We start from the raw sequence: 72,089 nt of genomic DNA on the forward strand, positions 1-72,089 counted from the left end.
ATATTCTCCCATCTTGTTACTCATTTTCCCTTATTTTTCTCTGTCGCATTAGGGAGTTTTTCTAGTCTACCACACTAAACATTAAGGCTTTCCTTCCAATTCTGACATACTAATGTTCTCTCATTTCTGTTTATTTCCCGATTACTCCCAAATCTGTATTTACCATCCAGATGTCTCTCTTGGGGTCAAGTCCTGTTTCTCTAATCACCTGACCAAAGAATTGCAAAGTTAGTTCAAAATCAAACCTATCATTTGCTCCACTCCTTCTCTTGTGACTGTTAATACTCTTCCTTTCTCTGCTCCCAGCTAAGACTTACTAAAGTATCATTTCTTCTGGGAGACCATTACAAAATTTCTGAGACTGGGTTAGGTGCTAAGCCTTTCTTGACATTCTGATGGAGTCAGGTGCCCTTTAAGTAACGTGTCACTGACTACACATTATTACAATTGTTACTTCCCACCTTACCATCCACTCAACAAACATAATGTGTAAAATAGCGATAGAAGATGCGGTGGAGAAAAATAAAGCAGGGGAATGGGATGTAGCCACCTAGTAAAAGGGGTACCCTTTTCAATTTGCACAAAGTAAAAAAGCTGCTCTCTGGTGATTGGGAGAGTGTGTTTGAGAGAGATGGTAGAGAAGGGATCTGTAGGCTGTTACAGATTGGTCCTAATGAGATGGTAAGCCACAGGAAGGTTCTGAACAAAGAAATGGTATGATTTGTTTTATAAGACACACTGGTTGCTAGATGGAAAATAAAGTGAGGAAAAAGCAGGCAGAACAAGGATGTTACTATAATTCAGTGGTGCTCAGCTGGGGGCAATTTTGCCTCACAGACAACATTTTGACAATGGCTAGTTGACATTTCTGGTTGTCACAATTGTGGGGATGTGTTGTTACGTGTGCCTAGTGGGTGAAGGCAAAGGATGGCACTACACACACTTCAAGGTACACTGCACAGGACAGCCTCTTTCCCCAACATTACTGGCCCCAAATTTCAACAGTGCCAAGGTTTTCTCTGCTATAACCTGTGATGGGGTGCAGTTTTGATTAAGATACTAGTGGGGACAGTTGCAGAATTGCTTGGCTTCTGGGTTTATTTTAGAAGTAGGGCTGACTACATTTGCTGAGGGATGTAGAGTGAGGTACAAGGGAAAAAGAGGAACTGAAGCTGACCTAAGATTTATTGCCTGAGCAATCAGAAAAATGAAGTTCATCATACTGAGATGAGGAATAAGGTGGGAGTAGCAAGCAGGAAGAAGATGCTTTGTTTGGGGATGAGCAGATGAGATTGATGGGACTCAAGTGTTCTGTTTTGGATGCACTGAATTGAAATGCATACTTGCCATCAAGTGAGTTTATCAGGAGGCAGATGGACACATGAGTCCCAAGATCGGGGTAGAGGATGATGCTAAAGATATTAACTTGGAAGTTTCAGCATCTATACAGTATTTAAAGCTGTAAGACAAAATTATTTGGGCAACAAATGGAAACTGAGAAGCCATCTCAGCCCTGAGGTATACCACTGTTCAAAGAGGAGGAACCCGTAAAGGATACTAAGGGGAAGTCAAGAAGGAGGAGGACTGAGAATACTTGAGAATGATGAATGGTACCTAGTGCTGCTCTGAGGTCAGGGAAAATGAGGACTAAAATGACCACCGGATTGGCTACATGACAGTCAATGCTGATGTGGAAGTGAGCACTCTGCTGGGAAGGCAGGAATGAAGGCCCCAACTGGCCTGGATTAAAAAGAGAATGGAGAGGAAGGCAGAGGCAATAGCTATAAACAGTGATATACCTTTTTTTTTTTTTTTTTTTTCCCAGAGGGGCTGGGGTTTTAACATAGAGGAACTCTACCACTGAGTTATATTCCCAGCCCTTTCTAATTTTACTTATGAGATAGGGTCTTATTACAATGCTGTGGGGCCTCAAACTTGCTACCCTCCCGCCTCAGCCTCCCAAGTTGCTGGTCTTACAGGCATGCACCACCACACCTGGCTAACAATCATCCACTTTTCTGAGACCTTCTCTTACATGTAAAACTTAAAAGAAAAGGAATTCATTACTTTTTCTCCCAACTTCTCACTTTTCATATTTGAACATATAGAAGAGCTGAAAGAACAGTTTGATGATTACCCTTACATATATCTACCACAGATCCAACGTTTAACAGTGCATATTTATTTTACCTACATGTGCTTGTGTATATATTTAAACTATTTGTAGATAACTTCACCTCTAAATAAACTACAGATATACCTCCTAAATGTAAGTCCATTCTTCTACAAAAAGTCACATTATCACACCTAGGAAAGTTAAAAATATATTCTTCATTATATTCTACAGCTGGGGGTATCTAAATTTTCCCAGCATATGTTCTAAATCCAGGATCCACAAAGTTCATGCACTGCATTTGTTTGTCATGTTTCTTTGGTCTCTTAATGCTACTGACTTGCTGAAAAGTCGTGTCTATAGAATCAATTTGATTCTTGTCGTACCATTTAACTTGTTCTATTCTGGGAATTTTGAGGGTAATAAATATATTTACTACTTCTGGCATGATATTCTGAAATTACTATTTCCCAACTTCCCTATATCTCTCTGCCCTTTCATTTTCAGGAAATTCTCAATTTATTTCAAAAGTTTTTTTTTTTTTTTTTTTTTTTTTTTTAATTTAACGTCCACCTATTAGCTCTGAAGACTCAACTGAGCTACTTTTGGGGTTCATATACTCCATATTCAGAAAAAATGTACTAACACCTCTCATTTACCATAAGAATTCAGAGGAGATCTCATCTTAAAGCTAATCAGTACCCAAGGCAAACATTTTATTGATTAATCACGGCAAATTACATTTAGAAAGTAAAATGAATTTCCTGAAATTTCTTCCCTGATTAGTAAAATAGTGCCTCCTAATACTTGAGGGTGAAAGCTGCTGTCAACTGCGCCTGCATGACTAGAAATTATGACATCCAAACAAGTTCCGCGTCTGCGCTTCCACATGGTGAACAGCTTACCTGAGAAAACCTATCCAGCTAAGAACTGGGCTTCTGTTACTGGTCTCATGTATAAATTCTTTAAGCAACTTAAAATGCAAATGAAACCAACGATGCTTACGGTGAGGGTTCCAAAGAACATTTAGGCATTTTCAGTTTATCTTAAAACACCTTCTGCCTTAATCTTCAAATTATTACCTGTTCCACTGTTGAAAAGCTATAAAAACAGAGGGCAAATGAATTACATACTTTTAATTCAATGAACATTTCAAGTTCCCTCTAACACTGCAATTATTTTTTGCTATCATATGAAACCTAAAATTATTTACCATAGTAAATGAAAGTAAATTATATTTGTAATCTTTTTTTTTTTCTTTTTGGTCCTGGAGATTGACCTGAGGAGTATGTAACCACTGAGTCACATCCCCATCCCTTTTTAAAAAATTTTTTATTTTGCGACAGGGTCTCACTAAGTTGCTGAACTTCTGTTCTCAAACTTACTGTTCTCCTGCCTCAGACTCCTAAGTCGCTGGGATGACAGAAATGCACCACTATGCCCAGCTAAAGGAAGGCATTTCTTTTCAAACTCAAGTATTTTGTGCCCCCATAAAACGTGGAGTAAATCTGGGGTATAAAGCAAAGCACCTGAAAGGTTATATAAGAATTAAAAAATGTAAACTACAATGGGCTCATGATTATTAACAGGTGAGAAATCGTTATTATTAGTAGAAAATTTGATGAAGAAAAAATTTGATGATCAGGCCCCATGCCATGTTCATGGAATCATGATGGGACCCACACAATTACAACTGAACAAGTTCCCAATGTACTGCCAAACCATATCCATCTAAAAACCCAGGTATGCAGGGCAAGTACAACTTTGGAAGGAAAGGCTGCTAGAATATAGCAAACAGAAGTTAAAGTAAACTTTAAAGGACATGCAAGATTTAGGTGAGGAGAAACCAACATTTTTTGTGAGGGCTTATTAACTGCCAGACACTGTAGTATGTATTACTTCATTTAAGAGAATTTCATTCATATATGGAAAACTGAGCTCAAAAGATGATAAATAATTAGCCTGAGGTCATAACAACAGAAGTAAGATTAGAAGATATTTTCATTTTATAGATGAAAATAAGCCTCAGGAAAGTTAAATATGTTGTCTGGAGAAACAAAATTTGACAGTGGCAGAACCAGAATTAATAAGTGGCCAAGTTGAAATCAGGTCTCTGAATCTATAGCTTATACTTTTTTAAAGAGTGGGAAAAGGCCTATATTGCTTAGGAAAACACAGAAGAAGGAAAGCAAAAGTAAACTAAAAAAGAAATAGAATTAGACCACCAAAACTCGGTCCACATTTTTACTTGTGATGTGATTAGAGAATCATACAGTAAATACCACCAGGGGTTTCACTCTAAAACATGAGTCTGTCTTCACCATTTCACAGTTTTATTAGTTTACAAAAAAATTATTAGCCCCTAAATAGCAGTAAGAATACAATAAATCCAAACATTAGACTGAACCATGACTTAGCTACTATTTGAGAACTGCCAACCAAGTCAGTCACACTGATTTTATGGCTAGCCTCAATTTATAAGCATAAAGTTTAAGGCTGGAGTTATTTGTTTATTTAGTGGTGGTACTGGGGATTGAATCCAGGGCCTTGTGCATGCTAAGCAAGCACTCCAGCACTGAGCTACATCCCCAAATCCTCAGCCCTTATTAATTAATATTTTTGTGGTACCGGGGATTGAACCCAGCAGTGCTCTACCACTGAGTTACATCTCCAGCCCTTTTTATTTTGAGACAGGATCTTGCTAAGCTGCCCAAGTTAGCATCAAACTTGCAACCCTCTTGCCTCAGCCTCCCAAGTAGCTGGGAATACAGGCATATACCAGTGTGCCCAGCTAAGGCCAGCGGCCTCTGTAACTGAGATTTTAAAAGAATGCATATTCAATAATTTTTTAAATAGTGAAGTTAAACATTCATTCACTTCACTTCTCTATTCATGAGTCAGTTTCATTTGTCTATAGTCAAGACCAAAGAAAAAATTCAACTCTTAAGATCCTACCTATAATTAATTTTTTCTTTATTGCTCCTATAGAATATTGCTTTGCAACCCCAGCACTTAAATTTCATTATGCTTTGTGTATGATAGTCACCTGTTTACAAATGTTTCTACCTCTCTAGAGACAAGGACCATGCATTATTCACCTTTATATTCTCCCTGTATTTAATACAGTGCCTTGCATACTCAAGGGAAGCTTGTTGACAAATTTGTTTTCCTCAATCACATATATACTGAAACTAATAAATACAAAAATAAAGGGAAAGTATGCTATTGAAAATATTCCATCTTATGCGGCCAGAGCTGTGGCTCATTGTTGGACTGCTTGTTTAACATGCACAAGGCTCTGGGTTAATCCCCAGCACCACCAAAAAAGGGACAATATTTCATTTTAAAAGTAGGTTTGGTCTGCCTTTTTAATTGGCAATTGGAAGCCACCAAGATCATCATTTAAGTCCACACTATGGAGGTGGGAGGGGTGGGGGGGAAGGGAAAAAATAACAGAATGAATCAAACAACATTACCCTATGTAAATTTATGATTACACAAATGGTATGCCTTTACGCCATGTACAAACAGAGAAACAACATGTATCCCATTTGTTTACAAAAAAAAAAAAGTCCATACTATGTATGCATCAGGCACTATATGAACAAAACAGATGTAGTCCATGTCCTCACAGAACCTTGTACAGAGAATGTAAATATATATGTATTTATTACACATTCATGCCATGAAGAAAACAACAGCAAGTGGTAATAAAACATCATACTGGGTGTAAAGGACAGAAGGTTCCTTGGACAGGGTGAACAGCTTGATACAAGACATCGAAATTGAGATCAAAAGGTTCAAAAGAGCCAGTTATATAGAAAAGGAAGAGCACTGTCAACAGGGAGGTAAGGCCCTGAGCAGGGGTCATGTGATGCAATATCATTACTTTTCAATTCTTTTGCTGTTGTTTCTCTTCTGGTTGTTTCTGTTCTTATTTTCTTGGTGATCTCGTTTTAAATTTCCTGGCTAAATTAAATGATGGTATGAACTCTGGGGAATCTGTGACTACCCATTTCCAAATAATCCTGAATTCCTTCCAGTCCTTCTGACTGATAAATTCATTTTGAAGTGACAACTATGTTCCAATTAGAAGTGTTTCTCTACATAAGCTTAATCTTTTGATTTGGAGGTTTCCTGATTGCTAATCAGCATGTTGTGTGATTACTTCAAAAAGTACTTATAGAATGTTATTTTGTCACTGGAAAAATATACTGCTGCTTTCTGAACTCTAGGTCAGTCTAGGGTCTAAGAGAAAAACGTACCTAAAACAGTCCCAAGCCACTGAGTGTTCTCAGATCTACTGCTGGAGCTACACACTTAATTATGAGGGTGGGTGATATATTGGAAAAAGTCTTAGATTAGAAATGACAGGATTTAGGCTTTAGTCCCAGGTTTGCCACTGTGTTGTATAAATTTGGATAAACTGTTTACTTCTTTTAGGCTCTTTTCTTATTGGTAAAATCAGAATGCACAGAAGTTGTATCATAGACAAATTTATGTTTGGCCAAAATGTATAAGAAAAAGTAAGTTTAGAAGTCAGTCTGTTTTCATGTTTCTTGTTGTAAATCTTGCTGTGCCACATGATTTTAATGTTTAAAGATTTATGTTTGTCCCTAAACACAAACCACCTATTTCCTCTAGATCTTAAATAAATATGACTCCATCTCTCTCGTCTTACTTCAGGTTATTTATTTTTGTGGTGCTGGGGATCAAACCTAGGGATCTTGTGCTTTAGAACCAAATAGGGTATTGACTCCATCATCTCACTACAGCATTGGGGGTACATCTGTGCCACTTTAAGGGCACAGATATACTCACATATGTGGAAAAAGATAAATGTACAATGTTATTCACTGCACAATACTTTTAATAAAGATTAAAAAGAAAAACCTATATCCAAAAGGCGAGAGAACTGACGAAATTATGAAAAGTTCAATGGAATGTTATGCAGCTATAAAAAGAACACCCTGCTAAATAATAGAGAACAATTTCTAAGATAAGTGAAAAAAGGTGGTATAGGAACAGCATGCATTGTTTATTCCATTTATGTTAAAAGTGGGAAAAATAAAACATACACCAATAGTACTTATTTGCTTGTGTATGCAAAAATTAAAAAAATATATATAAAAGAAACTTTTAGCCTTTGGTGTTTTCTAGGCAGGGAACTGGGTAACTGAGGTACAGGTGTGATAGGAAGACCTTTCACTGCATATCCTTTTGAATTTTGAACCATGTGAATGTATAACCAACCTAAAACAAAACAACATATTTAGAGTAGTAAGATAGCATTTTATGGTGAAATGGGATTGTGGCCTTAGTGGGAAACACTTTTTAAAAAGTAGATGGTAATCCCAAGAGTAAATATCTGCAGGTATAATGGTGGAACAATAAAAAGACCTTTCTAGGCTGTCCATCTATTCCAGACTTCTCATTTTATAGAAAACCAAGGGCTTCAGAATTAAGTGATTTGTGTAAGGTCATACAGAAACTCTGGGAATAGAAATCAGATATTAAAATACCTACTGTAAGACTTATCATACTATCTTTTCATTTTGTGTGGGCAAATCAGAATCAGGTAAATTTGGGCTACATTATAAGTTGTCATGTTCTATCTAAATTTTTCAGTACAAAGTATAAAATAACCTTAAACTCCGGGACTAATAAATTTCTTGTGTGGATCACTAAATGGCCATACTTACAATTTGTGTCTATCTCTATAATTGCACTTATAGAGCATAATAAATGCATTTTCCCTTCTACTAACAAATTAATTCACTGAGGGCAAGTACTAAAATGTCTCAAGTTTTAAAAAATAAAATGCCTTGCACAACTTTACTGTCAAGCAGTAAGTTCACAATTCCTAAACTTAAATGCAAGTTAGTATTTCAGAGTAAGAATTTCTGCTTGGTGGCACAGTGGCACATACCTGTAATCCCAGGGACTCAGGAAGCTGAGGCAAAGGCAGGAGGATTTCAAGTCTGAGGCCAACCTCAGCAACTTAGCAAAATCCTGTCTCAAAAATAAAAAAGGATGGAGATGTAGCTCAATGTGAAAGAGCCCTGGCTGTGATTCCCCAAGATCAGGGGTTGGGGTATCCAAAAAGAATTCCTTGGAATTAAAAATGCTGCAAGGTACACAAACCATTATATAGCACTCCATAAAATAGTGGCCAAGAACAGCACCCCATACTCAAAACTACTAGTATTATTTTAGAAACACACATGGAATTAAAATGATATATAATTCTCATTAGTGCAGGTCATATTTTGCTACCAAATGAATTGTTTCTAAATTTAAAAAGCTTTTCATTTTTCAAGCTTTCAGAATATTAGATTTACATACGGGATTATAGAATGAACTTGCAGGGTGCTACTAGAAAGTACAAATACTTGTCTACATCTTTTTCATGAAACCACACAAGGAATCAGAGCAAACAGCTTTTATATTCCAGATGTGAGATTAAAAAACAGTTTATTGATTAAGGAGCCAATCTATTAAGAGCTGACATTATAAGAGAAATGAGAGAAAAAAAATGAAATCCTAATTGTATGGCATTGTACTACTGCAGCTGTTCATTAGTTATTAAGAAATAATAAAAACAAGTTTCCTTGTATTTATGGTGAGTTTATAAATGGAAATAAGGAAGTGTAATTTCTGTTCCATGCTGCTTACAAGGGGATGAAAGCAATCAGCTTTAAGCCACTGGAAAGTAACCACACTCCAACCAGAGCATTCCAAATACACTGGTTAAGAAATAAACAGAAATGCATAAATTTTGTCAATTTGGGGCCATTACTCTCTAATATAAATATAAGAAGAGTTTTCTAGAGAACTCCTCCTAGTCACCTATATCAGAATCCCTTCAAGACTTCCATATCTTTACAAGGAGAAAAGCTCTGGAATCAAAACAACTAAAATCCTTTTTCTCCACAATTCAAGCCCCACCTCCATTTTATTCCTGTCACTATTAACATTTTTTTTTCTGGTAAAAAAAAGGTCAAAATTGCACTAAAAGAATAAAAATCAACTTTGTAAACATTCCATTTTTTTTTTTATGACTTAGTTTGGTGATGTTGCATTCCAATCTCAAATTTCTGACTACATTTGAACCTCAGTCAATTGTTTTATTCAAGTTAACATTCTGCAAGTGTTTATTAAAAATAGTGTATTTCTTTCTAAAAATGGATATGGCAATGGAGAGCAAGAAAAAAATCTATTAGTTTTGGCTATTATTTCAGGAGAACATTTTTCAAATTTTCATCATGATTCAAAATAAAACCTAACAAGTTAGATCTTACAACGAATGCACTAGCACATTAATAATCCAGTACAACTACCAAAAAAAAAAAAGTAAATAAAAACTAACCAGCCTATTTTGTCTGGAGGAAAAACACCACACAATTCTTTGTTGGATTTCTTGGCCATTTACATTCAGAAGTACCAGAAACTAAAATCTTTTTTTTGTAATAAATTTCCTCCTACACCTGACATGTTTCCTTCCTATCACCCTATCAAAGATATCAGCATCATTCCAGAATATAATCATTTAGTTTGAACACTTAAAAAAACCCACAGTCCAAAATGTCAAACACGATTACTATGCAAAGAAATGGTCAGAAACTACAAATTGTTATCCTAGGACACAGACGCAATCGACCCCAAAGTACTTCTGGATAGGCTGCCCTGGAGATTTAGAATGCAGACTCAAGAAACAGCAGACGCGGTCACGACGTCCCCTGAACCACATGACCTCCCTACGAAAGCAGTCTTACAACTTATCAACTCAATGAGAACTCCCCCTTTCTCTGAAGTTAAAACAAGGTAGGGCAGCTGAAATTAGTGCAGCAGGGACAGGTCGGCTGCTAAGGAGTCAGAACCGGTCGTGGAGAGCCAAGTGCCTGGGCTTTCGCTACTCTCCTTACCGTTAGAAGATCTGGGAGGGAGGAAAGGAGAAGAAACACCCCAGAGTCCTGGTAGCAAAGCCCCTGGCCTCGAAGGTGGGGTTTAGGGAGAAGGGAGGGGCAGCTCCGTGTGTGGTGACCCTTTGTGAACACGCACTGTGGCAGCTCGGCTCTCACCGAGGCTTAGGGAGCGGACTATGGGTGCCTGGCGCGGCCCAGTCGTGGAGACCAAGGCACCAAGGAGACGCGCCAGCCGGGAGACTCCATGGCGGACCTTCCCTCTGCTGCGCCACCCCCTCGGGTCACTCGGGTGCCCCCGAGGCGGCCGCCCCCGGCTCGCGCGGCCCAGGCAGGGCGCAAAGAATCGCTCGCCGATCTCTTTCCTCAGCAGCGTAATCCCTCCGCAGCGGGGCCGCGCACTAGTTTTAATCACGCCCCACCCCCTGGCCGTCGGCGTCACCTCCGCCACTCGAGTGCTTTCCAGCAGCTTCCAGAAACATCGCCTCCCCGAACCCAGCCACTCACACTCGGCGGGCTTGGAAGCCACCCGCCCCGCCCCGCCCCTACCCGTCAGATTTAGCCGCACTAAAACTGCGGCTGCGGTTGCAGGGCGGACAGCCACGCCTCTGCGGAGCCCTTCCGGAAGCGCTCTCATCCTCGCCTTCCGCGCTACGCCTATGTCCTTTCAAGCCCCGCGCGCAGCAGGAAGGGGGACTTTTTTTGCAGCGGACCTAAACCGGAAGTTGCTTTCCTCGCGGAGATGCCGGTGGGGGAGGAGTAGTCCGAAGGGAACGTGGGTTGAACGTAACTACTAGGTGGTGTGGAGTTCGGACCGATCCGGTACGAAGAAGCGGAGTGCCAAGGGCAGGTAAGGGAGAAGAGGGAGTAGTTTCCGCCGGCTTTCGAAATAAGGAAAAAGGAACACCTGGGATGAGCTGTGGGGAAGTGGGCACCCTGAAAGGATGGGCAGGGACACGGTTCAGGTGGGAAAGGTTGATGGTTAAGGTATAGAGTTGGAGTTAGAGGTCCATTTGGTCGCAGAGAGGTAAACGCTGAAGAGAAACCAGAGTCTGTTTCCGTCTCCCGGGAGCTTTGGAGATGGGCAGGGTTAACGGAACGCGGCGTCTCTTGTGTTTCCAGGTTTGGGTTTTGAAACTCACCTTTCTCGGTCCCGTCCGTCTCTGATTCAGGACAGCTGGGGTTTGGTACCAGGCAGGGGTAACCGTTAAAAGTTAGTCTCCTATTTGTCTTATTTTTTTTTTCAGGGAATATTATTGCAAAAGAATTTAGAGTGATGATGTTTGAAGGAACAAGCAAATGTACAATTTATTATTCAAACTATATTTTGACAGTCATAGATTTAGCTGCAGTTACAAAAACTAGCAACTTATTGTTCTGAATGTAGCTTGTTTGGTTTTTGGTTGGTTCCATTAATGCTTTTTTAAAGAACAACTTAAAAAAAAAAAGTTGATCCCGTTCCTCCGCTTTAAGTCTGTGGTGGCCTTGACTTTGACAGTTCACGTGCTGAGCCCACTTAGTCCCCCGTGAGCAAGTTCAAATGGGTGCAAGCCCCTTTGAGCGGCAGTTTCTCTGGCATTTCGCATATATCGCTGTGAGTTAAGTTTAATTATTCGGGTACTTTTTTCCATTCCCAGGGTCAACTTCACTAACACATTTATTGCGCTGTAACTGGGTACATACTGAGGACTTCTGGAGTATCTGTGGCTTACAGAAGTTTTGAAAAGGGGGTGTATGAAGAAAGGGGCCAAGGACACGGGAAAGCTAGGCTGGCCTCACCATGCAATGAGGTCATAGTACTTAGTATCTTTAGGTCATACTGAGGTGTTCTGATGGACTTTCCTGTTATCTGGCTGGAGTAAGTAGGCGATTTTTAGGCTGAGCAGCGACAGACTCGGACTTTTTATAGGAGCATCATTTTGACAGTGATGTGTGGAATAAGATTGGAATAGAGAGGTAAGGAATTGAAACATTTCCAAAGAACTGTCCACAGACTTTGGTGACTTATACTACATGAAGAAAAGAGAAATGAAAGTAGAGAACGACTCAGACTTTCTCGTCTATGTTTAGAAGGCTGGAGATGGCAAAATTTAGGTGAGATGGGGGGAGGAGCAGGTTATTTTTGAACTGGAAGACAGTGAAGGGACAAATTAAGTTGTAATGAACCACCCCAGGATTGTATATAAGAGTAAATTGTATTTGAAAGAAGACTTGAAGAGCCCATCCCTGGTATTATTTTTAATGAATTTCTTTGGGGGGCAGAATTTTGAATATTCACTATTTCTTTCCCCAGCCTACCAACTATTCCCATTGAAATATTGGCTGATAGTAACAGGAGAGCAGATTTGAAGGCTCCTTGTGTTTTACTTCTATAATTGAGAGAGAACAATCTGAAATGCTTTCCTAGATCCCTCAGGCAGGTGGAGATTTTCATCAAAAAAAAAACAAAAAAAACAAAAAAAACCTTAGCCTATGAGTTTCTCTTGAGAATGCTGCAGAATGATACAGAGTACTCTGCACAGTTTGTGCACAGTGAAGTGTAGTGAGCTAGGAATGTGGCTCAGTGGTAAAGGATTTGCCTGTCATGTGTGAAGCCCTGGGTTCGATTTCTAGCACCACAAAAATAAATTATAATTAAGACCAAATAGTAGTTGTAGTTTATTATGTGTCAGGTGTTATGCATTATTTCATTTAATCTTTAGAAATAACCAGTTTAACAAATTTCTAGCACAGATCTGCAGGTGCAAAGCGGGTGCTGTTAGCCACACTAACCATAACAAGTTTGACTCTTTCCTTTATCCTGTGATTCCTTTTTCTAAGTAGATTATAAGTAGAACCAGCCAGAGACCAAAAAAACTGGTGTTATCCATAAGGAACCTGAAATTAACAAAGCATCCAACTTGTATAACCTTTGTGGTGGTCCTTCTCAATGGGGGCAGTATTGCCTCTCCATGGACATTTTGACAGCATTTGGAGGAAGACAGTTTTGGTTGTCCTGGGGGTAGAGGTCAGTGATGCTGCTAAATATGCTACAATATACAGGACAGCACCTACAATAAAGAATTGTCTGGTCCAAAAAGTGCGGTGCTGTAGTTGAGAAACCCTGTCTTGGAGTTTAGAAATAGGAAATTGAGATTCACTGACACTTAATTTTTTTTTAATTTTTAAAATTATTCCTTGACTTGAAAGTGTATGAAGTTTATACAGCTAGAACAGAATAGCATAGCCAGTTTTCAAAGTCAGTCTGTGAGCCACTGGTTCCCAGAGGATAGTTGTTGTAGATTCGTAGTTTCCTAGGCTTTAGAAAGACTTATGCTTGAAGTTACCTTCAATGTTGTGGCCAAGTGGTAACTTACCTTACTTAAAAGTCTCTTATATATGGTTTTGCTGTATTTTAAGTCTGGTTTTTAAACTACTTTTTAATAACTTTTTCCTTCTATTGAGCTGTGTATCATAATTTTTTACTGAATGTAGTTCTACTTCATGGGACTGCATTCAACAAACTTGTGTAACTTGTCCTATGACTGTTTATATTTTAGTTCTGATACAGATTGTTTACAAATAACATGAATTTTGTATTTTGTTGGTAACTTTTAAAAGGTCACACTCTCAACTGGTAAAGTATTAGGGGTTGAAAACAGTAGGAATGTATGAAATATGTGGTTCGTTGGTTCTTTTATCCCTGTCAAGTAATAACACAATGAATCTGGGAGGTTTTAGAGACTCTCATTGTAATGCTGGCTTATTTGTTTGAACATGTGCATAGACTCTTAAAACTTAAACTTTTCAAATACTAATGAATATAGTGTGCTTTAAATAGTAGCTGCCTCTACAAGTTTTGTTTAATTTGCTTACAAGTAAGTCTGCTATGAAAATGCCTCCCCTTGCCATTCTCTGCCTTCTCCTCACACATTTGCTTAATATATAAATTAATTTAGACATTTTCAACTGTGGGATCACAATTTTAGAATATGTTTATCCTAGGATATAGAGCTCTCAAGATATGCTTAAAATTTGTATCTTTTATAAAATATCAACTCTTTTAGAATAAGAATTTTTATTTGTCTATTGACTTTTTTTTTCCAGGGTTCATTGAAAAATCCTTAGTGATATTGACATGTTTCAAGTGACATAAATTAGCCAATGACTCGGAATGATGGATTCTCCGAAGATTGGAAATGGTTTGCCAGTGATTGGACCAGGGGCTGATATAGGGATATCTTCACTCCCCATGGTGGGATATTTGGGAAAAGTTAGTGAACTTATTTTTTGCCTCAGTGCAAAGTTGTTCTTTTTTTTTTTTTCCTTCTATTTTTGAGACTTAAATTCAGTTTTAATTTGACAAATTAACTTCTAAAATGGTGTGTCTTCCACGGAAATCTTAAAGCAATGGCGAAAGATTATTTTAATGTGTTTACCTCTCTGTGTTTTATTGATATATGAAAGAAAGAAAACAGACCTTATGGTTTATTATTCTTTGAAAATACAGAACATATATTTTCCCCGGCAGTTGATCCTACTTTTTTTTCTTGCAAATAAAATGGATGCCGTTTTTAACACTTAAAGTTTAATTCTTGTAACATTCTTCTTTCAATAGTAGCTATATTTAAAACTTTATGCATTTCTTTTATTTGCCATGTTTAATCTTGCCAGGACACTTCTAGTTGAACTTTCTGTAATTTTTATTTTAGAAATATCTGCATTTTAATTACTTTATTTCTCTTTTAGAATTATGATTCAGCTAAAGCTACATCAGATGGGTATTGCCCTGCTTGTAGAGAGAAGGGAAAAGTAAAAGCCTTAAAGACTTACCGAATTAGTTTTCAAGAATCTATCTCTTTGTGTGAGGATCTGCAGGTAAAGTATTAATCTAATATAGTAAATGGGCTTTAGTCTTTTGATTTTTTTTTTTTTGTCATTGTTTATATTATTTCTCAATTTTTTTGTTCATTTTTGGTATTGGGGATCAAACCCAGGCGTGTTTAACCAGTGAGCCACATTCCCAGCTCTTTTCAAAATTTTTTGTTTAATTTTTTTTTTTTTTTTTTGGTTGTGGATGGACACCTGTATTTATTTAATTTATGTGGTGCTGAGGATCAAACCCAGTGTGCCCCACGCATTCGAGGCAAGTGCTCTACTACTGAGTCACAACCCCAGCCCTAATTTTAAGTCGCAGAGGCTGGCTTTGAACTTGGATCCTCCTACCTCATCCTCCCAAGTTGCTAGGATTATAGGCATGCACTATAACACTCAGGTTTGATTTGTGTTTTTAGAATGTAGATTTTTAACACATAGATAATCTTAGTTTCTAAATCTATGTGGTTCTTTGTTATTTTTCTGTTTGGATTCCTTAGTTGTTGCATAGGATTTATTTTTAACTTTAGGGGTGGTTCTTGTTAGGTATTAGCATGTAGTTGTTATTCTCTTATTTCTTTGGTTTATAAACTATTAAACTGGGAAAGTTATTGCCCTCTAATTTACCCGGAAAAGTATTTTGGAAGTCGTTAGTCCCAAAACAGTACGTACGCTCTAAGCTAAATTGTATGTACTTAAAAGTTTTAAAAGGTTCCAAATATGTTTTAATTATAATAATTTGTATCCACCTGTACAACATTTATATAGGAGTTCATTAAATTCTGTACTATTCTGCATTTTATTGTACTTGACACTTTATGAAACTATTTGTACATGTTTTAATTCTCAAAACTTTGCAACATAAGTATTCCCATTTTTTAAAAAACATTCAGGGCTGGGGTGTGCCTCAGTAGTAGGCACACTTGTCTAGCATGAATGAGTCCTTGGATTTCATTCCCAGCACTGTGTTTTAAAAAAAAAAAAAAAAAAAAAACCCAGATTAAGAGAGGGTTTTGGGAACAAAATATCTTTATAGACTGCCAGAGCTGTGATTGGATTGTGGTCTTCTAATTTCAGATCTGTTGGCTTGGGGATGTGGCTCAGCTGTAGAGCACTCACCTGGCGTGTGTGAGGGCCCTGGGCTTAATCCCCAGCACAGCAAACCAAAAAAAAAAAAAAAAAAAAAAAAAAAAATGAGCTAATTTTATATCTGTTTACTCCAGCTAAACTAACAGTTGATCAGAATCATCTGGAATGTTATTAAAATATTTTTGGTTCTCACCTCTAGACACTGTTCATTAAAGTTGGCCCATATTTCTATAGTTTTATAATTTTTGAGAATGAATCTGATGACAAGCCCAGTCTGGGAAATACTAGGCTACATCACACAGTTGGCAATAGATACTTTCGCTTGGTTTAATTTGAAAGAAAACCATCCCAGGCATGTTTACAAATAGAACAAATTTCCTTATGTATTTATTTAGTAAATGAGTGCCACTGAGTTGGCACTATTGGTAATACAATGCTAGGATACAGTAATGAATAAAGCAACAAAAAATTCTTACCCCTGAGGAGATTATGGTCTAGATTAGGAAAGACAATAAACAAGTAAAGTGTCATTTTTTGTGTCAGATGATGAAAGGTGCTATGGAGAAGCATAAAGCATTGACAGCTGGGGTGTTGGGAGGAGTTGTTTACAGTTTTAAATAGAGTGGTGGGGAGAATGCTTCATTGAGAAAGTGGAACTTGGGCAAAGGCCTGAGAGAGGGGTGGCGGGGGAAGAATAGTCAGGAGGCGAAGCAAGCACTGGTGGGTGGGCCCTGAGAGAGGGGAGGTTGCCTGGCATGTTGATGCTGTTGCAGTGAAACCAGCTGAGATGCATTTGAGTGAGAGGCAGAGCGATAGAAGATGGGTCAGAAAAATAATTGTGGGCTGGACCAAGTAGGGTCTTACCATTCATGGTAGACTCTTGACTTTTATTCTTGGAAGTGAGGAACTATAGCCGGGATGTTGGCAGAAAGAGTTACGTATTCTGACTTATGTGTCAAAAGGATCACTGTGACTGATGAGTTTAAAATAGAAGTAATGGGTAAGAACAGAAGCCAGGAGACTAGTTGGTTTTGTCCCCAGTTCTGACATAAAGCTCAAACCCCTGGGAGGTCAGAACGATCAAGGTTGAGCCTTGTAACATCTGTGAGTGAGTGGTTGGAGCTGTGTGTGGAGAGTGTGGGATTAGAGATGAAGATTTGGTAGTCCTGAGCATGTGACTAGCTGAATTATAAAAATAGAAGAGGTACCCTAGGAGTGGATAAAGAGGTCTAAGAACGGAGCCCTGCGCCACTCCAGCATAAACAGGTTGGGAAGATGAAATGGACCACAGCAGAATCTGAGAAGTGGACAGTTTGTAGTGGTGAAACCAGGTAGAAGAGTGCAGTGTCCAGGAAGTCAAGTAAAAAATGGAGAGGGCGGGAATATGTTACTTATTGTCAGAGTTCAGGGAAGATGAGGACCAGATTCATCTTTGATTAGAGTGACCTGGGGTCCTTGGACACTCAGGAAGAATAGGTTGGGTAAAGCAGTGGTGATAAAATCCTGATTGGAGCAGATGGAATGAGAAGAAATGAGAAGTATAGATGTGAGAGAATTTTTTAAATTTTTAGGTTGGGAACTATGCCAGCATGCTGGTTGTATGAATAGGGGACAGCTTGGGAAAGTGACTAGAGGCATATCCCTAGAGCAGGAGGTGAACTTTATTGCCCACAACTCATTCATAATAATAGACTATATTCAGAGTATTTGCTAATTAACTTGAAGTTGTAGAATTATGAACATTGGAAAGAGAAAATCTTACTGATTTTAGAACAAAGTGCTTTTCTCCTCTCTGGAACAATACATAAGTGATATTCAGTAGAGCTCTTTAACTAAGGAAAATAAGACTAGAGCAGTCCCTGTCTTGGTTTTAGCTATTAAGATTAGATATACTGTTTACATTTTTAGTGTTTGAAGCATTCTTTTTTAGGTGACAAGGAGAAAATATATAGTGAAGAATTTTAAGTATATACAGTGCAGATGTTTAAAAAAGAACTGGAGTTAAGTCAGGCATGTTGGTGCATACCTATAACCTCGCAACTTGGGAGGTGAGGCAGGAGGATCATAGATTAAAGGACAGCCTCTGCAACTTAGTAAGAACCTGACTCAAAATAAAAAGCGCTGCTGGTGTAGCTCAGTGATAGAGCACCCCTGGGTTCAACTCTTAGTAATGTGCACACGCGTGCGTGCACACACACACAACTGGAGTAATTTATTGATCTAAAAACTTGTTTTCTAATCAACAGTATGAGCCTAGTGTGCTTTGTGAATAGATTGGTTTACAGCAGGAGTCAGCAAACTCTTTTTGTATGATACAAAACTAGAGTGAGTTTTATGTTTTAAATGGTTGAGAAAAATAAAAATCAACATGTGAAAATCATGAAATTCAAATAGTTTTATTGGAACATAGCTATGCTCAGTCATTTTTGTAACATCTATGGCTGCTTTTGCACTGTGATAGGAGAATTGAATATTTGTGACAGACACTATGGCTCACAAAGCCTAAAATGTTTATTTTCTGGCCTTTTATAGATAAAGTTTGCTGATCCATGGTCCATAAAGCCCCAAAATTGAATTTTTAATTTCTAAAGAGTTCTATTATAAAACTTGGAGTTCTTTGAACATATTTCTTTCATTTGCTCTAAATTGAAAAGAACCATGTGGGAACCCTTTTTAATTGCTTACTTATATTAAAATGTTCATTGATTTGAAAAAATATTAATATTTAGAACTCTGATTCAGAATTAATAACAAATTGGAGCTTTTGAAGTGTTTTTAAACATTTTAACTTTTCCTTTTTTTTTGAGTAGTACCATTATTTTGGAGGATTTCATTATTCAGTTTTGTTTTTTTGTTTTTGTTTTTTTGTTTTTTTAAGATTTATAATGAAAGGGATTTTACTTACTTGAATTTGTAATTTTCCTGCCTCAGCCTCCCAAGTAGCTGGGATTACAGATGTGTGCCACTCTGCTCAGCTATAAAGAGACTTTTAAATAGTGTTAAGTCATAAAAGAAAATACTTTCTTCATTTTTGAAGTGGGCACAAGTAGCTGGGCAATGGTGGCATATGCCTGATACCCTAGCCACTTGGGAGTCCAAGACAGGAGTATGGTAAGTTTGAGGCCAGCCTAAGTAATTTATCAAGGCCTTAAGCAACTTAGATCCTGTCTCAAAACAAAAAGGGCAGGCACAATGGTACACACACCTGTAATCTCAGCAACTAGGGAGGCTAAGGCAGGAGGATTACAAGTTGGAGGCCAGCCAACCTCAGCAAGTAAGTGAGGCCCTAAGCACCCTAGGGAGACCCTGTCCTATCTCAAAAAATAAAAAGGACTGGAAAGTAGCTCAGTGATTAAATGCCCCTAGTACCAAAAAAATTAAAAATTAAAAAATTTTTTTAAAAAAGTAGAAAAGACAGGGACTGGAGATGTAGCTTAGTGGTAAAGTACCCCTGGGTTCAATTCCAGTACCACAAAAAAAAAAAAGAGGAAAGGCTTAAATTATTTTTATAGTTTCTTTGGCTAAACCTTAATTAATTTCCAGATAAAATGATAGCTGGTGATATAACTCAGAATAAAGCACTTGTCTAGCATGATTGATCCCCAGCACTGCAAACAAAAGAACAACAAAAACCCAACAACTACAAAACAAACATGGTATGTTTTTCCTTATTCCTGTCTTTCAGGAATAAAAACAGGAAGTTACTTATTTAAGCTGCTCCCAAAAAATCACTGAGCATTAGGTTTTTTTCAGCATTGATTTTTGAGTGATGTTAAATGGTCGCATTGGGCTAAAAAAGTGTATCATTTTTTACTTTTTTTAAAAAGATAAATTAAAAGCTTTATTCTAGTTATTACATGTTTAAATAAAGTACAGACTAAAGTCAGATGTAAAGAGATAATATAAAAATATTAGTTTATAAGAGGGAAAACTTGGAATAAGGATAAATTATAATTTTGATTGCCCTAATGATGGGAGCAGAGGTTATAGCAAGAAAAGTTAGTGAGAACGTTTGTAAAGCAAATGGGGAAACTATTCAGGCCACTAAGTTTTGTGGCCCCAGGATCCCTCATAGTTCACTGTTGTTTTTAATTAAGTAAGGGTACAGGCGGCACATATATACACCAAGATCTTGACTGCTTGAGATTGGTGAAAGACTTTTGTTATGGTATTTTGGTGGGTATTTTTTAAAAAATTGTTGGCTTCTATTAATTTTTAAAAATTATAACAAAGTTACAGAATTTATCATCTTAACCATTTTTAAGGATCGTTCTGGATACATGTACTCACATTGTCAGGCAGTATATCTGTAGAACTTTCTTCAGCTTTGCACAGCTGAGCCACTGTACACATATACCCTAGTCACCCCTTTCCCAAGCCTCTGACAGCCACAGATCTATTTCTATAAATCTTAGTACTCTTAAGTACCTCATATGAATGTAATCATTACAGTACATGTCTTTTTTGTGGCTGATTGATTTCATAATATAATGTCATTAAAGTTCATCTGTGTTGTAGCTTGTGACAAAGTTTCCTTCCTTTTTAAAGTTGAATAATAATCTGTTGAGTGAATAATACCACATTTTCTTCATCAGTTCATTTGTCATCACACATTTGGGTGGTTTTTCTACCTTTGGATATTGTGAGTAAGGACTACAGTGAACATGAGTGTGCAAACATCTCTTTGAGATCCTGCTTTCAATTTTTTTTGAATGCAATCTTTTATGACTCTGAAAATGCAATTATTACCCTTACTTTTATTTTTAGTTTGTGTGTGTGTGGTACTGGGGATTGCACCCAGGAGTGCTCTCTCTACCACTGAACTGTATCTCCAACCCTTTTTATTTTTTATTTTAAGACAGGGTTTCACTAAGTTGCCCAGGCTGTCCTCAAACTTGTGGTCCTCCTATCAGTGTTCCAAGTAGCTGGGATTGCAGATGTGTGCCACCACATCAAGCATAGCTATTGATTTTAAAGTGCTTTTGGTTTCCTGGCATAGGGTAGGATTTAAGAAATCTCAAGATATTAAAATTGATAGTCAAGTTTGTGTTGATTCTGACTCTGTAGCTAGTTGGTAGCAGAATCCAGAATTTGTCCCATGTATACTAAAGACTTTCATAAGTGTTTCCTTTGTTCCCACCTCCAAGTATTGTGAATCAAATTCAGGGCCTCCACTTGCTAGGCAAATGCTTCCCCACTGAGCTACATCCCCAAGCCACTTATTGTTTGAGACTATCTTGTTAATTCACCTCAGTTGGTCTTGAACTTTGTGATCCTCTTACCTGGCCTCCAGAGTAGCTGGAATTGCAGGCCTGTGCAAATGTAGTATTTTGAGTATAGTATTCACTTATATAGAAGAAACTAGATGAGGGTATTCAGTACATTTCTCTTACCTGTTGCTGTGAAATGAATTACCTCAAAACTTAGTGGCTTAAATAATTGAAAGGCTTTATTTTCATGATCCTGTGGGTTCACTAGGCAGTTCTCTTTATTTTGCATACGATATTTGTGATAACTGAATTGCCTACATGTCTGACTGTGAGTGCTGTTTGGGGGCTGAACTCAGGCAGTCAGCTGAGAATCTCAGTCGTTTTCTTGAGACTACTTGAGCTCCTTACTGCTTGATAGCTGGACCTAGAAGAATGATCACAAGAATGAACCCATGCTTATTGGACCTTCGTGTGTGTATTGTACCCAAATATCCCATCAAAGCTAGTAAATGCCTGAGTCCAGTCTGTATAGAGGACTTAACAGTCTGTATGAGGATATCATTTACCAGGAGGTGTGGTTCTTCATTTCCCTGGAGACCACTAAAGTAGCAGTCTACCAAACTTGAATAGAAAAAGGTATATTTGATTTATTTATTCATTTAATTTTTAAATTTACTTCTCCTCAGTGCTTGGGATTGAACCCAGAGCCTTGTGTATGCTAGGCAAGTGCTTTATCACTGAACTACATCTCTATCCCAAAAGACATACTTTAAATGAGGGCATTTAGTGTATACATTCTTGAATTTATCTTGTAGAATGTTTTGAAAATTGGGGAAAATTCACCGATTAATGATTTGTTTACATTTTTGGTATTTGGTTGGTGAAATTGTGTTAATGCACAGTTAGATTTGATGACTCATTAAAATTGAGCCATTTTCACTCTGAACCCAATAGATATAAACTAAAATAGCAGTGTTTTTAGATTTATACTCAGTGTTAAAATATAGGAAACAAATTAATCCATGATTTTTTTTTAATTTTAAAGTACTTTTCCAACCTGGGTGTGGTCTGTGGACCATGTCTTAAAATAAAAAGGGCTGGGGGATGTGACTCAGTGAAAGAGTACTCCTGGTTTCAGTTCCAGTACCACTGAAAAAGAAGAGAAACATATTTTCCAATTTCTAAATGTTATACTGTTTGTTCCAAAAGAGTAGGGCTCCTTAGTCTTTACATTGTTGAAATTTTTTTATGTACTTGAATTTAGGTGTTTTTATTAACACAAAAATATGTATGTTTTCTTTGTTATTTTACCTAGTTATAACTTAAGACTAAACCCTGGATTTAATTAACTAGGAAAATTTTTTCCTTGTGGGGGTCCACATTTGATTAGATAGTGTTTTTCACTAGTCCTTTCAAAATAGGTTGATAAATATACTCTCATGTCAAATTAATGCTGAGATTTTGTTTTTCATGGTGTAGAAACTAGAAACTTTAAAACTTGTACTTATTTGAATTTTTTTAGTTTTATGATTTTATTTTTCTCTTCTAGTGCATCTATCCTTTGGGCTCTAAATCACTTAATAATTTAATTTCTCCTGATTTGGAAGATTGTCACATTCCAAATAAGCCTCAAAAAAGAAAGATCTTGGAAACAAGCTGTCATGATTCGTCTTTTTTAGCAAATTCCAAAAAGACTAGAAATCATCTTGTTACTGGTGGAGAGCAAGTTTTGGACAGCAAACATAACAGAGACGTATATGATGAAATCTTGTCAAACTTACCCAATAGTCAACAGAATTCAGTTAGGACTGCTGATTCCTTGGAGCAGAATGAGACTTTGGAAGCCGATAATGTTGATATGGCTACTGAAGAAGATCCTGCTACTATTGATATCTCTGAAACTGGGGGAATTTCCCCTCAGAATGAAGGACATACATCTAAACTGGAAATGCCATTGCAGATCAGATGTTCATCATTTCTCCAGACTCTGTGTGTCCAGTGGAAAAATACTAATGCCCTCTGTTGGTTAGACTGTCTCTTGTCAGCTTTGGTGCACTTGGAAGAGTTAAAGAACACTGTGACTAAATTGTGTTCTGAGAAAGAATCTGTGTTTTGGCGGTTGTTTGAAAAATACAATCAAGCAAGTAAGCTTCTGTATACCAGTCAGTTGGATGGAGTTAAAGGTTGGTAGTAGTCTATTATTTCTCTTTACGTTTTAAAGATGTTGTTATTGAGTCTCAAAGCATGTGGAAAAGATGCCATCATTAGGGTTTTGTTCTGTAGAAAGACCTCGGGGCAGGAAACCCAAGGATAGTGTCATGAAGCTTGAGATGATACCAGCCCCAACATCATGACTGCCAAGGTAGTCTTTTTCAAAAACTAATTGTGAAGGAGAAAGAAGCAGTGGTTGTCAGTGCAATAGTAGTCATCACAGAGTCCATCAAAGTAAAATCCTAAGTTTTTAAACTACTGAAAGGTAGAATAAAGAAGTAAGTAAAAATCATCTGTAATCCCACAGCTTTCCAAAATCTTTCTGTACAGGGAGGGATTTTTTTTTTGTTTTCTGTAAATTAATAGGATATTCAGAAACCTACTTTTCAGCCCAAGAAGAATTAAAACATTCTTTTATACTTAATTTACCTATGTGTTTCCTCCCATCCCACCCTCCTTTTCCTCCCTGAATTGTGTTTTGTCTCTACTACTTTTTTTTTTAATTTTTAAAATTTGTTCTAATTAGTTATATATGGCAGTAGAATGCATTTGTGCATTTTCATAAATCATTCATAAATGGAGTATAATTTCTCATTTCTCTTATCGTACATATTGTAGGATCACATTGGTCGCTACTAGTTAATTTTTCTTAACATGTATACACACACACACACCTCTAAACAATGTATTGCCACACTTAGTTTATTTTGAACTTCTAAAAACAGATGTTGTATGGCATGTCCTCTGTGACCTTTTTTAAGAATTTGTGAAACTGCCTATAGTTTTGGTTCATTGATTTTCATTGCTGTAGAGTATTTTCATTTTGGAACTATATCATTGTACTCTTTCCTCAGTATTTGTGGAGATTTTATTTCAGAACTTCCTACGGAACACAAAATCCAAGGATGCTAACTCCCTTACATAAAATGGTATAGTTTTTGCATAGAACCCCAGCATATCCTCCCATATACTTGAAATCATGTTTAGATTACTTACCATGCCTAATATAACAAATGTGATGCAAACAGTGGTTGTACTACATTTTTTAGGGAATAATGTCAAGGGAAAAAAGTCTGTATATGTCAGTACAGATGCAACCCCCCCCCCCCCCGCCAAAAAAAAAAAAAAAAATAACAAAAAACTTTCTGTCCATGTTTTCAGTTTCCAGCAGGTACTGAGGGCCAAATGTGAATTTACTCACTTGTCAGTGGACTGTGGGCTCTTGTTTTGTCATTATAAATACTATTATTGTGACCATTTTTTGGTAATTTTCCAGGAGTATACATAGTATATGAGTAGGAGAGTTTCCCTTGGATATGCCGTAAGAATGGAATTGCCAAATCACAGGCTCTGAGTTCAGACAAATAATGTCAGTTGTTTTCCAAAGTAGTTACACTGGTCAGTGACTCCCAATAGTAATTTATAAAAGGTCTTCTCTTGGTGGTTTTCACCCTGAGATTTTGCTAGTTGAGTGACATGAAGTGGTCGTTGTCTTGATTTGCCTTCCTTAAAGAGCTTGATCTGCTAACCTTTCCTGTGTGTTTTGACCATATATGTTCACTGTTCTGTGAAATGCCTAATTGTGTCTTATCCCTATTTGCTCTGTTGATTGTTGTGATCTTACTGATTTGTATGAGTTCTTTTTAATATCCTTATTGCTATTTTTATGTTAGATATGTGTTGCTGAATCTTCTCAGTTTGCAGCTTGTTTTTCGACTTTTTAAAAGATGTCTTGATATACAGGAAAGTGTTTAGCTTTCCTTTTGGAGTTAGTATTTTGGCAGAGAAGTCCTTTCTTGAGGACAGGAAGTTGGCCATTTATCATGTTGTCACTGAAAAAAATCATAAAGTTTTGGTTTTGATAGTGAAACTATTAATTCAGCAGGAGTTAATGTTTATGTATGGTATAAAGATCCATTTTTCCTTCATTTGCATAGCCAGTTTTTCTAGCTTTACTTCTTTTGTTAGTTGATCTGCCATACCACCTTTGTCATATGTATGTTATCTCCCAGTTTTGTTGTGTGTTCCTATACCTACACTGTTGTATGACTTTTTAAGTCTTGCTCTCTGGAAGGGCAAGATCTTCACTTTTATTTTGAAGTGTCTAGGTATATTTTTTTCCTGCTCTTATTTGTGCATATATTTTCTTTGACAGATTTGACATCATACCATGCTTCCTTCACTTGACATTGTAGGTATTTTCATTTTCATTAATATACTAAAAAAAAAATGTAACTTCAATTGTGCAGTCCTTTGAATGGATCCTGTACATTACTTTCCTCCTGTGTGCCATTTAGGCTGTTTATAATTTTTTGCTATTAGAGATTCACATTATGACAAATATTTATATATTATTTCGAATGCATTGCTGATTAATGTCAAGAGGGATGTTAAAATATGAATATTAAGGTTCTTATTCCAGAAGAGTTATACTAACGTAGTTCTATATTCATTTTGTGGAAGAAAATATTGCAGAGTACTCTAACCATCTTTGGTGATTTTGAGCCAGATGGCACATGCCTGTAATTGTAACTGCTCTAGAGCTCAGACAGGAGCATCACAAGTTTGAGGCCAGCCTGGGCAATTTACTGAGACCCCATCTCAATATATAAGAAGAGCTGGGGATGTAGTTCAGTGGTAGAGTGTTTGCCTAGTATGTGTGAGACCCTGGGTTCAATCCCAAGTTAAAAAAAAAAAAAAAAAATTATGATAAGTATTTTGCTTCAATTTGAGTTTCTCTGAAAATATTTTTCTTTTCATGCATCATTCATTTGTAATTTTTTTGTAACTTTTAAAATAAGATTTTTCATAAGCCTTTTTTTTTTTTTTTTTTTTTAATTTTTACTCTTAGAACTAGGGATCAATCTAGGACCTCACAGTTGCTAGGCGTGTGTTCTACCACTGAGCTACATCCCAACCCTTCTCAAATTTTATTCGAGATGGGGGCTTGCTGAGTTTCACAGGCTGGACTCCCAACTTGCAATCTTTCTGCCTCATTGTCTTGAGTAACTGGAATTTTCGGTGTGTACCATCCTGCCCAGTTTTCACAAGCATTTTTGCCTTTGATTTTTTTCCTCTGTTTTATATAATTATAGGAGTTCCAGAACTGAGTAGGTGACAGTTGTTCAGTTGATTATTACAGAAAAGCAATAATTGAATACTGGAATTAATTTTGTATTTTTTAGCTTATACAAACTCTCTATAGAATAAATATAGTTTCACAATCAATGTTATTATGTTTGAGCTTCTTTTTTTTTCACATTTTAAATTTTCTTTTTTTTTTTGCTATGATCAAATAACAAAAACTTTGGTTAATGCTTTATAATAAAGACAATCCACATGTTTTCTTTAGTGAAACACTTAAGCAGAGTGTGGTCAGGCTATATGTATTATTTTTAAGAGTTTCAACTGAGAAGATCTATTTGTTGCTTAAGAGTAACTGCAGTCAAATATATATGGAGGCTTTTATTCAAAATTATTAATCTTGGATAGTTCCTTGTCCTAGTAATTCCATTTTGAGGACCTTTACCTTAAAGAAGTAATCAAAAATATGGATAGATATGTGCCCAAAGATATTATCACTGTAATATTATAATGTTGAAAAAAGAAACACCCAGCAATAGGGGAATGATTGTTGGTTACAGAGTGGGTACAGCTAGCCCACCATGTTTAATGAAGCAAGTTTGTACGTACAGAGCAGAATGTGGAATTGCATACACATTGTGAGGCTGTTAAGGACCCTCTCCACTTTCTGACCCCCTCAAAAGGAAGACTTGGGAGGAGGGAAATATATCAGATATTAGGGAAATGATCATAATTTAATTAAGACTTAGCCATGTTCAAGAAAAGTTATACAAAGTGGAATAAATGATTAGAATTTGTCTCTAGCATAAGTAATAATTGCATACAAAGAGGGAGCTTCAGCTGTTTCAGAGATGGACAATAAAAAAAAGTTAAGGTTAAATGTTTTTAATCCAAAAATCTGAAATCTAAAATGCTCCGAAATGTGAAACTTTTGAGTATCAACATGATGCCAAAAGAGGAATATTCCTTACCTGATCTCATGTGACAGAGCACAATCAAAACACAAATTTTAGAATTTACTTTCAGGGTAACTAGAGTCAGATGTATATGGAGGCCTTTTTTATTCAAAATTATTAATCTTGGATAGTAAAAATAAGTGAATTTCATGGTTTAGATTTAAATCTCATCTCCAAAATGTATGTGCAAATATTCCAAAATCTAAAAAAAAAAAATAAACGAGAAATACCAACGGTCCCAAACTGTGTTTTACTAGACCTCGGATTATTTGGGTGAGACTTTCCCTGAGACTTTTGTTTAGGTAGTAGGTGCTAATAATGCTGTGCTGATAACAAATATAGAGGGAATTATATATTATACTATAGAGAAGGAATGATTGAAATTTTGTGCTTTGCCTTTTATCTCTGTTTGCAAAACTTCATTCTAATAAACTTCCATTTTTATTAATGTCTCAAATTTTCTGTGGAAAGATATACATTGATAAGTCAGTTATCTACATATTTTCTAGATGGAGAGTATAAAATTACTTCAGAAATATTTACAGAGATAGAGACCTGTCTGAATGAAGTAAGAGATGAAATTTTTACTGAACTGCAGCCCCAGCTTAGATGCACATTGGGTAAGTAATTGGTGTACCTTAACTCATCTATCATAGAAATATGTACATCATAAGGACATATAATGTTGGTTAAGTGCTTAGGAGGATCAGATTCTTGGGAGCAGAAACCTGGCTGGTTTGACTTAGGAGTCTACCACTGGTTAAATCATCATTGAGCAGAGCTGTTTATATAAATATTTAGGCTGGTGTTCTACCTATTTCGAGTGGGTGTAGGGCTCAGAGCCAAGTGAATACTTAGGGGTCACACCCGTGGTTGCTTCTCCAGTTCTTTCCCCAAGAGGCTAACTCAGCATTTTCATACTTGACAGTGCATTAAGAAACACGTAGGGAATTTAAAAGTAAATACCAGTGCTAGGGGCCTGTACTGGATCTGTTAAATTAGAATCTGAGGCATGTTCTTTAGGTTATCAGTGATTTTTAGAAACCTTTACATGATTTGTATATGTGGATAGGATTAAGAATCTGATCGAAACCAGTCATAGGAGTTGTGCTTCTCTTACAAGTGATTCTAAGAGTGGACATGTGTACAGTTTGGGCCAGTGGGATATTAGGAGAACTATGCTGAAGACCTTTCAGAAAAGCTTTCTCATCTTTAAAAAGGGTACAAAAGTGGAACTTGCTTTGTCCTCTGTGGTTTGATTTTGGCCTTGTGGGAGCAGAGTGAAGCAAGGAAACTAGAGTCTCTCCATCCATGTCTTTCTAAATGTTTTTAGTATTACAAAAAGGAGCCATTGGTGCTTGGTGTTTTGTTTTTTGAGAGGAACATCTTTTTATTTCCCTTTTTATGTGTGTATTAACTCTGCTATTAATATTGTATGGTGCTTTGTATTAATATTGTGTGTGCTCAATTAATGCAAAATATCAATACCTCCTATTTTTTCTCTCAGTTAGTGGCATTTATTTCGTCAGGCCCAGATATGGTATCTAAAAGCAATGTCTTTGGTCCACACCTCACAGCTTTTGACCTACTCGTTTGTCTCTCTTGTTTTGTCCCCCTTGTTTTATTTTACTTTTTGTAGACTTTTACATATGAGTTTACCCTATTCTTATACTATGCTGGTTTTCTATATGCCAGTCTCTGGCATTGCCTCCTTTTGGTCTAAGGAACCATTCTCATTTATCATTAGGTGGGATCTCCAGTGGGATACATATTTTGTCTTTTTGTCAAAGTATGATTTACATATAGTAAACCCCTTTTAAATATGTACAATTGCATAACCATTACTCCATTCATGATGTAAGACAGGTCTATCACCCTAAAACTTCACCAAGCTCCTTTGAGGTACACCCCATTTCTCACCCAACCAGTGAAGTGTTGTGTGAATACTTTTTCCAGAGCATCTCTAAATACCAGTTGCGGGGCTTCCATGTTGCATCTCTTTCCCCATAGGGTAACATGAGGTGTGAAACAAAAGGGGTTTCTGCCCTAATCAGAATCACCACCCTTCTTATCACTGATAATTGTGTTTTTAGCAAATTGTATCTCCTGTGCCCCCTTGGCCTTGAGCCTGTTTTTTTGTGAAGAAATTTTAAATATTACTGTGTGTAGTCATTACAGTTGAGCAGGTATGCAGCTTCTCCAGTAGGGTAGAAGTCCTCTCTTATTTATACTCCTACCTATCAGCAGTGATAGGTGCTACATTAGCACTTAAGAGCTTACTAATGAAACCTAATTTGCTTCAGAGAGCACTTTAAAAACTTGCCATCTGTATCTTGTCGTTCTGAATATTGGCATTTATTTCAGAGTAATAAAGAGATAGAAGTAGAATCCGTATTGACCTTGAATGTTGGTCAACTTTTTCCAGATCAACTTCTTTATCATCTTGATTATTGTTTTTAAAATCACGTTGTATTCTATTCCCTTTGCTTTCCCTCCTGGAGTTTGAGAAATAAAACATTACAAATACAACACAGCCCCCTTTGTATGCTTCCCGTTCTTCCTTATCTCTTCATAAAGGTAACTGCTGTCTTTAATTTGGTGTTTTTTTCCCCTTTAATGTCCATATTATTTTTTTTAAAAAGCAAAACTAATATTGTTACAGTTTCTGATTACATATATAAGGGTAATATTGGCTCCTAATACAGAGGGAACCTTGCGTCTGTACTTCACACCATAGTAAGAAAGAAACTTCAGCATATTTAACGACCAAAATGTGAAAAGCCGGGTTGTAAAACTTTGGAGAAAAATATAGATGAAAGTCACCAGGTGTGGTGGTGCACACCTGTAATCCCAGTGACTTGGGAGGCTGAAGCAGGAGGATTGCAAGTTCAAAGCCAGCTTCAGCAACTTAGCAAGGCCCTGAGCAACTCAGAGAGACCCTGTCTCTAAATAAAATATAAAAAAAGGGCTGGGAATATGGCTCAGTGGTTAAGCACCCCTGGGTTCAATCCCAAAAAAAAACAAAAACAAAAAGATATATATTGTACATGTGTATATATATATATATATATTAAAAAAGTCTTTATTACTTCAGTGTGGGAAGATTTTTAAAAATAAGATGGAAAAAAATTTGTTAATACCACCCTGAGGGATAGAACAAAGAAGTAAATATCCAGGATATATTAGAACTTTGTACATTAAAAAGACAGGTAACCCGATTTAAAAAAAAAAAAAAGTGACCTGACCATTGTCAATGAGCAATTAACAAGAAAACTCGAATAGCTCTACAGCAAAGAGTTATTGAAAGGTTTGTGTCTTGGCAAGTGAAGGTATTTTAGGGACATAGGCAAACTAGGTTAAGGGTTGGGGTGAGGAATTGGGGTTCAATTCCAGAGAAAAAGACATCACCTAACTAATTTAGGCAGAAGGTTGTAAGAATTAAACCTAGGTATTATATATTCTGTAGTAAGGTGCTTTATACTTAGTACACATAAAATTTTTAATCTAAGGAAAAATAATAAAGATCAACTTGGGAACTGTTTATCTCAAATATCTGTCATCGTGTAACTTAGTCAACTGTTTTGAGCTCTTTTATGATATTTTGATTCACTGAAAACTTTTAGATTTGAAGATTTTATGTTGTCATAAAGTATAAATTATTTGCTTTTTCAGTAAGCATTTAAAGCTTGACGACTGTTTATAAACTTGTACTCTTCTCAAGTTTGCATTTCTCAAGGTGTTGCATTTTCATTTCCAGGAGATTGATTTGTATTTCTAGTTATCAAAATATTTTGTTTTGGTATAAAAATAGCAGTGGGACTACACCACAAAGGTGACTATTAAAATAGCTTCTGTAGCTACTGATATTTATAGAACGTGCTCAGGCAGTAGCGCTGTCTTGTGGTCCTGCCAAGGTGACTGTCCTGGCCATGTTCTAGGCAGCTGTAGTTGCAGGCTTCGGGGAGAACTGGACCATGAACCGAGAGCTCTGCTGGGGGAGGGAAGGAGAGAGGGGGGGAAACTCAGTCTCCCGGGCCATCTCAGCTCCCCTGAGGAAGGAAACCAATTGGTGAGTGAATGTAAGAACAGTTGTGAGTCTTCCTGTTAACTGACTTGATAATCTCAAAGCCGGAAGCCAGCATCGACTAGTTTTTGTTTTAATGACAACAAAATTCAGATCTGTAGTCTTAAAGTTATTGGAGTTTAAGGAAAGAACTAGAATAAAAGATTGGAAAGAATGGTAAATGAAGAGTAGGGAGGATTGAGTCTGATCCTTTAACCCTTGTGTGTGTGTGCCCTCTTATGTAGAACAAGAGGATCAGAACACAAATGGTGCTTTAATGATGTTTGTCAAATTCTGATATTATTCTATAGTGTCTTAACCAGTTATATTTTTTTTTAGTATTTGTACCAAGGCATTTACAGGATTTTTGTTTTAATATACACTATGATAGTTCTGAAAATGTTTTTTTCCTGAGAAATATTAGAAGTGAGAAGATAGTATGAATCTTTCGTTTTATGTCTCAAAGCCCCCAAGAAAAATGAAAGCTGTTGAGGTGATAATTAAATGTGTGCTGGACATTTTTTTAAAAAATGCTTTTAAAACTTCCCCCAATCAACTATCAAACTGTATACATGTGTAATCATACTATAAATGCAATGAAAAAAGACAGATAACAGTTCATTGTTTGGGTTTACTTCTTGCAGTTGTAAGTAAGAGTAACAATTTTCTTCTTGTTTCTGGAAGGTGACATGGAAAGCCCTGTGTTTGCATTGCCCTTGCTCTTAAAAATAGAACCCCACATTGAAAAGCTCTTCACTTACTCTTTTTCTTGGGACTTTGAATGTTCACAGTGTGGGCACCGGTATAAAAACAGGTTAGTTTTTGTTTTTTTTCTTAAATGAGTTCATTCTATTGAAATGGTTCTGAGTAATATAATCAGAATAAAACTTGATGGCCCCTATACCAGCACTTGCTTCCTGTAGTTCTACCCTTGACAAAATTTCCCACCACATCTTAAGGTCTCTCTACCACTAAGGTTAAAAGGACACGTTTTAGCAACAGAAAACAACAGTTTGCTTGCTGCTTTAAACTAGCAGGGTCATAAATTTATAGTTTAAGAGATTACTAATAGATGTTTTCTTTTTTCTTTTTTGTATAGAGAATTGAACCCAGGGATGCTTTACCACTGAACTATAATCCCTAGTTTTTATTTTTTTATTTTGAGACAGGTCTAACTAAGTCGCTGAAGGTCTTGATAAGTTGCTGTGGCTGACCTTGAACTTGTGATCCTTCTGCCTCAGCCTCCTGAGTCACTGAGATTACACACGTGTGCCACTATGCCCAGCTAATGTGAATTTTCTCGAGAACTTATTTAGAAGAATGTGGGGAAAACTGAGAGGAGTAGTACTCCAGTTTCCCAGCTAAGAATACCACTCAAAATTCTTTGAAACTGTGTTTACTAATCTATTAGAAACTAGAGTTTTGTTCAGTAACTTTAGGCTTTTAATCATACAAACTGATCTTAACCTCCTGGAGTCTGGCAGCAGTTCTCAGAGGTGACCTACACTTCCCTGTTCCTTCTCTTCATCCCACGAGAGTCCTCCTGCACCTGAACTATCTCATACTTTCTGCTTCCCTGAGGCCTCTGGGTGAGAATTAGGGAACTGTGAGTGAGTGACATTCTGGGCCCTAAGATTGGCACTTGGGAAGAAGCATGGAGAAAAAAAGCTGCAGATGTTTTCCGCTCTCATGTACTTGCCACATAAAGAGAAGAGGGCAGGTGTTTATCTGACATGATATTCTCACTCCATTGATACCTGGATGAAGTATTGGTGGTCGGAAGTTAAAAAGAAGACCAAACTGGCTCCATTGGTCATTTATTCAAATTATTAGAATAGAAACTAATTCTTTTCCTCTTTAACTTACTAGTAAGTCTCACAGTTATTAAATAAAGATGTGAGAATAGAGTATTCATTTATCTATATATAAGATTCTTCGTAGGCATTTAGGGAGCAATCCAAGAGTTAAGGCTGGGAGAATGCTCTTGGGAGAGTGCAAGCAAAGAAAGTCTTTATTTTTTTTCAAACACTGAGCTAAAAACTAGTAGAACAGGGTAAAAGTTAATGTGTTATTCATATTAGGACTTGGATAATTTTGTATAAGCAAGTGATGATGAAGGCAAATATCTGCTTCCAAGTTTTCTGGCATTGATTGGTATAATCATCTGATTTCTCACAAAAACTCAGTGACTGAGACCATAGTATCTTCTTTGACAGTTGTGGACACTAAAGCTTGAAAGGAGTTATATGGTACCCAAAGGGACACACTAGTAAAATATCATAACTAGGGGTCACACTCGGGCCTTTCTGGCCTATAAGAACTTTTTACAGGGTAAACTCCTGTAATCACTGCCTAGGTTTAAAATAATGTACAAACAAGGTTAATGATTAGAATTTGCTTAATTATAGCTTTCCTAGAATCTACATCTTAATAGTGTGACAGTTTTTCATTATATTCTGTGTGCTAGGAGCTCACCTAGCCACTGGAAATAATTCCTATCCTGGCTAAATTCAGACAAATAGTTAGGGAGATATGGTATGTGTACGCATAAGAAAGGGCCAGTGACTTAGTTAATTGGGTCTTTTTGCAGCTTTTTTGTTATCTTTGCACACAACCTGATTGAGCTCTAAATGTATGTAGACAAAGCTCCAAGAACTCCAGGGGAAGAAGCCACAAGACGCTTTGCAATTTGTTTTGTTTTTGTTTTTTAAATACTCTTTTGTTCTAAAAGTAAGAACAACTAAAATGGAAAAAGCTAAAGTGAAGTAACAATTCATTAAATATGTTTTAATGTCATAACTTCATGTAATCTGAAGGAAGACTGTCCAGTCCATTGATTTCATGCTGCTGGTTTTTGTGCCAGTTTAAGGGCTTTTGATTTAGAAAGTATATATTGAAGGCAGTTAAAAAACTGACCTTTGCAGTCAGTTATCTTCCGACTGCCTGGATTTGGAACTCCATTCTGACGTTTATCATCTGCAGTGCCCTCTGAACTGTTTTTATCCTCTGTAAAATGGGGTACGAGTAGCATTGGCTGCTTGGAACTGTTTGGAAGAAGAGTATGTAGTACTGTGCCTTCCCTTGCACACAGTGAGTGTTCAGAAATGGCAGCTGTCATGCCAAACATTAACACTTAGTTGCTGAAACTTTTTTTTTACAAATTTAAAAACAGAAGCCTTTTGCCAGGTGCAGTGACGCACACCTGTACTCTCAGCAGCTTGGGAGGCTGAGGCAGCTAGCCTTAGCAACTTAGTGGAGCCCTAAGCAACTCTGCAAGACTCTCTCTCTAAATAAAATTTAAAAAAGAGCTGTGGCTTAGGGGTTAAGTGCCCCAGTACCAACAACAAAAAAGCCTTTGCCTAACAGTACCTTTGGTAGTGAAGAATTTAGCAGAGCATGGTTGATGTATTTGTCAGTACTTTTCTGTTACTTTGCACTTAGAATATTAGTTTCTCTGAGAATTTATCTTTTGTTAACAGCTATTGTTTTTCTTACATGGAATATGAAGAAACGTGCCTTTTTGGTAACATGTAACTTTTTTTAATTAAAAATACTTTTATTAAAGTAGATGCAAGCCATCTTCATGGTGCAGTCCTATAATCCCAGCTACTCAGGAGGCTGAGGCAGGAGGATCACAAGTTTTAGGCCAGCCTCAGGAATTTAACAAGGCCCTGGGCAACTTAGCCAGACTGTTTCCTCAAAATAAAGAATTTTAAAAAGGGTTGGGAATACAGCTTGATGGTAGAGCACCCCTGGGTTCAATCTCCAGTAGCACATGCACACACACACACGAAAAGATAAAATACCCTTTTTCATGTGGGTTGTCAGTGACATATAGCCAGATTGAGTTGAATAAGGTTGAGTTCTTTAAATTTGACAACCTAAGATGATGATTTTCAACAAGGGGCTCTATTGCCCACCCACCAATTGGGCATTTAACAGTGTCTGAGAACATTGGTTGCTATATCTGGGGGCTAATACTGACATCTGGTGAGTAGAGGGGCCAGGGATGATGCTAAACATTCTCTGGCGTACAGGACATGCCTCACACAGTGGAGTCATGTGCACAGTGTCGGTGGTATTGCTCTTGAGAACCCCTCCTTCCGCACTTCTTTGCATTCTCTCACTGCTGAAGAATAGTTAATGTGGAGAGTCTTCACAGAGAGCTTCTTTACCAGGAATAGGGAGGAACATTACCATTCTAATGTGCGATTCAGGAAAACAGGGAAGGATGACTAAACAAATGAAGTTATCTTAGACATTAGTATAAATTAATGTAAATGAATTTAACATAAATTAATTTAAGTGTTTTTTTTTTTTTTTTCCATAGGTATATGAAGAGTTTGGTCACCTTCACAAACGTCGTCTCTGAGTGGCACCCACTTAATGCTGCCCATTTCGGCCCATGTAATGCTTGCAACAGTAAATCTCAAATAAGAAAAATGGTATTGGAAAAGTGAGTTAAAATTTCCTCATGCTTTTTAAAAATGAGACAAAAGTAAATGTGCATTTTTTTGTGGGTGTAGAGTACAAAGTGGCAACTAAAACTCTCAGAAGTTTGAGTTAATAGAGCTTTATAAATTGCCAAATGCCTGTCTTTATAGGAACTCTTATTCTAACCTTTAAGCAGCTGTTCCAGGTGAAATACCACTGTACTGCCAGCTTAGGGCAATTGACCCCACTCTCCTAGTTTCTTCCCTTTTCTTTTTTCTCCCTTTATGGTTATTGAACTTCAGTTTTTTCCTCCTCTGCCAAGTGCACTGGAATTCTGGGCTTTTTTAAAAATATAATTTTAAGAGCCAAGATGATTCAAAGGTGAGCCACAGACTCATCTGTATAAATTTCTATCTTCTCCCAGATCTTGGCCTGCTAATTCTTCATCATCTTGTAAGCTTTCTGCTGCCCTTTAGCAGATGTGCCTTCATTATATCGTGCTAACTTTTCAGTTTGTCCTGAGTGGAAAAGTTTCCTGTGTTACCAGAATCACACTCTTTAAGCTCACAAGTTAGTTTGATTTTAGGCAGTGTCTCTCTTTGTTAATCTGCTGACACAATGTACACATCCTCTTTAGCCTTCATTTTCAGTCTAACACTTATATTATGAAAATGAGGTCTAATTTAATGTAATAAAGAATCAGTGCCAGGCACTGTGGTACATGCCTGAAATCCCAGCAGCCTGGGAGACTGAGGCAGGAGAATTGCTAGTTCAAAGCCAGCCTCAGCAACTTAACAAGGCTGTAAGCAACTCAGCAAGACCCTGTCTCTAAATAAAATATAAAAAGGGTTGGGGATGTATCTCAGTGGTTAAGTGCCCCTGAGTTCAATCCCCAGTACTAAAAACAAACAAAAGAGAATTGGTGACAGTAACTTTTGATGTCCTTGAATCTTCCAGAAACTCCTCAGAATTATTCCTAAAGATGTATTATCACTAAATCAATCAATTCTCAGTTAATAGTACCAAAAGGCTTAGAGGGAAAATAGGGCAATCCCCTGCCTCACTCCCTCTCTAAGCTTAGTCTACTTCAGATCTTCAAATTAAGATGGTAGTTATTTGACAATTTAAAGTGATGCTCCTTCTGCTGTGATGGGGTCTGTTCACCTTTTGGTAGTTGAGAGTGAGGGTTCCTGCACCAGCAGTTGGGCCCCATCTCTGTTTTGCCCCCCTTGGCTCTTTCAAGTGTTTATATTTGGTTAAACCAGTATTCAGTGTTTGCATTATTATTAATAGACATGTTATTCCCTCTCCAGCCAAGCAGTTGACATGGTAATGTTTTATTTCTCTTACAATTCTTTATTCAGTGTTTTCATTTGCTTTATCATATATTGTGGGTTTTTTTTTCCCCCCAAGCACTTAATAAATTTCCAGCAATCAATGCTTTGAAATTTTTTAATCCTCCCTCTTTATTTCCCCCTGGAAGGCTCTCTCCTGCCTTCCATTCTTTGCTCCAGTCTATACTGGTTCCTGTCTGGGCCTTGTGCACTAGACAGGCTGCTCTTAGCCTGGGCCTTCTCCCCATGTTCCACAGTGTCTGCTGCCGGTAGCTGCCCTAGAGTTCAGTGGGATGGAGCACGCTCAGTACCCTGCTCCGTAGTGCCTGTGTGATCACATCATCCATTCTGGTTACATGAGGGGCCATTTTTCCGAATGCAGTCTTCTGAATACTTATTGAGTTGTGTTCATTTAGTTCCCTTTCCCTTTCTTTGTCCTTTTGAATTATTACCTGTTTTTGTCCTTTGCTATCATTTGAGAGCATGAGTGGAAGGCAGAGTGGGAAATGAGGAACTGTCTTCAACCGGCAGTCAGTAATCTATTTTGCCTGCTGGTGGCCAAGTTTTGAGATCTGAGCGTTGAGGGGATCCTCTTTGTAAACCCTTCTGCTGGTGATCAGATGGGTAGGAAGGCAGCAGGGCATGGCTGTCTACATCCTGCATTGGTTCATCTGGTTGCTTGAGGCTTCTTGGTGTGTATAGTTTCTTCTATTTGTATCTACTTTTTCTTAAGTCTCAGGATTGAGGATAGACTCATTCTGTTCTTTGTTTAATCTGTTAATTGGTTGTTTTGCAACATACACTTTTTTTTCATACGATTTTTAATTAAACAGATAAATCACTTAAGATTCATGTTCTGATCTGGAAGTGTATCCTTTAGGTAAAAACATTCCAGTGGAAAATGTGTTTTGAGTTCCACTGAGCTGATTTAAAAGCAAAATTTATAATGTGGATATTTCCTGTATTCTTCAAAAGTAAATTGAACTCATGTAAAATTTCACTTAAATTGTAAATGACAAGATCTTTATACAAATCCTTTGTAGCATTTTTATTTTGTATAACTTGGTTTGTTGGTGTCTAATGGAATTTAGAAACAAATTTAGTCTAGTTGTTAGAGGTAACTTAAAAGTAATTAAGTCCATCATGATACCATGAGTAATTTAATCTTACAACATTCCAAAGGCTAATACTGTTGTAGATTCCCCAAACACCTTGTCTTAGATAATCCACAACTATGATGTGATATCCCCATTAGGAAAAATCCATTGATAAATCAGGTGAATGATGCCTGTCTGATCCAAATCTACTTTTTTCTAAGTAAATTACTTCGAATTATATTCAGAGCATAGTGACATAGAACACCAAGACCTTAGAATCAGATTTAATTTTACCTCTCCAGCTTTTGAAATGAATCTCCTTTAAGAGTCTGGTTATATACTCTCCTGGGTTGGCATTTGAAAAGCTTATTTACATAAACTTCAGTCTTAACGGTTTTGTTTGTTTTTAGCAACTATTTATAAAAGATAGTGGGGTGGTAGGAAGGAGAAATAAGACATTTCTGTTCTGTGCTTACTGAACTCTTATTCAGGTCTAATAAAATGATTTTGAGACTTGCTTTTTATAAGGAACTGCACTGTCCCCTACAAAATTTTGAAAGGAATATATAAAATAGATTTCCCAATGTCTTCATTGTTTGAAAGAAAATGTTTTATTTATCTATAAGATCCTTGGATTACCTTCTAAGAACAATTTATAAACTTCGTTGAGCAATTTATGAACTTTGTTTTGGGTTTTTTGTTTTTTGTTTTTTGTTTTTTTTTTACTGGGAACACAACCCAAAGGCGTTTTACCACTGAGCTACATCCCCAGTTGTTTCTCTTCTTTATTTTGAGACATGATCTCCCTAAGTTGCTGAGGGTCTCACTAAAGTTACCAAGGCCCACCTCAAATTTGCAATCCTCTTGCCTCAAGCTTCTCACATTGCTAGGACTTCACATTACACCTTTGTGCTCAACACAGTTGAAGTTTTCTGAAGATGTATTTACTTACTACAGTGAATATAATCTAGTGCTAATTTGATTTGCAACTGACTTTACTAATATTTTTAATTTCTTGTAATGGAGTCTTAAATTGTGAAATGATGACGTAGTAGATCTAAAATATGAGATTTAAAAATTACATTTGCATGGATTTTTTTTTTTTTTTTTTTTTGCCTAAAGCCTACATTATTAGAGTTCAGATGTACATATATGCCCATTGTTAAATTTGCACTTTTTTAATTTAATTTTTTTGAGATGGGGTCTTGCTATCTTCCCAGGCTGGTCTCATGTGCTCATGCTCAAGTGATTCTCCTGCCTCAGCCTCCTGAAGAACTGGCTGTATGGGCATGTACCACCACACCTGGCTTAAATTGGCATTTTCTAAAATATGAATTTTACTACATTTGTTGGAATGAAAATAAAAAACCTTTACTCCAGACCAGTAGTGCAAGATGTGGGTTCTTTGTGGAGTGGAAACCTGCAGTTCCCTTGCTATCTTTGGGTAGTAGTGGTTAACACAATCTTTTTGTGCTTTTTTTCTCTTTTCTCTTTTCCTTTTCCTGAGGGTATATCCGTCTAAGAGGAGTTCAGCCCCATGTTAGGTGAAGACAAATCAGGTCTTAGCTTGAAATCTCTTGTTGACTTTTGGTTTCAGTTCTGTTAATCCATACCTTCCAGTTTTCTCATGGTTCAAGCAGAACCTAACTTGCTCTCTGCATCTCTGAGCATCATTTCTGACTGATGCTCTAGCAATGAGTGTAGGAAGAAACTCAAGAACAAAACCTTGGGGCAGAGTTGTGCCCGTACCTGAGAGGCTGGAAATATGAAACAAACTGGAGTTGGGTACAGGCGAATACTGTGACTTTTAGGGAGCCCAGTGGGAAACATGAATAGGAGAAGGAGGAGGAAGCATATTACTTGATTGATTCCAAGATGTCGACATTTATAAATTGTATCATTTTTTCATATGCCATTAAGAAAGAAATTCTGCCTGTTTAATTGCCATGAATGATAAAATGTATCCCAGTCTCAGACACATTAAAATGCAGAGGAAAAATTGGAATCGATTTGGTATTTGGAGTTTACACAATTTTATAGTTACAGAAAGTAGTTTGAAGGGTTTGGGGATATAGCTCAGTGGTAGAGCCTGGGCTTAGCATGTATGAGACCCTGCATTTGATCCCCATCACCAAAAAAAATAGGAAAGAGAAAGTAATATGAAGGCTATTCTGAGGGGTTTGCCTCTGTTCAGGTGAAGTGGTAATAAAACTAATTATGATTCTAGCCAAGTGTGGTTTACACATCCCTGTAATCCCAGTGACTTAGGAGACTGAAGCAGGAGAATCACAAGTTCAAGACCAGCCTAAGCAACTTAACAAGACCCTGTCTCAAAATAAAAAAAATAAAAGGACTGTGAATGTAACTTGGTAGTAAAGCATCCCTGGGTTCAATCCCCAGTATGGCCAAAAAGAGAGAGAGAATAATGTTTCTGCTTGTCATCATTTCAGTCCCCATTAGGCCCTGGATAACCTTGGTTTAGTAGTTGCAGGGAGGCTAGTGTAATTAAGAGGATGTTATAATATTTGTTTTCATTGCTGATTTTTTTTTTCCTCCTGGATAATAAAATCAAATTTCTTACTTGTAGAACTATCTAGATCTCAAAACAGACTTTGGGGAATTTACTTGCATTCAACTAGAATTTGAGTATCTACTACATCTAAAGAAGTGTGCTAAGAGTGAGCTTTAGTCTTTTTTTTTTTTTTTTTTAAGCGGTACTGGGAATTGAACATAGGACCTCATTTGGCAAGCACGTATCCCCATCCCTTTTTAAAATTTTTATTTTAAAATAAGGTCTTGCTGAGTTGTTCAGGCTGGCCTCACACTTGGTGATCCATCCTGCTTCAGCCTCCCTGGTTGCTGGGATTACAGGTGTGCACCATTGCACCCATCTACAGTTTATTTTTTGTGTTGTTCTAGGGATTGAACCCAAGTCCTCTGGCATGCTAGTCTTGGCAGTTTTTACTTTTACCAACTTACAAAAGAATAGTTTAGAATGCGTAAAATGTATAAGAAGCATAATAATCTGGCAAGTGGTCATGTATGCATTATCTTAAAATATTTTGCATGTGTAAATCACACAAAAGCAGGAAATTGGTGGGATTTCCTTGTCTAGGATTATAAAGAGATTGTTGTAGTAATTAGCCCCAGAAGATATCTTGACATGTATTGTGTGAGTCCAAGGGAACTAAATTAGTAATTTAAAAATTTTCAGATAGTTATAAGAGAGGCAGGTGCCTCAAGTCTGCATGTGTAGCTATGTGAACACATCTGTAGTTTCACTGTGAATTATTGGTTCAAAGACATGTATTTCACATTTTAACATGTGAAATGAAAGTATGTTTAAAAATTGATGGCATGCCCAGTAACTTGGGAGGTTAAGGCAGGAGGACTGCAAGTTCAAAGCCAGCTTGGTCGATTTAGAGAGACCCTAAGTAACTTACCAAGACCCAGTCTCAAAATTAAAAATATAAAAAGGGCTGGGGATGTGGCTTACTGTTTAAGCACCCCTGGGTTTAATCCCTGGTTTGCCCCCCCCCCCCAAAAAAAAATGGATGGCATGGTATAGTTTAGTGGTATATTTTATAATCATTGACATCTTGGATTCAGTGAAAATAGTTATCTGATTAAAGAAACAGTGGGAAAGGGTTCAGTGTTACAGTTTTTAGGACTTTGTATTTCTAGGTTCTTAAATTTTGAGGACTTGATTATTCTTTAACAAAATGATTGACAAGGGATAATTTACAAATTATCCCTTGTCAGTCTGAATAATCTTGCATTTTGGACATTGCTTCAAGTTCATTTCAGCTGAATAAATTTTGATAAGCTAAGTAAGTCCTGACAGCTGTTTAAATATTAGGAAAAAGTATATTCAACATTTTTCTTAAATCCTGAGAGCTTTGTTAGATTTAGTTATTTAAGGCCCATCTGTGGGTTCTGTTTTCTAGTTTGACATTACAGTATAATTTTGAAAATTTTGGATATCTTGAAGTTTACAGTAAATCAACCAGCATGTTTTATTTTCTTTTTAAGTCACAAATTAAGTAGAAATTTTAATTTGATTGCTCTGCTTTCTGAGATAGCAGAAAGAAATAGACCAAATTAAAGTTTATTTGATTGTCTTAGGCACTGTTTTAACATATTGCCTACCCACCTAACAATAGCGATTAATTTGGACATTTGATGCCAAAGAAAATTCTGAATGATCTGGACTTTTTCCTTTGAATTTTACAAAGTAGTTACCGTTAGATTTTCTTTAATCCAAAGCAACATTGCTGCTTACAGAGCAATTTTTGTTTAATGGTCTGTGTTGTTCTTATTGCATGATGGCTTCCAACTGTCAGTGATACATTTTGAAGAGGGTTTAGTGTTACATACTTCTTAGAGCAAGTTCTTCATTTCTAATTAAGGCACACATCTGGAGGTACTCAAGAAAAATTAGTTTAGTTAGCCTTGAAAGTGTTATGTGTGACTAGTTCACTTGAAACTCTTGTATAAGCAGACACATGGCATTAAGTTCGTTTGACTTTTCTTGCCTTCTCTCCCACAGAGTGTCTCCCATATTCATGTTGCACTTTGTAGAAGGCTTACCACAGAATGACTTGCAGCACTATGCATTTCATTTTGAAGGCTGTCTTTATCAAGCAACATCTGTAATTCAGTACCAAGCGAATAATCATTTTATTACATGGATTTTAGATGCTGATGGTAAGTGTTGAAATTTTTCTTTTATGATAGTAGGCATGCATACTAATCTCTGATGACTTATTTATTTTTTTAAAAGACAACTTTTCCTTTGCCTTTTTTTCTCTGTTCCCTTTGACTTTACTTTTTCTGCCTCTTTCCCTTCTATTAAAAATTTGGTTTTAGTGTCCTTCCTAACTCTTCTATCACATATCTAGGTATGTACAGATGCACATCCTTATTTCTTAAATAGAGGATGAGATCATATACTACTCTTGATTTTGCAGTTTTTTTCTATTTAATGTTCTTGCTTTTGTTTTTTAAATTACATGTGTAATGTAATATTTGTTCAATATAGAAAAATGATTGGTGGGAATTTGAACTTTTTAGATACCTTGTACTTTTAAAAAGAAAGTATATCATACTGAAGATTTTTAATTGATAACGGTAAAACTATATTTTGCTTAGTTTGCAATTGTTTGTATAAACAAAATAAAAGTAATTGTCTATTTCTAAGACTATTAAACATAATACCATGTAGCCCTATTGCTGAAATAGCCATCTAAAGTCCACAGTTGGCCAACAGCTACAGTCAAAGTAAAGTGTTTGGGTCCTCTCTGCCACATCCCGCATGGAGGAGGATGTTGGTGGTTTTTCTATTACCCAAAAAACTTATCTACTCAGTAAACACATGAGAGCCAATACTCTTTTTATTAGGGGAGTTAGGGGAGCCATCCTCTTAGGGGGAAAATTCCAGGAGGAGACAGGGAAACCACTCCCATGCAGCGCCACATGCTTCCCAGCAGTGCCTAGAAGCCAGGCCTCTGGGTCACATGACTGAACCTAGTCTGATTTTGCTAAATAAGGATGGTTTCCCACAGTAAAGCCTTTGATTAAATGACTAAACTTTTCAGTAGAAAGCCAAATAATTACAGTTCATGGATTTTGGAAATTCACCCCCTTCCATTTGTCCAGTGTGTTTTAATACTGGATGTGTTTTCCTCAAATGTTCACTTTCGTCTTAAAATAAGATAATTCGATCCCAGTTAAGTATTGTGTCAGGCCCTTGGTAAATAGTTACTTTGTTATAGCCGTTTTCTGTTGTTTGGACACTTTTCTTATTTGATATTTTCTTCTTGGAGGTAGTTGGATGATGCATAACTGTGGTTTCCAACCCTGAGGGGCATATAAGAATCATTTGGTTGACTTATAAAAATTGCCATATTCTATTCTGTATCAACAAATCAGTGTTGGGGATTGGACCCAAATTATCAATATTGTTTTAAAAGTTCCCCAGATGAGTGCTTGCTTTGGCAGCACATGTACTGAAAAAGTAGTTCTCCAGATGATTTTGGTGTGCATATGATAGAAAATCACTGATGTAGGCAAGCTAAAAAGTCTTAAATTTTAATTGGTAGAGAATAAGAGATTAGTAGATTCAGGTAGTTTATAAGTGTATATCTACATAAACCACATACTTAGGTGAATGGTTTTGTTTTTATTTGAGGGATTAGCAAATTTGAGTATATTTTGCTTTCTTTTTTGTGACTTAACTCTGAGAATTCATATTTCCATTGTGTGACTTGTCAAGTCATTTTACTTGGTATCAAATACTGTATTTTCATAAGTATTTTAATCTTGTGTTTAATTTTTCTCTTTAGGGAATTTTTTAAATATGTTGGATCTTAGATCTTGTTTGTTGTAGCCATTTAGTCACTAAATGATATCTTAGAAATTGACCAGTCTGTTAGCAACTACATTGGCCTAAAGCAGCAGTTGCTGAAAGGTCTCTTTATCCTTTCTTAACTTTCCCATTTTTCAAAATTAGAAATCTTTGGTGCAGAAAGGATACATGCATATGTTTAAGTTCAAAACAGAGAAGGGAAACAGTGCACTTTCTATGTTTGTCTCCGCACGTATTTTTGCAGTGTTAATACTGTGTCATCACTTCTGCTGCTAAAACAGTATTTTCTGAAATATTGTGCTCCCTCGAAGAAATATAGTGGTGGTGGTTTTGGTGTTTAGAGTTTTATTCCAAGGATTAGAAATATGGTTTACTACATATCATGGTGTTTGACATCATGCTTTATTAATTTGTCACATTTGAATTTGCAGAAATAGAGTAAGCAACATATTTGATATGCCACAATTCCTACACCATTTTGCTTTTTGTGTTTTCATTTTATAGATATATGGATATTGAGATGTATGGTGGTAGGTCCATAATAAAAGCATAGGTAATTGTTGATTGTTAAAAAGGTGTTACTTATCCAAGCCTGTGGTTAGCTTTTCTCAAATCATTATGTGTGTAGTAAGTAAACTACAAATGAATAAATACACCTTACTTTAACCTCCATCATCTGTCAGCATCTAGTCATCTTCATTACTTCTCAGCCATGCTTTTTATTTGTTTATTGTGGTAAAATGTAACATAAAATTTACCATTTTAACTTTTTTTTTAGTTTACAGTCCATTGGCATTAAATACATTCACTGTTTTGTCAGCCATCACCACCATCCACTGTCAGAACTTCCTCACCCTAAACCAAAACTCTTAACTCACGAAGCATTAACTCCCCATCCTCCCAGCATTTCCAGCTATGCTACTATTCCACTTTGTGTATCTATGAATTTGACACTCAAGGTACCTCATATAAGGAGAATCATAATAGTATTTGCCTTTGGATGTCTGGTCTGTTTGATTTAGTACATTTTTAAGATTGATCATGTAGTGTGTGCCAGGTTTCCTTTATAAGGCTGAATAATATCCTGTTGTTTGTATTATCCATTAATTTCTTGGTAGACATTGACTTTGTTTCTTCCTTTTAACTTATGAAATTGTTGCTATGACCATTGGTGGACAGGTATTTGTGTCCCTCTTTTCAGTTTTTTGGTATATACCTACCAATGGTATTGCCGAGTCTTATGATAATTCTGTATTTAAGGTTTGGAGGAATGGCTGGTTGTTTCCACAGCAGCTTCTCCATTTTACATTCCCACTAGCAATACATAAAGGTTCCAGTTCCTCCGTGTCTCTACCAACATTTTTTTTCTTTCTTTTCTTTTCTTTGTTTTTATTTATTTATTTATGATAGCTAGTCTGTTACCCTTTTTCCCCTTTTTTTTCTAGGAGTAGTTTAAACAAGTTATTCCTTAGTCTTCATTCACACTTTAGTTCACTACATAAGACTTCTCTTAAAAAAAAAAAAAAAAAAAAAAAAAAAGACTTCTCTTCCTGTTATATCACTCATTGTGCTGTAAGTAGGGAACTCTTGGCAGGTTTCTTGTTTGTTATAGGAGGCTGCTCACGGCCCTTAAATTCTTCCTTGTTATACATCATTTCATTCCCACTTGATAAATGAGAAGACAGAAGTTCAGAAATAAGAATTGACACAAACATTGGTACTGGAGGTAATAAGCTTCATTTAATTGGAAAATTCATATATATGAAAGAACTTATTCTGTTTTCTGATGTTCTTGGGTAAATTAGGCAGTACTGTATTCTAAGACCCAAAAGTTAAATATAATGCTGTTTTGATATTTATTTATTTATTTATTCATTCATTCATTTAGTATTTTAGGAAAGAATGTGAACTATCCAGAAAACTATCCCGGATTTTCAGTTCTTAGCTTATATTAGTTAATAACTTTTGTCCTCCAAATAAGAACTTAAAAATTTGACAGAGAAGAATGCTGACAAGGATAAGGCAGTATTTTAGAGTGTTCTCCTTTGGTGGATATTCAGTGATAATAGCAGTTTAAAAGACCAGAAGAAAGGAGACCTAGGTTGGTTTGTGAATGTCTAACGTCTTTGACTTTCTTCCCCAGGAAGTTGGCTAGAATGTGATGACTTAAAAGGTCTGTGTGCTGAAAGGCATGAAAAATTTGAAGTTCCTGCTTCAGAGATACATATTGTTATTTGGGAAAGAAAATCATCCTGTGTGACAGATAAGGAAGCTGCCCGCCTTTGCCTCCAGAAGACTAACAGTGAGCATGCTTTTGGTGAGAAGCCGCCAGCATCTCCAGCATGGCGTTCTGTGGGTGAGGCTGCCTCAGCAGAAACATCGTCAGTGACTCACCCTACACACGTATCAGTTGTTTCTCATGCTCTTCCACGGGACAAAACTGTAACTCTTGAGGATCATGGATGTTCAGATACAAAAACTTTGGTTGACGGTAGTATTTTACCTTTGACACTTAAAGGAACTATCCAGAAAACTGCCTCATTTTTCCAGATTAACTCCAAAGTTTTCCCATCAGAAAACAAACCTGTGACAGAAAATATAGAACTTGGCAAAGCAAATACTTTGCAATCTCAAGAATCACTAACAGCTTCTTCAGCATCTAGTCCAAGTAAAGAAAAGCTTATCCAAGCTCAATTTGTGGATTTAAGCTTTCTATCACAAGTTGTAAATAAAAACACACAGTTAGTGCAGTCAAATACAGGAGATACTTCAATTACTAAATCTGTGAACAGTATTCATTCTACTAGTCTTGTACAGGGAATGAAGTCAGCAGAAATTGAGAAAGAGACTCAGTTAAAACAGTTTCTTCCACCAAAAACTGAGATATTAAAGCCAGAGCAACATGCTATATCTCAGGTATCTAATTTGAAGAAAAAGGAAACTGCAGCAGATTCTCAAACCATAATAACCAAATCATCACAGAATCAGCCTCCGAAAGAAAATCAAAAGAAACCATTTGTGGGAAGTTGGGTTAAAGGCCTATTAAGCAGAGGTGCTTCTTTTATGCCACCTTGTGTTTCAGCTCATAATAGAAGCATTGTAACTGATTTGCAGCCTTCAGTTAAAGGGGCAAATAATTTTGGTGGATTTAAAACTAAAGGTATAAACCAAAAGGCTAACCGGTTATCTAAGAAAGCTCGGAAGAGTGCAGATAAGTCTCCTTCAGTCTACAGTCCTCCACCAGGTCCTCTGCCACCGGGTAGCACAGCTGTTCATCCGCACGCTGCCGGGAACACCACTTCAGAACTTTCAAAAAAGTATGAAAGTGCTTCCCAGGGAGTTCACCTCAACCATGATTCTCACAGAAAGGAAAATGGTGTTTCTTTAGCAAACCATGGAGACTCAGTTGAAGGTCAGATCCATAAACTTCGTCTAAAACTTCTTAAAAAGCTAAAGGCAAAAAAGAGGAAATTAGCTGCTCTTACATCTTCCCTTCAAAGTGAAACACTTCCAAGTGAAAATTTAGAACCTGTGCCCCAGTGTGGGTCTCCAAATGATTGTGAATCAATAGAAGACTTGTTAAATGAACTACAAAATCAGATTGATAGTGCAGATAATAAATCTGGATGTACCACTATTCCTGTTTCCTCATATAGTGGTCAAACTCATGAAGAAATTTTAGCAGAATTATTATCTCCTACAACTCTTTCAACAGAGCTCTCAGAAAATGGGGAAGCTGACTTTAGGTATCTGGAAATGGGAGATAACCCTGTCCCAGTACCCAGTGAATTAAATGATGTTCCCCAGAACACACATCTGAAACAGGACCATAATTATTGCAGCCCCACCAAGGGAAATCAGTGTGAAGCGCATCCAGACTCACTAACAAATAATGCCTGCATAAGAACCTCAAACTTGGAGAGTCCCATGAAGACTGATATTTTTGATGAATTTTTTTCCACTTCAGCATTAAGTTCTTTAGCAAATGACACATTAGACTTACCTCATTTTGATGAATATCTGTTTGAGAATTGATGAGTGCTTGTTAACTCTTTAGTTTAATATTTATTGCTTAGAAATATATAACTATTTTCAGGTAGTGTTTATACACTGACCTTGTGTTATAACCACGAATAAAATGTAAGCTGATGAAGGTTTTACCTTTGATTCTGCCCATGAGGCATATAATCAGTTTTACAAATAAAAATGATCAGGAAATGTGCTTCCCTTGTTGGTTTCATTTTGTACATGTGGGAGAAAGAGGATTTCACAACACTAAAGATGAAAAGTTTAATTGCTGAAGATTTATTCAGTTGAGTGCATTAAATTTCTAGATTTTACATTTTGGTTAGGTTCATTTCAAACACTACTCATACAGACTGATGCTGTCACGTGGAGTGAGTGAGGTCCTACAGAAGGGCCTATGCCCATCTCTTACAGGAAGAGAACATGCCTGTCTCAACACCACTGTCTCTGCCTCTCCTTACAGTGGATGACAGGAAACCTTCTTACCAGAACTGTGAATAATGTTTTGTGATCTGTAAATGATCTGTAACAGGACAGAGGTAGTCTTTATTTGTGATGTGTGAAATGTTTACATGTTATTGTGAACATAGCGTCTTTACTCCCAAAACATACATTTCTGTAACCAGAGTGGGACATCAGCTAACAGTTCTGTTTTGGGGTAGAGTAACAACCAATAATTATGAGGCTTGTTGTATGTTGGATTCTATAATATATATATATATATATATGATTTACAATATATATTATATATAATTTCATTAAAATTCAACATTCCCATAACTTGTGTCAGTTACATAAAATAGTGCATAGCTGGTAAGTTGTAGGGCAGGGATTGAGTAGAGTGGTTATCACCGAGTTAGAAATGTTGAGCTTATCACTATGGGTTTCACCACTCAGGTTTCATTTAAAGTTTGAATGCCCAAATGGTGTTCCTGCTCTGGTGATTGGAGTTGAACTCAGGTTGAAGGTGACAGTTTAAGGGGTGGCAGGATTTTGCCAGACTCAGTACTTAATAATTTATTTGCCAAATTTACTCCCTAAGCTTTCTCTCCTTTTTGTTTTTCTGATTATAAAAGTAATGCATATTTTTCATAAAGAAAAACTATGTCATCTTTAATACCTAAGGCTAATAACCAAATATTTTTATGCATATAGACAATAAAAATTAGATCCTATGGGCTGAGATGTAGCTCCATAGTAGAGTACTTGACTAACATGTGCAAGGCCCTGGGTTCAATCCCCAATACCTCCAAAAAAAATCAAGACTTGTATGATCTGTTTTTACTTAATATTTAGTGGACTTTTTTATATTCACAGTTTTGGATAACTACTACATATTACATTGGGTAAACCACTATTTTGCTAATCTTTTTTAGATTCTGAGGTGATATATACTGTTTTGCTGCTGTAAATTTTGTCACAGCAGATACCCTTGCTGGTAAATTTTTACACAAATCCAAGTTTTATTTGTTGGGATAGCTGGGTCAAAAGATGTGCACATTTTAAGTCTTAAGATTGCTTGAAGGGAGGCAACACTGGTTAATTTGTTTTTATTTCCTTGATCCTATTAAGGTTGAATATTTTCTATAACTATTGGCCAGTTGAGTATCTTTGAGGAATTGCTCATTTATCTTTCACTTGTATTACCCACTTAATCTGTATTTTCAGATTACTGGTGTCATGTACTGTGTAAATCTGTGATAAGGCAGTTTCTCAGACACTGTGTTCCTAGGGGAAATACAGGGTTAGGTTCCTGACCCTCTGACCATTTCTTTTCAGCCAGCCAGTGATCATGTTTTTTTGTGTGTTTCTGTTCAAAGATAGCTTATTTAATCTTACTACTGACTCATTAACATTGAGCTCATGACCAATGCACTATAAATTAAGCCTGAACAAAGCTTACTTCACATGGATTTTCTGTCAAGCATATCACAGCTGCCTTATACTTAGGAATACTAGACAGCACCTCAGCACTGTGCTAGGGGCCATTTCAAACACTGAGGTCACAGAAAGCACAAAAATGTGGAAACCATGGCACTAAGTAGACCTCAAAATGACTTGGTTACAGTTTGAAAGCTGAAACTCGAAGACAGTGCTGAACTTCAGCTGGGCTGTGTGCACTCAGCAGCTACATGTCTACAAGTGCCCCTGGAAGCACCACGAGTGTTGGTTTTTAGGTTGCAAATTTTAGCAAGTAGGTGAGTTCACGGATACAGAATTTACAAATAATTAGGATTGGCGGTCAGGTGGCACTGAATCCTGTGGAGAAGAAAAGCACAAGAGTTGGAGAACTACTTTGGACTGGGTGGACTTTGAAGGTTTGTTGAAGGTGATGACTTTGGAGCAGTGACCAGGGAGATTAGGAAGTTAAGTCATATGACTGAAGCAAGTGTGCATGGACAGACTAAGAACAAAATGTCTTGGGCTGGGAAATTCATAAATAATAGAAATGTATTTCTCTCTTCTGTAGGCGGGGTGGCCCAAGCTTGAGGCAGCAGTGTATTGGTCGCCTGATGAAAGTACTCTTTCTGCTTCATAGATGGCACCTCTTGCAGGATCCTCATACAGTTGAGGGGACCAGAGTGGATAGGGGCTGTCCCTTCAAGCTCTTTTATAAGGGCAATAATCCTATTTGACCTAATCACCCAAAAGAGCCCACTTAATATTATTGTCTTGGGGATTTTAAATTTCAAAGTGATTGGGGGCGGGGCACACTACACAGCATAGGAAAGGTGGTGTGCAGAGTGAGCAGGGGAAGGGGAATTAGAACATTACAGGAGTTGGCAGGCACCAGATTTCCTGGGCTTTATGGGCCATTGTGAGGACTTTGTCTTCACGGAGATTAGGGAGCCACTGGAAGGATTCAGGAAAGGGTAACATGTTCTGGTCTGGGTTTTAAGAGGATCACTGAAGTGTGGAGAAATACAACAGTGGTCAGAATAGAAGTCCTAGTCAATTACAGTCTCCTCAGAATTTAAAGTGGGTGATAACTGTGGAGGTGTTAAAAGGACTGGATATAGCCGGGATGTAAATCAGTGGTAGAGCTCTTACCTAGCATGCTTCAAGCCCTGGGTTCAGTCTCTTTCCCTGAAAAAAGAAGGAAGAAAAGTCATGGGATAGCTATTGAATTTCAAGGGTAGAACCAATACAATGTATTGATGGATTCAATGTGGGCTGGAAAAAGGAGTCAAAGATGAATCTCAGGTTTTGTTGCTGAGCTAATGATTGTGCCATTTTCTGAGATGAGATAGTCTAGGAAAGGAAGGAATTTAAAGGGGTTAAGTATGAGATTCCTAATTAGACTTAAAATGGAGATAATTTAGTAGGAAGAATGGGGGGGCTCAGGAGAGAGGCAGATAACGAGGTAACTGACGGGAATTCATGATCATATTCAATGCCATATAGGATGGGGTCATTTAGGGAGTTAAACAGCTCTGGGGAACTTTTGAAAGGGGCAGTCGGAGGAAAATCTGATAGTTTGTTACCTCAAGAATGCTTTTTAAAAATTATTATTAAAAGGAAGGGTGATTATCTGTCAGATGCTGCTGAAAAGTAGAATGATATGAGGCCTGAGACTATTGGTTTGGTATTAGAGGAGTCCCTGGTAACAACAAGGGCAGGCAGTTCAGTAGAGCCATAAGAACCAGTGTGGTTGGGCTCACAAGGAAAGGGACGCGAAAGTGGAGGTATAGATCCAGTTTTGTAACATTTTCTGGTGCCTCTTGGGGGAATGTGAAGTCAAGGTTCTTGTTACTGTCTGTAAGATGATAGATATCAATATATGCTTCTGTGTGGGCCTGAATGTTCCCCAGAGAGAATTGTCAATGGATGTTGCAGGTAAAAACAAGCAGTCACAGCAGCTGATTTCTCCAGCAATGGGATTCAGTGTAGAAGAGGAGAGTGTAACCTTAAAAGCCAGAAGAATTTATCATTTTAATACTAGGAAAGACAGATGTGGAGACAGACATTAGGAGACTATGACAAGAAAAGAATGAGACAGGTCCCTTTCTGATAATTTTCTCAGGAAAATGAATAGTTGCTGGGGGTGTGAAGAGAGGTTTGAAATACTAAGTCTCTGGGAGAGGAGACCTAATCCAGTAAGTTCATGCAGTGGGCTTGCTGGGCTGTCTGGGGGCGCTCGATGGGGATTTAGTTTTAAATTTAACTGAGACCAGCTATGATGGTGGGGGGCTTTTTGTTTGTTTTTCCCCAGTCATTTAGCTGCTCAGGTGTGGGTCACAGTATGTGAAAATTTGAATTTAGCCAAATGAGAGGAATTTTCAGGAATGGAAACGAGATGGAGGAATTGTTTCATGCATGGGTAAAGCCATAGTTTGAATTTGGAATATCTCCAAAGGTGCATATGCCAAAGGCTTGGTCTCCAGTTTAGCCCTACTGGGAGGCAGTGGAACCTGTAAAGGGTAGGGCCGAGTGGGAGGTCTTAGGTCATGGGGGGGGGTGCACCTTGAAGGGCGTGGAACCATGGCCCCTTCTCCCTGAAGGAAACAACTTGGCTCTGCCACAGGCTTCCACCAGGATGTGCTTTCTCATCACAGGTCCAGAGAAATGGGGCCAATCATCAAAGAACTAAAACCTCTAAAATTGCAAGCCAAAATCAACATTTTTTCTCTTTGTAAGTCAATTGTCTCAGTTATTTCTTACAGTTACAAAGCCCACTGATATAGGTAATGATTATTGCTATAATAAGAAGCAATAGCAGGTTGAAAGGGTGGCAAATCTTGATGGATAGGAGGGTTCCAAGAATGCCAGAGCAAAACTAGTAGAAGAGGTAATTTGGTTGGAAAGTAGTGGGCTTGATGTTAAGCTTTTGGAGATAGCAGTCTAGTGATGGAGAGTATGAAGTATGACCAAAGTACACATTCAAAGTTGAGTGAAAAGTCCACAAGAAGATCAAGGAATGAAGAAGCCAGAACAGTATATGGGTTGTCTTTTCAGGAAGATAAAGTAATGTAAATGGCAGCAGGAGTCCTGGTGAAGTGAAAGAGGAAGCGAGGAGACAACATCTTCAAAGAAAGACAGTATACAGTCTGCCACCTACAGATTTCACATCTGTAAGTTCAACCAACCACAATTAAAAATATTCTCAAAACTGTATCTACTAAATGTGAGCAGACCTCTTTCTTGTCATTATTCTTTAAATACTATGGAACAGCTATTTCCATAGCACTAATGTTAGATATTATAAGTAATCTGGAGATGATTTAAAGTGTACGGGAGGATGTGAGCAGGTTCTATGCAAATACTGCACCATTTTACAGAAGGTACTGGATCTGAAAGGAAGTCCTAGAACCAATCCCCAAGGATACCAAGGGACAACTGTACCATGTAAATAACAGATGACAGCAAAAGGAACCGGAGTGGGTGGTTCAATGGAAAGAATTGCTTCAAAGGCGCTGGAGGGTTTTAAGGAGGATGGGGCCACAGTGACTGAAATAGCAAGAAGAACCTGGCCCATCTCCAGGTCTAATGGTATGTGGGAGACAAAACAGCCACCACTGGATAGGACTGTAGGAGTAGCCCTACAGGGGAGAGGCAGATTTCCCTAAGCACAGGGCAGGAAAGAGGCTGCTGACAAGCTGACGCTGTAGGAGGTCCTGTCCAGGACAGGTCATGAATTCTAGATGGCACTGTGGGAGGGCAAGGGGGCTGGACAAGAGGTTGGGCAGTTGGGTGAGATTAGATCTGGACATTAATGCCCTGGGAGGCCTCCATTAATGGGGTGACAGAGGTACACAAGTGTGTGTGTCATGGGATTGACCTCTTAGGCAGCTGAAGTGAGGCACGAGGGGATTCTCTTTTGTTTTTTAGTTCCGGAGATTGAACCCAGGGATGCTTAACCACTGAGCCACATCCCCAACCTATATTTTTTATTTAGAGACAGGTTCTCACTAAGTTGCTTAGAACCTTGCTAAGTTGCAGAGGATGGCTTTGAACTCACGATCCTCCTGCCTCAGCCTTCCCAGCCACTGGGATTTAGGTGTATAACACCATGCCCAGCAAGAGGGGAGTCTCTTGAAGAGAGACTGGGCACTAGCATCTGAAGGAGAAGTAGGAAGAATTCTGGGGACCTCCCCAATCCTGTGACAGTTGAATTGAGGGTTAATGATTAGGTCTCTATATAAAAGATATTAAACTTTGTTATTTGGCAGTTTGAGTTTCCAGACAGCCATCATTTTTAATGTTTTGAAGTACAGAAGTTTTTACATTATTTTTTCAAAATACTTTTCATTGGAGATGGACACAATACCTTTATTTATTTATTTATTTATTTATTTATTTATTTATTTATTTATTTATTTTTTATTTGGTGCTGAGGACTGAACCCAAACTGCTCACACAGGCTAGGGAAGTGCTCTACCACTGAGCCACAACCCTTTTTACATTATTTTAAGGTCTTTTCTTTTTGGTATTTTAACAAGATTTCCATCCTAAGATACAAATATTTACATAGTTTTCCTAATGAAACTTGATGGTGTTTTTTTCTTTTTTTTGGCATATGAATCTTTATTTGCAATGTATTCTGATATGTAACATTCAGGGTTTTTTCTGGTTTTCTCCAAATAGTAAATGTATTGTTTGAATACATTTATTGAATAAATGGTCCTTTAACCCTTCAGAACACACGATTTATACATCTTTCTTATTACATATATTAAGCACATTCAATTCCCAGGGTATGCTGGAGTTACTGGGAAAATTTTTTTGCGATCTTTATAAATGCCAATTGAGAAGTGTAAATTCAAGGACTTAATACCAGTTTCCAACAAGAAAAAAAAAAAAATTGAAGGAGGAAAGTATAAAATTTTAGTCAACTTTTTATCCACTTAAGATACCCCAATAATGTACTCTGCAAACCTTCAGAGGAGGATGAGAAGTGAAAGACAATGCGTTGAAGTTTTGCTGGATGCTGGTGAAGCCAACACACATGGACTGGCCTCTCCATCTTTAGAGTCTGGGGTCCGAAAGGCATGTGCTATGACAGGGGAAGGGAAAAATGCTGGGAGGTTCATGGCAACACAGGTGGAATCAATCTGATGGATTAGAGAGCATCCCACAGAAGTAACATTCAACTAATGACTTCATCCTGAGCAGTCTCCAGAGGCAACACTTCATCTGGGCATCCCTGCCATAAGTGAAGAGCCACCACCCACAGGTCATAGACCCAAACAGACTTGCTCAATGACTTATCTGGATGCTCTATCACTGGCTCTCTTAACTTTTAAAATAAATTTATGGTGGACCACTGTTTTGGACCGAGTCCCTGTGCTAGGCTTAATATACCAGACCAAACCAGAATGGAGTCACTTGTACTAGCTGCTACATAATCAAACAACTTTAAAACTTTGGGCCAGTCTTCCAAAAGATCAGGAGATCACTGCAACCAAGCAGGAGGGGGTCGGGTCTATTTAGCTCCATGCTAAGACAGCCCCTCTGCTTTGATCCTATGAGAAAAGTAACTGAAACACTTTTGTTCTTGTTTCTGCTTGCTTTGTCTTTTTTCTACCTATAATGCCCATCTCTACTTAGTTCATTTGAGCACACTTCTATTTTATCAGTGGGATGCTGCTCTATTCATGAATCACTAAAAAGTACATCACTAAATTCAATTAGTTGACATTTTGTTTTTTGATAGCTTTTCACCACCAAGAAGCCCATACTCCTAAATCCTACTAGTGTTCCTTCCAGTGGGACTGGAAGGCACATCAAGTTGCTTCTAAATACAGCACATCCATGAAAAGGCACTTATTAGCATCTACAAAATAGCAAAAGCACTAAAGTGACCATAAATCTGGTATTGGTGATATTTAAAATAATCAGTAGATTAAAGAGAATTACAGAAGAAGAAGAAAGAGGTTGTAAGGAAAAAGGGAACCCAGTGAAATACTTCAGATCTCAAAATGAAAATACATTTTTCTTTCCAGTTATTGCAGGTACTTTGTAGCTTTTTTTTGCCAGCTTTTCCACTAGGCTGGGAGGCAGGACGTTCCAGTGATTCTACAACTCACCTGATAATTAAAGCCCACCCCCCCCCCCCCCGCAACCCCCAGGGCAGTGTAAACCAGGTCTATTCAGGAGGATGGCAAAAGGTTTACAGTTGTTAACTGATGTCCTACTGACTATGGAACTTGTGGTGGAAAGAATCCCTGTGCTTAGTAATTAATAGAGAAATCCTACATTTAAAATTTCTACACTGGGTCTTAACCGATGCATCTTTTACCTGATAACATAACAGTGAGTTCTAATCATCAGATGTATACTCAAGCATAAGTGAACACGTTGGTCAGTGAAGTATAAAGAAGGCTTCTCTATGCTCACACACAAGACAATTACTCAGTTTTTTACAAAGACAGTTGATCTCCTTTTTTTTGAAGTGTGTATTTGATTCACTTTTTTGGGAATAACCAGTTTGAGTCATCTTTGACAGACGATTTTGGCTGTTTTGTTTTCACTAAAAAACAGTGGGACAGTGGCTTCATTCTAGGAGGGGGAGCAAATATAGGGCAATTTTCTGGGTGTCATTTAAGTAACTCATAAGGAAAAAAAATGCAAATTGGTATCTGCTAATGGTGTAACTCCCCACTGAAGTTGTACTGAAAGGGTCACTTTATGAATGCCCTTCACATCCACTCATCCCAGTTTATAACAATGAAACACTGTGTTAAAACCTCAAGGCAGCTGTTTTTGTCTCAAGTCCTTTGTAACTGATTTTACATACCTACTTAATTACTAAAAAAAAAAATAACCCCAAAGATGATTTCTTTTTGTACTTAACTATTCTGATTCTTTGTGCTACCTCAAAATCTTTAGATCAGTCATTTTTCTATATGTAAACACATTGGATTTGACATAGCTTATGACCTTTATCAGTAATTAGAATTCAAATTCAGTACATAAAATAAAAGCCAGGGATTCAAAATTGGGGGGCCAAGAACTCTTCTTCATAGGGTTTGTGATACCCTTGGACATTAACAAAATTTTATTTCTGAATATATGTGTTTGGGGGAAGAGGGTCCTTACCTTTCCTTTGGATTTTCACAGGGCTCCATGAATCCCTATGGTAGTCTCTTGGGAAGTTTGCCTGAAATAGTTTAAGGTTAGGTAGGATGAAGTTTAAAGCTGGGCATGGTAATGCATGCCTGTAATCCCAGCTAATCAGTAGGCTAAGGCATGAGGATCACAAGTTCAAGGTCAGCCTGGGCAACACAGCAAGATCCTTTCTCAAGGGAGAAGAAGAAGGAAAAAAAAAAATGAATTTCAACTTAAAAAAAATGAAGTCTGTTTCTAGAATTAAGTTCTAGTTTCCCGTAGAACTCATTGATTGGAAATCAGATAAGCTAAGGGTGATCGACAATTTATACTTTTTCTTATTTCTAGGTTTCCTTTAAGACCCCTCCACTCAACTACTCCAGAGGCTGAAAAGGGAGGATTGCTTGAACCCAGGAGTTCAAAATCAACCCAGGCAACACAGCGAGACCCTATTTCAAAAAACAAACAAAGCCATAGGGACTGGGGAAATAGCTCAGTTGGTAGAGTGCTTGCATTGTAAGCATAAGGCCCTGAGTTTGATCCCCAGCACCCCCCCCCAAAAAAAAAAACAATTCCAGGTTTTGAATATCTATTAATAGGGCCATGTAGGCACTACCCTGGACCCTTCACTCCTGTTTAGTGACTCCTCTTAGTCTTACCCAGTAATTTTTTTTTTTTTTTTTTTTTTTTTTTGCCAGTACTTGGGATTGAACCCAGGGGCACCGTACCACTGAGCTACATCCCCAGCCCAATTTTAATTCTTGAGACAGGGTCTTGCTGAATTGCAGAGGCTGTCCTCACCATCGTCCTGCCTCAGCTTCCTGCATCACTGTGATTACAAGCTGTATCCCCACGGCCCATCCCCAGTCTTCCTTTGAATTGCACCCATACCGTGCCCATTCTCCACCCACATGAGCACCAAATCTCTTTCCTTCTTTCTTGAAATAGAACAGACTCTTAATTGTTCTCTGATCTCTTATTTCCTCTGAACTCTTGCCAGATTAACCATCCAAAGTCTATTTCATTCTGTCCTGAAGCAGAACTTTCATTAGTTACTCCCTTACTTTGCAGGGTGAGGTCTATCCTCATCCCCAGCTCTCCAGCTGAGAAACCACCACTGCGCCCTCCTAGGGTACACTTGCTCTATATACCCATTATGCTCATTTCCCACCACCTGCCCACTACCATCTGGTACTGACTTTTCTGGACCCTCTGGACTTATATGACCCTCCCCTACTTCTGGCCTATCCAGATCTCACAGGGTTTTCAAATCCTCTGGAAAGACACAGCTCCACCACTATGTTGACCACCTCCTTAACTGCCTGGCAACGTTTTTCTGTGGGTCTGGGGCTAATGTTCCACCATATGCATTTTTACCTGATGATCCACCTCTGTGAATCCTGAGAAGGCAAGGACTGCTTCTGTTCTGAGAAGGTGGTATGAGACAGGCCCGTGCTAGATGGGCAAGCTGGGAAGGAAGCACTGGTGTGTGCTCTCAATGAATTCGATTCCAGTGTCAGCGACAAGCAGGCCACTGTTTTCAGGGTGGTATGGTGGTATGCATGAGGGCTGGTTTCCTGAGAAGGTGGCTCCAGCTGATGATATGTGGGTTGGATGCGGGAAGGGCATGTTGGGGCTGTCAGGCAACAGGACCATTCAAGGAACCCTGGATAAGTGATACAACCATGGCAAGTTTTCACAGAGCAATGTGGTACAAGACAAGGCTGTGGATCCTGCAAGTCCTTCGTGGGTTAAGCTCAACAACTTGAACTGTATCCTGAAGGAAGCACCTTGGAGCCTAAAATAATCATTAATAACAAGATGGTCTCTGCCCTAAGGACCTTGTAACCTCCAATAACTATATTCAGTTAAGTGGAAGGCATGCTTTCTAAGTCCACATCATTGTAGTGGTAGCAAATAATATACCCTTCTTAGTGAAATCAGATAAGATTTGAACAGTGTATACATGATTTTATGACCTAATTTAGTTTCATTTTGTTATTTCCACTGAAAAAAATACCCTTAAATGTAGGTGGGAAGCAAGGAATTTTGATAGACTTTAAGAAGGCCTTAACCTAAAAAGTACATGGGGGGACTACCTGTTATTAGGCCTGGAATTTCACCACAAGCAACACTGTGTCTCCTCCTTTAGGGGTCCTAACTATGCAACGGAGGATATTTTATTGTCAACAGTTATTTGATAAAAACTGATGTTAGCATTTGCCTAGGCATTCTTTAAGAGATATTTTAGTGACTCAGTTCCTTCTAGGTCTCCAGAGATAAGGCACCTGCCACATGACCTCAAGCCTACCAGAAAATTGTTATTATAATAATAAAAAAAAATCCCACGGGATTCTGTAACTTCATAGAAAGTTTTAAGTAACTCAATTACTTGAAAAATATGTGTGTCCTCCATAAGACTAGAGTTGAAAAAAAATGTCCTTTGAAACTATTCTAATAGGAACCCATTCAATTTCTTCTGGAGGTAAACTTCAGGTGCAATTCCATCAATCTAAGGTAAATGTTCTAATGTCTTTCCTAGATTCAGGTCCACCGTGCAAAAGCTGTGCCGGAGCTTCACCGAATAGTTTCTGAAGATGGTATGCTTCCACCCTCTTCTGATGACTCCCTTCACAGTTTCACCTTAGGCCTGCTCATTCTTTTGGGAGTAGCTATGACAATATTGAATAGCTGCTATTTGGTGGTGTCAGTTTCCTGGGAAACTCATGGCATTTACTCCTTCACCTGCCCTTGGGCAACTGGGTCGCTGTCTGGGAGCACCGTGGAGCAGGCCTCCAGAAGCCCACGTGCACGCCCCCGGAGTCAGGGTGGGGATTCCACTGCCAGATCACAGGTTCCCAGTCCAGATGCAGCACCGCATTTGTTAGGCCCAGCCGCTTCAGTCACCAAACAGCAGGGGAACACTGTCTTCTGTCGTAGAAACGTGGCTGCCTTGGTCCTCTTCCTCGGTTAAAAACCTCAGAGTTGCATTTTTAAAATGAACCCACGTGCAGATTGAGTCGGGAAAAGAAGCGCTGCCGTCCCTGGGTGGGCTCGAACCACCAACCTTTCGGTTAACAGCCGAACGCGCTAACCGATTGCGCCACAGAGACCCAGCTACCCGGGCCGCGGCGCGCTGGGTACACATTTCCGCGGCGGCGGCGGCGGCCCTCGCCACCCCGGGCGTCGCCGCGCTGAGTGCGGGCGGAGGACCGCTGTGGGCCCAGGCGGCAGCCGAGCTGCGTACCCGAGCGGCACGGAGGGCGAGGCGGAGCCGCGGGGGCGCGGGAGGCTGGGCGGGGCCTCGGGGCTCCTATGGGGACAAAGCCCTGCCCGCGGCGGCGCGGCGGCGGCCCTGACGCGAGCTGGAGCGCGGGCGCCGCTCTGCCAGCCCGGCTGCGCGCGGTGCGTACGCTCCCGGGGGCGTGACCCGCCGTCCGCAGCCGGGCGCCCCCAGGGGAGCCGGCGACGAGTACGAGGTCGCGCCGACAAGCCCGGCGCGTCTCTGGAGCGAGGAGCGCAGTGCCGGGGCGGCGTACGGGACAGAGCCCGTCCGTCCCGGTGCCGCTCCGCTTCTGGGTGTCACGCCCCTTCCCCTTGGCTTTGCCCCTCGCCGCCTCCATGGAAGCTCACGGCACAGACGCACCGAGTACCGGTGTGTGGGCCGTACGCCGTCCTGTGCCCCGTGCGTGGAAGAGAAGTGAGCTTTTGTCACCTCCTAAGAATCAGTGTGCACCCGTTCGGATGGACAGGGCCTCCTCGAGAATGCACGGCCGAGGGGACCCCAGAAAGGGCGCCTCAAAGGCCGTCGCGTTTAAACACCTCTGAGGACTTGCACTTCCCGGCTGGGAATGTGACCCTCTGCCGTCGGGCTGCCGGGGTGCCTGGAGGAGGGAGCGGGCGGCCTTGGCCTGGGCCCTAGGAAGGGCCCCGAAGGCGCGTCCAGGCGTTTCCTCCGGACAGCACCATCATGAGGACTCCTCTGGGACCTGCGCCCGGGGAGAGGGACGCCCCCCAGTCAGCCCGGGCGTGTGTCCCGGTTACCATTCTATCTCCGGTCGTTCTGCTGCCCTCCCACCCGCTCCCTCCCCTCCCCTCCCCTCCCCTCCCCTCCCCTCACTACCCCTCCCTCCCCTCCTCTCACTAACCCTCCCCTCCCCTCCCCTCCCCTCAACCCCCCTCCCCTCCCCTCACTACCCCACTCCCCTACTCCCCTACTTCCCTTCCCCTCTCGCCCTCTCCCCTCCCCTCCCCCTCCTCTTCCCCCTCCCCTCCCCCTCCTCTTCCCCCTCCCCTCCCCCTCCTCTTCCCCCTCCCCCTCCTCTTCCCCCTCCCCCCTTCCTCCTCTTCCCCTACCCCCTTCCTCCTCCATCCCTTCTTTTCTCATCATTTTAGCCACACACCCCCGCCCCACCCGCCTAGGTACTCGGCATTGAACTCGGAGCCGCTTTACTTCTACGCCCCATTTTTTGAGATAGGGTCTTGCTAAATTGCAGAGACTGTCCTTAAACTTGGAATCCTTCTGCCTTAGCCTCCTGAGTAGCCGAGATTACTGGTGGGCACCATCACTCTTTTTTTTTTTGTACTGGGGATTGAACCCACGGCACTTTACCACTGATCTACATCCCCAGCCCTTTTTGTTTTTATTTCATTTTATTTTGAGACAAGGTCTCGCTGAATTGCTTAGGGCCTCGCCAAATTGCTGAGAGGCTTGCCGAGAACTTGAGAATCCTCCTGCCTCAACCTCCGGAGTCGCTGGGATTGCTGACTGAGTGACTGCGGCGAAATAATTTTAAAATGGACAATTCAGTACCATTAGGTACATTCAAATTGCTGTGCTCATCACCACAATTCATTTCCAGTACCTTTTCATCTTCCCAAACTGAAATGCCATATGCTTTAAGCCCTAACTCCCTATTTCCCCCTCTCTCCTGCACCCTTCCTTCTGCTTTCTGTGGATTTCACTACTCCAGGTGCCTCACAGAGGTGAAATCATACACTATAGTCCGTTTGTGACTGGCTTGTTTCACTTAGCATGGTGCGCTCCTGGTCCTCTCATTATAACATGAATCAGAATTCCCTCGCTTTCTAAGGAGGAAAATTTCATTTGCATGTATAGACCACGTTTTGTTTATCCATTCATCATCTGTGGATCCTTTTAGCTTTTGTAAATAATACAGCTATGAAAGTGGGTGTAGAACTTTCTGTTTGAGTCTGTTTTCAGTTCTTTTGGGGATATACCTAGAAGTGGAATTTCTTGATCACCGTGGTTTTCCACAGTGGCTGCACCATTTTACATTCTCAATAATAGCACACAGTGCTCCAATTTCTTCACTTTTTTCCTTTTTAACGGTGACCATCCTAATGGGTGTGAAAGTTTCCCTCACTGTGGCTTGTCTTTGCATTTCCCTGGTTCTGGTGATGCTGAGCATATTTCTCATGCTTTCCTTTGACACCATGTTCTATGAGCTTTGCTCTACTTGCTTCCTCTCAGTAAGGGTCAGCTCTGCTTCAGTGAGGAAAAAGCTGGGCTGGGAGGCCAGCCTCTGATAAGAGGAGGAAGAAAATGGCTAGGGGTTGGGAGGGGAGAAGAGGAGGAAACTTCTCTAGATGGAACCATCTAGAGATCCATTGTCCGGTGGTCCTTGCTTGTGTGTGTTTTTGAGGGATATTTGTGCTGTAGTGCTTGTGATAGACCAGCCAGCAAAAACAGAACCAGTGACCTCCACCTTGGAAAGAACTGGAATAAATAATGTTTTTCGAACTGTACTTTAAAAAAGTAACTTAAAATTATGCTCATTTAATGAAATTTTGGATACACTCTTAGTTTCTCCTTAAGGACTGTGGGAATTTCACCAGCTTGGTGGCGAATGTCTGTAAGCTCCAGCAGCTTGGGAGGCTGAGGCAGGAAAATCCCAAGTTCAAGGCTGCCCTGGCAGCTGAGCAAGTTCCTCAAGAACTGAGTGAGACCCTGTCTCTAAATTAATTAATTACTTTTAAAAGGACCAGGGATGCAGCTCATTAGTAAAGGACCCCTGGGTTCAATTCTTAGTACCTATCCGCTGTTCCCCCCACAAATGAAAAAAGAACTATGGGGATTTCTTATGTAATTAAATGCTGATTTTTTTTGTTGTTGATTTTGGTGTTTCTGTTTTTAAAAACAGTGAGATATTTCAAATGTACAAGAAATAGAACCTTATTTTTCTGTAACTCCACTAAATTTGTTTTTATTCCCTTTTCTTCAGTTGCTGGAAACACAATCTCAGTCAATTCTAGGTCCCTTCCATGTCCTTCCCTGAAGTGGTTTCTGAGGCTGAGACTTTGGAGGGAGGGTCCTTGAGCCACAGTGCTCCCAGGTTGGTGTGGAGAGAATTTGGTTCCATTGAGGGTTCTGGTGGCCCTTCTGTGCCTCAGTGGAGGGAAAGGAATCTCTTGGGAGGTTGGCTTTATTGCATCAAATATTTCTTAAAGCCATCGCTGGGGACAGTCCCCTCTGCTTATGGGACCCCAAACTTCTCTGTTCTTATCAACTCCACCTGTACACCTCTATTTTTCTAGTCCCAGACCGTGGGATATACAAATAGTTGTAAGATTTTAGGGACAGTCATAGGGCAGGTGGAAGGAAAAAAAGGAAATATACATCACACACACACACACACACACACACACACACGTAAGTATGCACCAGAAATTTATATAAATTTTTTGTCAATTAAAAAATACCCTTGACCAATATAACCATAAAGGTTTAAATTTGGAAGCGATAAAAATAAAAATAAATGAGATAAGAAACTTCCTTTCCCCACATGGCAAAGAAGAAAAGGAGATAATACTAAAATGCTCTTAAAGTGTAGTGAGAGGTCGACTCTCACAGGACCCTGATGAGGGGAAGCTGTTATGTCGATCCTGGAGAGCAATAGGGTAACATGACCATGCAATGATGCTTATGCCCTCTCGCCCTGGCAAATTCCCTTAGAGATTCATCCTCAGGAAATAACTGGGGATGTGATACAGTTTAAAGTCTATCATCACAGCCTTATTTATAATAGTGATGCATAGGAAATGACCTAGATGTTCAGTAATGGTAGATAATGATAAATTATGGCATATTTAGAAAGTAGAGTATTAATTACGTAAAGATCAGAAATAATGTTTTCGCAGAATGTCTAAAAACATAAGATCATGATAAAGTGTTAAATAAAAAGAAGTGGGGGGCTGGGATTGTGGCTCAGTGATAGTGATAGAGTGCTCACCTATCATGAGTGAGGCCCTGGGTTCGAACCTCAGCACCACATAAAAATAAGATAAAGGTATTCTGTCCACCTACAACTAAAACAAAATATTAAAAAAAAAAAAAATAGGGGGTGCTGGGGCTGTAGCTCATTGGTAAAGCATTTGCCCAGCATGTGTGAGGCACTGGGTTCGATCCTCAGCACCACATAAAAACAAATAGATAAAGGAATTGTGTCCATCTACAACTAAAAAATATATAAAAAGGGATAGGGCACAGGATCATAGAGTCATAAAATAATATTTTCAAAGACTAATAACATGGTCAAGACAAAATTTTAAGTTAAAAGGTAAGCTGACAGGGCCTGGGGTGGAACTCAGTGAAAGAGCAATTGCTTTGCATGCTAGAGGCCCTGGGTTGAATAACTGGTGTGAGTGTGCACGCTTGTGTGTGCACATACACACACACACACACAGGTAAGTTGGAGAACTGTGTAATTGTGATCATTCATAGTTGAATCGTTCTTGCTTTGTGCTGTCACTATTAGAAACACTTTACACATCACCTCATTGAAGCTCATCAAAACCCTATGCAGCAGGTACCATCATTCTGATTTATAGCTGGGATGATGTGTGCAGAGAGCCATTCGTTCAAGGTCCAGAGCTAGTTTGTGGTGGGGCCAGGTTCAGATCCCAGGGTCAGATTCTAGAGATCTGACTTGTGACCTTGACCACACAGTTGTTCATGTCGCATATAATACAGTGTGAGCCCCAACTCTGTGTGTGTGTATGTGTGTGTGTGTGTGTGTGTGCACATATGCCATGCCCATGTGTGTAGAATTGGGAAGTTATATAGAATAGTGTTAGTGGTCATCTCTGAGTGGTGATTTTTCTATTCTCCTTTTCGTTGATTTTCTCAAGCTTCAGAAACAAGCAGTCCTTCAAGGGGCCAGTGTCGAAAGGCAGCAGCAGTTTCCCTAAATTACAGATAGAGGGTGGTAAGTGGTTATTCTCTGCACCGATCTTCCCCATCTGGGGCAGAGGAGCGTCAGCAGGTGGGGTGGAGATCTCAGAAGGGGTCTCAGGGGCTCCTCCAAGCACAGTGTAACAGTCACACAGGTCTCTTCTCCAGGGGTTTCACCCCCACCCCCCACCCCCTGGAAAGGGAGCTGTAGCAAATGCAAAGGGAATTCTATGAGGAGCACACTTCCCTTTAACAACGAGATTGGAGGTGACTTTTGCTTTCAATTTCTGAAAATACTTCTTTATGCTTTCTCTTTCTTTTTCTTTTTGTTTTTACAATGACTTGTTTTCACTTGTGCAGGCTAAACCAACCTAAGGGAGAATTTAAAATGAAGACTTTTTTTTTTTTTTAACCTTTGCAAAAAGGTTAAATATACCATGTGTACATTGTGTCTCAAATGAGAACCAGCAGATTACAACTGGATTGGTGAGGACCTGGGCTAGTTGCTGCAGGGATCTCCTTCCCTTTAAGACTCTCTGACACTGTTCCTGCTAACCAGGTTACTTTCATCTACTGGGGGGTGGAAGCGGGTGGGAGAAGATACATAAGAAGTCTCGAGGCAGCCGTGCCAGCTGCATGGCACTGAGGTAAATATTTTAGGAGTCTGAGGCAGAAACAGTCATTGAGCTGTCAATACAGACCTGGTGAAGAAAGGGGTGCTGGGCTGATCCTTGAGAGGATGCTTTAATGGTGACAAGGAGAAGAGAGGCAGGGGTGGGTGACGGGCATGGAGGAGCCCTGTTGAGGCAGAGGATTTATGCAGGGTGTATCAAGCCATGAAGAAAGCAAGTAGGTGACAGTGTGTGAAGTCCTGGAATACTAAGCTAAAAATTTGCATTTATGAACAGAACAGTATAAATTCATGATTGAGGAAAATTTTACATGACTTACATACTCACCGAAGGGACGATGTATTAATGACTACGGTGTATTTATCCAGTGTGCAGAGAGGAGGCACTGAATCATTTTATTTTTGATGTGGGGTCTCGCTATGCTGCCCAGGATGGTCTTGAACGTGTGGACTCGAGTGATACTCCTGACTCAGCCTCCTGAGTAGCTGGGAATACAGGCATGCTCCTGAGTGCCCGGCATTGCACTGACCATTTTCAATGGAAGAGTGACTTGATAACAGCAAGATTTGGGGGACATTAATCAGGATGAAAAAATGAAAAATAAAAGTATTCAACTAATAGAATTTATTGATATAATTACTATCAAAATGCGCCCAGGAGTAGAGCTATTGGTTGTATCCAGGGAGCTGGTGAAGGAAGCAGGACGGGAGCATTTATCCCTCCCTATTCTGAATCTCACCTCCAATGCCATTTGCAGAAAGCAGATTAGCAAACCAGAACTCGACATCCCTGCTCATTCCTGCCTCTCCACAATGAGTCAGAATTATGATTTAAGTTATGGGTTTAAAAAATAAACCAAAGGATGCTAACTTAACAGAGACATTTTCTACTGAAATCTACTGAGTTCCACCTTTTATTTGTTATGCTATCCAGGAAACCCCATAGAATCTAGAGCCCCTCTCTATTTCCTGTGGGGTTCCACAGAGCTTTCTTTCTTGCACAGAAGCTACTCATTGGTCCAGCAGAACTTTAACACAGCAAATGAAGAAAACCATGTGACTAACAATGGCCAAACTACTTTGATTACAAAAAAAATTTATATTTTTTAGACATTGTCTGGGACATGCAGTAACATTGGCAACACCATGGTAACTACAAGGCTGCACGATTCAGATTTAAACACTCTCAGATTTAAACACTCTCAGATCTAAATTCATTATTAGGTAAACCATCATGATCAACAGCTTGGTTAACCATTCCATTAAACAAATGCAAAAATGTTTGTAAAGATATGCTGTGGCGAGTCATGCAAGAATCCACATCATCCCCTATGAGAACTCAGTCTCCCTACCCCAGCACACTGATATTTTGGGTCCTGTGATTTTTTCCCTTATATAGAACTATCTGTGGCTGTACAGGACATCAGCAAACCTCACCATTCCCACCCCCAACTCACTGAGTCAACCCCCACAACTGTTTCCAAACACTCTTTAGAAGAGCTGTTCTTTTTTTTTTTTTTTTTTTGTGGGTGGGGTGCTGGGGATTGAACCCAGGGCCTTGTGCTCTACCGACTGAGCTATCTCCCCAGCCCCTAGAATAACTGTTCTTATAACATGGTTCAGGGACCATGGGACCTTTCAGGGAATGTTCAAGATTAAAACTAAACCATAATTGGGCTGGGGATGTAGCTCAGTGGCAGATTGTGTGCTTAATATGCACAAGGCACTGGGTTCAATCTCCAGCAACACACACACACACACACACACACACACACACAACCCACAAACTAACAAAAACCTAACAATGTATTGAGATTTTGTTTGCCTTTTTTTGTTCTTATGGTACTTTTCAAAACATAAATTGTGTAATAATGAAATTGATTGCAGAAGTAAATAGGGAAAACTTGTTTCTCTTCCATTAAACTAGACATTAAAGAAATTTGCAAAAAGTATAAAACAATGCTATTCTCACTATTTGTTGTTTTGGAAAATATAGTTTTTTTTTCATAGAAATATGTTATTTAGACTTACAGTAAGAAGCTTGTTATTGTAATTAAAAAAATAAAACATACATAATTTTTTAAAGTCCTCAGTTTCAATTTTGAGTGTTGTAACTATTGATAGGTATGCCCTCATAAATAGACAGTCTTGGGATCCTCAGAACTTTTAAAGATTGTCAAGGGTTCTGGGACCAAAGCTTTTGCTGCAGAGGGAACAGCTGGAGGCAGAGTCTGCACTGCTCCTAGGAGATCACAGTATGATAGGAGTTAACCTCCAAGGCTTCCACTGTTTGCAAGAGTCCAGGAGGAGCCATGATTGATACTGAGCCCTGCTTTCTTGTAATAGGAAATGATAATGAGATATCTGACACAGGTCTACTTATAAAAAGAGGTTCAAATATAGTTCCCTGTTTTGGAAGTTCTGAGTCCAAGCGACTCACCTCCCTTGGCTTTTTCTGCTCTTTGTTCCAGATGTAATCCCTCCCTTGCCTCTGTACACACTGCCACCATGTCTTCCATGCCCTGAGATCATGCAGACAACCTAATGGTGTTGAGAGGTGGTGGGGCCTTTAAGAGGCCTTTGGGACTTGGATCAATGCCACCTTACAGGAGTGAGTTCTTGCTCTCCTGGGACTGGAGCAGATGCTTGCTGTCAAGCCAGGCAGTCCTCCTTTCTCTTCTACACATGCCCTCTTACCCTTCTTCTTTCTGCCATCAGTTGAAGTGTGGCTCCATGGAGGTCCTCACTTGATGTGACCGCCTGATGTTGGATTTTCCAGCCTCCAAAAGATACCTCTTTCCTTCACCCAGTCTCAGGTGTTGTTATAACAACCGAAAATATATTAAGACAGTGGTGTCACTGAGGGTAGGAGTACGGCCTCCCAGCCCGGAACTCTTGCTCCGCATGGGCACATTGCTTCTCCCAGTGTAGTATGAAGCTCTGTAGGAAGAACCAAGTTGCAGAAATCCTTGGGGTTCCCTGAATGGTCCTGTCATAGATGGTATATACCATCTATGGGCAGGAGCTAGTATTTCTTGGGCAAAGTAAACAGTAAGACCAAGTTAATGGCAATTATTTGAATTTAAATATAATTTCAGAATGAAGAACTTACCTTCTACTAGTATGATAGCTCTGTGTGTGTGTGTGTGTGTGTGTGTGTGTGTGTGTGCGCGCGCGCGCGCGCGCACATGCTACATTCCCAACCCCAGCCCAGTATTTTCCAAGATAATACTTGGGACACCAGCGTAGATGCAACATCACATAGAGGTTAAGGTACTTTATTAAACAGACTGACTATATTCAGACCCCATCTCCCACTTACTAGCCCTGTGCACTTGGGTTTGTTTCTTTACATCTCTGCCTCAGTTTCTGCATGTGTAAAATGGGTATGGTAATGCAAACACTCTGGTCTTAGGATTTTTATGAAAATGAAAAGAGATGGGCAAATGAAATTCTCCAAAGCTTGAGTAGCCACCATCTAGTTAAGCATCAATTAGCATTTGCTCTTATTGTTACAATTACTGCAAGTGGTTCTGTCTTATAGCATCTTGTGTACAGTTTATGATCAGGTGGCTTCTGTTGCTTAGTAACAGACCAATTCCGTGGAGTCCTAACGAGCAGGCATTGATGCCTATAGTGAAACTGAATTTCTTGACATTACTGGAGACTCCATCATCCTATTTGATTTTCCCGTTCTATTTTCTATTAAGGTAGGACACATGTGGCAATGCAGCAAAGAGCACCAAGCAAGTTACAATGAAAAGTCACGGTCTCCCAGCTTCCCTCTCTGACACAACTTAGAGATAAGCTTTTTGTTTTTTGAAGTTTCTTTATCTAGCGTTTCTTGTCAGTCCTTCCTAACTCTAGACTCTATTTTGTTCCCTCTATTCACTTAGCAACCTTAGACATTATCTTTCAACTCCGCAGTGTGAAGATTCAGTTTCCACACCTCCAGTCCACCAGCTTCTTCCTGGTACGTCCTGTTTTAATTGGAGGTAGGCTGAATTTCAAAATATGTAAGCACTCCACTGTGATTCTCTGAATGTTCCTTTTTTTTTTTTTTTTTTTTTTTTAACACCAACCTCTTCTTGTTGCCTGGACACAGGAGGCCTGGAGGGTCTCATGGTTCAGCCTGGGAGACTGTCACTTAACAACTGGTTCTCAGGGTGACATCACTCTCTCCACTGGGCCTGGCCCTGCAGTTGAGTCCCTCACTTGCCTGTCCACCCCAATAGTCTAAGACAGGAAGTTGGCAGCTGGTGTGGTCCTCACTGTTGTTTGCCTCAGGGAATTTGTCTCTGTGAAGTAGGGCTTTGGATTCTGGGTTCTGGATAGAGGGTGCAAGAATAGGACTGATAGGCTTCAGGGGTCCCCATAGAAAGGCACAGGGAAGACTGAACTTTGAGAGGCCCACCTGTAAACCAGAGTCTTAGCTCTCCTTGAATATTTTATAAGTTTCTTTTTGTTTTGCTTTGTTTCACCTATAGGGGAGCCTGCCTGCTGTCTGTGCAGATGTGCAGAAGGTGGTGCCTCTAATCCAGCTGCTGACCCTGAGCCCAGAGGCTTTCCATGTTCTCTTAGGTAGATAGGTTTCTACCTTCTCTGCCACAACCATAGAAAATTCTAGAAGGTACTTTTTCTTTGGACTTCACAGTCAATTTGCTTCATTTATATCTACAAAAAATTTGTAGATACCTACCTCTCTTTTGTTGGAGTGGCAGTAACTTCTAGTTGAGTGGGTAGTATTCATTTTACCCTGCTTCCTTAGAAACAGAACCTCTGATTTGTTGAACCTGGAAGGTAATTATTATACCCTGGCATTTCTTGCAGAGAGGGGTAACCAGTGACTTGCAAATGGAAGTCATTGGGAGAAACTGGTATAGAAAATTCTTAAGAGACAGATTTGGTTAGTCTCTGTTTCTCTTTGCTTTTTCCTTCTCCTTCCTTTGTTGAAAGGGCTATGATGTCTGGATCTGCGGCAACCATTTTGACCCAGTGAAGGAAAGTTCTGGACTCTCTCAGATAATTTAGTTCTGGCATTCTTGTCCATTTACAAATATTTGCTTCCTAATAGGAGGATGAGATATTCTTGGCTTTCGCTCTGTGACTGTGAGATGACTATATTTCCCTGCCTCACTGTCAAGTTTGACTATTTTTTTTTTTTTTTTTGCCAATAAAATATGAGTGGGAGAACGTTGAGAGTCATTGCATGTTTCTACAAGCTCTCTCCCCTTCGGTGTTAGAAAGGCTTGTCCAAAGTAGAGCAATTCCTCCAGCCCAGATCCTGTTGCGAGAAGCCATCTAAAGGAGTCTAATAACAAAGTAGGTGAGCTGGAAATAAACTTTTGTTGTCAATGCCACAAAAATGTTGGGCGAAGTTGCATCACGTTATCTGGTGAAGTCAGCTTATGTCGCGTGCGGAAGGGCAAACATGTGGGTGGCAGGATCGTAAGTGT

The 72,089-nt window shown here is 38.9% G+C and overlaps 1 protein-coding gene and 1 non-coding gene across 5 annotated transcripts; one reads left to right on the top strand and one right to left on the bottom strand.

Moving 5' to 3' along the window:
* Positions 1 to 10,697: 10,697 nt before the first annotated feature.
* Uspl1 (ubiquitin specific peptidase like 1) lies at positions 10,698 to 48,931 on the top strand. 4 transcript variants are annotated; one of them, XM_047553579.1, is made up of 9 exons: positions 10,698 to 10,885; positions 14,122 to 14,287; positions 14,764 to 14,892; positions 22,738 to 23,371; positions 27,949 to 28,059; positions 32,187 to 32,316; positions 35,833 to 35,958; positions 42,917 to 43,074; positions 46,878 to 48,931. In XM_047553579.1, the coding sequence occupies exons 2-9, from the start codon at positions 14,189 to 14,191 to the stop codon at positions 48,767 to 48,769; spliced, it is 3,279 nt and encodes a 1,092-aa protein (XP_047409535.1). In that variant the 5' UTR covers positions 10,698 to 10,885; positions 14,122 to 14,188; the 3' UTR covers positions 48,770 to 48,931. The 4 variants fall into 4 exon arrangements, with proteins under 4 accessions (XP_047409535.1, XP_047409536.1, XP_047409537.1 ...); XM_047553580.1 differs by lacking the exon at positions 27,949 to 28,059 and having other exon boundaries at positions 10,703 to 10,885; XM_047553581.1 differs by lacking the exons at positions 10,698 to 10,885; positions 14,122 to 14,287; positions 14,764 to 14,892; positions 22,738 to 23,371 and adding an exon at positions 25,572 to 25,590.
* Positions 48,932 to 60,847: 11,916 nt separating this feature from the next.
* Trnan-guu (transfer RNA asparagine (anticodon GUU)) lies at positions 60,848 to 60,921 on the bottom strand. The gene has a single exon. It is a non-coding gene; the product is annotated as a tRNA-Asn (tRNA).
* Between the last annotated feature and the right edge of the window lie 11,168 nt (positions 60,922 to 72,089).

Source organism: Sciurus carolinensis, chromosome 5, assembly GCF_902686445.1.
Source record: "Sciurus carolinensis chromosome 5, mSciCar1.2, whole genome shotgun sequence".
Taxonomy (NCBI): domain Eukaryota; kingdom Metazoa; phylum Chordata; class Mammalia; order Rodentia; family Sciuridae; genus Sciurus; species Sciurus carolinensis.

Coding starts and splice junctions, on each gene's coding strand:
- Uspl1 (XM_047553579.1), top strand. CDS start 14,189: ATGATGGATTCTCCGAAGATTGGAAATGGTTTGCCAGTGATTGGACCA. Junction 14,288..14,763: donor TGGTGGGATATTTGGGAAAA/GTTAGTGAACTT, acceptor TTTCTCTTTTAG/AATTATGATTCAGCTAAAGC. Junction 28,060..32,186: donor CCAGCTTAGATGCACATTGG/GTAAGTAATTGG, acceptor TGTTTCTGGAAG/GTGACATGGAAAGCCCTGTG.